The sequence below is a fragment of the Gallinula chloropus genome (genome assembly GCF_964237585.1).
Source record: "Gallinula chloropus genome assembly, chromosome: 1".
In the NCBI taxonomy this organism is placed as follows: Eukaryota; Metazoa; Chordata; class Aves; order Gruiformes; family Rallidae; genus Gallinula; species Gallinula chloropus.
Genome location: NC_140085.1, coordinates 127,981,567 through 128,045,067, shown reverse-complemented (window position 1 = coordinate 128,045,067; position 63,501 = coordinate 127,981,567). Strand labels below are relative to the sequence as shown.

Sequence of the window (63,501 nt, the reverse complement as noted above, 5' to 3'; positions counted from 1 at the left end):
TTCTTCCTCACAGAAAGGATGGAGGGGAAGGGGCACAGCAGGAAGGGTCGGGCCTCGGGCTGGCCTAGCTGGGAGAAGAGCCAGCTCTGGAGGCCGGGAGTCAGGAGCTGTCCCTGCAGCCATGGCTGCCGCTGCTGCGGTAGCAGCATGGGGCAGCCCAGGTACCCTGGCATAGGGTGGATGAGGCACCCTGGCGTGGGCTGGAGCATCCTGGCTGCTGGTGGCTTTCAGAAGCAGGACCAGGATGGTTACAAAAGCACTGCCTCTTCCTTCCACTCAGAAGAGGCAAGAATGAAAACAGTGGCCCCTGATCCTGTGGCATGTTGGGCAGAGGGGAAGGGAGGGAGGCCCCCAGCTTTTGCTGGTGTCTAATGCTGGGCCTTGCCAGCTGAGGCAGCGTTTCCTCTCCTTTACGCTGCAGCCAGAAAAATCTGAGTAAAGGGCAAGGAGGGAGGTGATCCCATGGGAGCAGCAGCAGGATTTGGGGCAGGTCAGAGAGGCTGTGCTGGTGGTGTTTGTGGGGGTGCAAGGATGGGTGCTTCATACTGGGGCCCAAAGGATGGGGGTAACAAGCATGGTGCTGTCAGTGGGGCTTATGCTGGGGGCTGGGTTTATGCATCCAGCGCTACAAAATGAAGGTGAGAGGCAGCAGTGTCTGTGGTACGCTGTTTATTTTTCATGTGGAGCTTGGCTGATAAATAGGACTGAATTAAAGCAACACTCATGAAAAATAAAACCCAACCATGACTCAGAAGGGCAAAATTGCCGTCTGCGTGTCCAGAGACAATGAGGTTCCGGTTTGCTGGAGGCAGCACGTGGATATTGGTGTCTGTACCAGCAGGGCAAAGGCTTCAGCTTATTGGTACCCTAAATGCAGAAGGACGCCTGGTACAGCGTATGGCTTTGTCGCTGGGTAGCCACCGGTGACCGAGAAACGGCTTCTGTGAAGAAGAGGCCACCGGTGGGTTCTGCTCCAGCCCCTGTTTACAAGGTGAGGTGCTGTCTGCCACTGAACCACTGAGCGAGGCTGCTGAACAGTGAGCACGATGAAATTCAAACGAACGAACAGAAAAACCCGGACAGGAGAAGCCAGGAACAGCAGAAACCTGCCCACCTCCCCTGCGTTTGCACCAGGCTCCTCCTGTGAACAGCACCAGTAGGGAGCAGGCGGTTCCCGCGGCGCAGGAGTGGGTTGTGATGGGAAGACTTAAGACTTGCAAAGGATCAGAAAAAACTGAAGGAGTGCATCCCAGGTATGAAATTACAGTAACAGGTTGCCTAAGGCCGAGAAAGGTCTGAGTTGCATCGTCCCATGGGGCGCACAGCTGGCGGCAGCTGAACTGGCTCTGGCTCCACCTCCCTGCACCCCCTGGTGAAAGCTGTAGCTCCCTCCATTCCCTGCTCCTGTCTCATCGTGGCTCAGTGAAGAAGGAACCAGCTTGACTCCAGAGGACATGGCACACCAAGAGATACTGCGTACTCAGTCTGGTGGTAGCCAGAGAAGAGTCTGGAGAAGAGTGACAAAGCCTTCCCTAAGGAAAGTTAGCCACCCCATGGTAGGGGAGGGCTGAAAGCTGGTGGGGAGAGGGTGAACAGGGTGCGGGGCTCAGCTGCTGCCTGGTCTGTGGTTTACCTGCCTGGAAGGGAAAGGGTGGGAGGAGTTTACCTACTAGGTCACTCAGTGAGGTAAGAGTGGTAGGCTGGTGGGAGGTGCTGCCACCCATGTTCTCCTATCTCTTGTCTCCTCATGCCCTGTTGCTCCAAGAGCAGCTCAGAGCCCTCCAACTCCCAGCGTTTCCCATGGGGGGATCCAGCGAAGTGCAGCGTGGGGCTGCCCAGGGCAGGCTGCGTGTCCCCACGGAGCTGCATCCGTAGGGAGCTGCGGCACAGTGGAGACTTTGCTGCTGTGACCCCCAGCCCAGGCTGCCCAGGGTCTGTACCCAGCAGGCTGTTGGCTGGGACCTTGTACCTTGCCGGCCTGGCACCAACGCCGGAGAGCCACACGTGTGCCCATGCGTGTTGCATGGGAGCAAAACTGCAGCCCTACCAGAGTGGTGGGGCAGGGCGTTCCCAAGGCTCAGAAACCCTGTGAGTCTGTGGCCACCTCACCCGCTGGCAGCTGCAGGACTGGACAGTGGGAGCCACAGGTTGGGCAGGTCTGGTTCTGCCAAGCTGGAAAAGGAGATCAGCAAGTGGAGGAGAGGGGAAGTGTCACTTGTGCCACCCTTTCTGTGGTTCTGCATGGGGCCATGCGGGCATCATGGACGGAGGATGCAAAGCCCCATGCTTTATCCTGCTGAATGGTTTCCATTTGCCAACTCTTTCTCCATGCTGGCACAGGGGAATGCTCTCGGGCCCCCCATGGGGGCTGGGTGTCTGTAAACGCGTCTTGTTTAGAGCTTGAGAAATGTGTTAACCAGCCGAGCTGCACGTGAGGACTCTGTTGTGCTCGTGTGGCGATGCGTGGCAGGGAGCAGCAGGGCCTCTGAGCCCGAGGCCTTGGGATCCCACACATGGGTGCTAGAATTCACCGGTAAAAACCACCACAGGCTTCAAACTGACTTTCCTACACCACCTTCCAGCCTTTCCATTTTACTCTCTTGCCTCCAAAGCGCAAAGCCGGGGAGCAGAAGCGATCAGGTGGCTGTTCAGGCACTAGGAACAGGGAGGGCGATTGGATAAAGCAAATAAAGCCGGAGTCCTTGCACGCACCCCGTACCGAGGCTTGGTCAACAAGCAGCATTCAGTAGCTTGAACGTATTCACTGGATTTCCACTGACTTGGCTGGGGAGCTCTCTGCTTCACGGACGAATTCAGAGATCGAATTCAGAAAGGAAGAAGTAACAAGGTCATTTCCCACTTCTGAATACGTTTGCTGCAGCGATGCCATTTCTTCACGTGCCAGGAGAGTTCCAAGTTAGCAGGGTCTGGTACAAATGCATCTTCGTCCGTGGGCCGTAGCTGTCACAGGCTGGGTCTGGATTGGGATCCAGCCGGGCTCTTCCCGCCAGCCCCACTCGGTGCAGAGTTCCCACAGCAGCTGTGAGCAGCAACACGTGGACAGGTACTCGCAGAGAGGCGCCTGTTTCTTCTGTCAGTCCCCAGTACCGTGTCAGGCAAGCGCTGCCGGCCGGGCCTCCAGGCACTGCGAGGGAGAGGGGATGGGATAAGCTCTTCCTGAGATCTCCCTTGCTGTGCTCCAGTCGGTTTTCAGCATCTTGTCCCCAGAGCACATTCCCTGCTGTCAGAGATACCCCAGATGTTCTTCACGCTTCTCCCCATCCAGCGGTTGAGTTCGTAGCTTGTTCTTCTGTCTCATGGTTAAAAAAATATATATTTTACTTTTCATCCTCGTCTCCCTCGCTCATGCTGCTGAGGGAGGCAGAGGCAGCTTTTGGAGAAGAGGGAGGGGAGGATTTATTGAAGACCCAGGGTGGAGATGGAGAACGGGATGGAGAGCGGCCTCGCGTAGGGCTGCTGTTTGGGCTCTGACGGGGAGAAAAAGCCTGGAGCATTCGGCCACTTCGTTCCTGGAACATCTGCTTCTGCAAAAGCAAAGTGAAAAGGTACTCTCTGAGTAAAGCAGTGAGGGGAAGGTACGTCTGTGAGCAGGCAGGGGCTGCGGTGCCCTGCCTCTCGCCTGGGAGGGGCAGGGAGAAGGAGGATTCCCTGTCTGAAGTGTGGCTGTTCAGCCCTCACTTAGCCTTTGCCTCTTGCCCTCTGCTCGCAATAGCCTGTCCTAACGTGACAAGGCTTTTTTTTCTCAGATCAGACACCCCCAGTGTGAGAATACTGCACGTGTTGTCCTAAGGCAGCGAGTGGGAACTCCCTTTGGATTCTGTTCTGTGTGTTGGGTCGCTCTCTGTCTCTCAGGCACTCTGCCCAAACCCCCAGTGCTCCTTGTTCCCCAGGCCTTTTCCTCTGAGTGTGCTGGGACAGACCACACGTCTTGTGAGCTTCCTGGCTGGTCCCCCCTTTCTCCCTCTCTCCCCCCTCCGGGGAGGCTGCCTGGTTCCAGCCAAACACTGGCAGCTGCTTCCCCAGCTCCCTGGACTAGGCCCACCCCACCCGTAACACTGTAGAGGGGAAGGTCTGGGTTCAGGCACCGGCTGGAAAGAGAAACAGGTGGAGGCTCCGTGTTCTGCTGGGGGCTTTATTGCTAGTTGGGCTCTGTAAAGCTGAGGGGCGGCCTGCCCGGGGCGGGAGAGGCCGCTGCCTTTTCAGCCGAGCGAGCTGCGCTGCTGCAGCGGGTGCTGCTACTCCTGAGCTCCTACGGGGCCTTGTGCGCGGCTGCCGGGCTGGGACACGGGAGATCCGGGACGTGCTGCTGAGCGCTGCGGGATTCCTGCAGGGAAGGCCGAAGGCGAGTGCCTCGCCGCTCCTCCTGGCGACGGGGAACGAGAAGGCTCAACCTCGGCTGGAGCACCCGGGGCCGGGTCGCAGGCGATGCTCGGCTGGAACGGGAGAGGCAGCCCCCGGCACGTTAAGTCACCGCTCCGAGCTGAGTGTTTCCGCAGGGGTGCTGTGGGCGCGCAGGCCGGGGCGGCTGCAGGCCCCAGCCTTCCTCAGCTTGCTTTCCTTTCACTCCTCCTCCCCGTCCCCCTGCAGTCACTCTCCTCTGCTATGACCTTCCTCCCAGCTCTGAGGCACGTGGCTGCCTGCCTTGCTCTTCCTCCCCCACTGAAGCTCAGCATTCCCTGCCAGAAGACAGGCCAGCCCCGGGCTCTCCCTTCAGGTGCCCAGTGTTTCCCAGTTCCCAGGGGTTAACAATCCAGCACAGATGTCAGCAGCTCCTCTCTGGGCCCCCCCCTCCAATTTATATCTTTATCACACCTATTGCAGGCTGGTTCGGGTTGGAAGGGACCTCAAAGCCCATCTAGCCCCACCCCCCTGCTCTGGGCAAGGATACCCTCTGCCTGCCCAGGCTGCCTTAGCCACATGCTCACACATGGCATGGAACCTCCTCCCATGCTACTGCCAGGTCCTTCATACTCACGGCTTCCTCCACTCCCAATACTTAGCAGATGGTGGTTGCTCCTGATTAAAAGGTGCCAGAAAGCATTTGGGTGGGGGAGGGTTTCTGCTACGAGGGTGTCACCAGGGCTGACAAAGCTCTGGAGCCTGATGAAATTCAGTGCTGGGAGTGCAAATTCCTCTTTAGATCCCAGAAATTTGGGTTCTGTTGGACTCATTTACCCTCACACTGAAGATTACACCCAACAAAAAAAAAATAAGGATGGATATGAAGTATCTTTTTCCTTGCCAAGCAAAGCACTTGGACTCCCTCCTGCCCCTGGCACCATACCAGCCATGCTGGAAAGCTCAGCGACACTGTGGTGCTCCAGGCTGGTGTGGTACCAGTGCTGGCAGAGACAGAGGCAGCCCAGCTTCGCTGGTAGCCCCTGTGGCAGGGGGTATGCAACTGCACCTTGGGCTGCATGGGCCAGGGATGGAAAAGAGAATCCCACCAAGGCCCCAGACAGGCTATATGTAGGACACCTGCTTCCCAGCTACCTGCTTCAGTGGACAGCTTCTTGCTTGAAGAAGCTGATGCACTCACACCTTCACCTGGGTAAGTGTCTTGCCGAAATAAAATGCACCTGGGGATTGCTCAGGTGAGTGGAATTCCCCATGAATGACAGACCTAAGATGGGGGTTCAGCCTTTTTTCACAAACATGCATTTTTTGTGGGCTACACGGCCCTTACTTGTAGAGAACTGGTGCTGGCATAAAGAGTATTATAATAATTATTTGTGAAATAATAATAATAGCATATTAATGGCATGCAAATTACTGATCCAGGAATCTGGCGTGCCCATAACGATTCCTGTACTTTTAATGTCAACATTAAAAGCAACATCTAACTAACGGTGATAAGGCAAATTAATGTTAATAACAGTTGTGACACTAATAGCGAGTTATCAGTGTTTGAAAAGTCTTTCCTGTTGCAAGGCTCAAACTGGTTTTAAAAAAGCCACAGCACCTCTCAGCTCCTTGTCACCGATGCTTTTCCTACATCTCCATAAGGAGATTTCACTCGTGTTCACAGCAAAGGTCTCTGTCCCTGCACCAGGTTCCCAGCTTGGGGCTGGGACAGCAGCTCAGTAACCAGGAGGCTGCCTCTGCTCCCCGGAGCCCTCTGCAGAGCAGCTCTCTACTCAAATTTGGCAAGGTGTTTTATCAGCAGAGGGGTTTTAAAGAGGCTGTTGGTGTGCAGTGTTGAGTGGGCAGAGTCAGGGCACGGGATCAAGGCTTTGAAGTTCCTTTTCCCCTCTCTGCCCAGCCAAACTGCCTCCCCTTCCAACGGCGCTTGTGGGTCCCACCTGCTCTGTCAGCATGGGTGTTATTTATTCAGCACCTACGGACTGCCCCACATGGGGGGTGCTTGCCAAGCCCTATGGACAGTAACTGGGAGATGCAGGGCTCCTGGTGTGGGTGTGGTCACTGCGGGGAAACCTGCTGCCCTCTCCCCTCCTCGAGGGGAACGATGCTGCCAAGGAAGGAACTGCTGAAGCAGCTCTGTGTTTATGTGGCTGGGACCGGTGTTACCCAGCACACGCCTTTGCATGAGACAGGCATAGCTGCATGGAGGTTACACAGGCTCTGTTCTGAAGCCTTCACAGCCTAATTTTAGGCTTTTAATAACTGAGTGGTAATCAACCCAGCAAATGATGGCAGAGAAGAGGTGGGAACTCAGGTAAGAGGGAGCTACTCCGTGCTTTGGTGGTGCTGAGTTGTGATGTGGGCTATTTAATTCACGGGGGGGCTGCAAATCTTCCTGAGAGTTTGTTTGTAAACAAAAACTCTGCTGAGATCCTTTCAGCACAAGGTCCTGGTCACGATGGGAAGCTACTCAGGTATGGACCGACAGAAGCAACGTGAGAGAGTTACATGTGTGTTGGCTCTCTACAGATACTCCAGTAGTATCTGCTTTGTGCTAGTCCAGAACTGTTCTCTCTGGCTTGCTGCTGCTTTGCCTCCACCTGTAATCCTCAGGCTTTGGACAAGCCCCTTGCCAAGGGTTTGCTTTCAGGTAAGGAGGGAGCTGCCTGGCAGCCTGCAGGCCACGGCCTGGAAAATGTACCTCTGAAGCATCCTGCTTTCCTGGGGGATTATTTGGCTACTCTCCTCCCCTCCGTTCACCCCTCGCTGCTTGCTGCTCTCCTGCTTGCTCACGTTTCCTCGAACTGAGCAACTAGAGCAGCACGTCCGATATGGCGCCTGTACTGAAGCGCCTGGGAAGGGCCTGGGCTGTTACTGCAAGGCAGTGGCAGGAGCGCTTGCTGGAGAAGGACTGACTCCCAGTTGGAAGATCTAGGAACATCTAGTTCAAACATGGTAACTTTCACATTAAAAGTAAGTTTTTCTACTGGTTTCAATGTAGCAGTGGGATGCAGTACAAGAGAACAAAGCTCCTCAAGGTTTGACAAGTTATCAGAACTTAAAGACAGTGGCTGGAACTCCTCGGGGGCTCTGAAGTGTCACCGCTCAGTGTGTGCCCTTGGTGTAAGCAGGTAAGGCCCTGGGGTTTCTCCCCAAAGGGTGCTGTTGCAGACTCCCAACTGCCTTCCCAATGTGCCTGGGGACCTTTGGTAAGTGGGCTTTGTGGAGCCAGCATGTGCTGAGGGGAGCTTCGGCACTGCTCCGCTTCTACCTGAGCCTTCCCTGCAGTCAGTCAGGCAAGCCTGGCCTCTTGGCCTGTAAATTCATTCCTTGGAGCTTTTAAATCCATAGTTGTTAAGGTTAGAAAATTGTCATCATCTGCTGCAGCCAGAGCATGAAAAGAGCCACTGAAAAACTTTTCAGGGGCCCTGTTTCCCTCACCACCCCCAGTGTCTGGTTTCTCCCTCATGTCTGCAGTCTCCCACTTAGTGCTGATGGGGAGAACAAGCTGCCTCAGCCTGTGTGCTGGTGTGTTGCTGTCACACAGCTCTACTGCATGCAGGATCGTGGTCAGCATCGCACCCTCGCCAAGGGCAGCCATCATTCCAGAGAAGCAGCAGCCCAAAGCGGCAAATCCTCCCCTGCAGCACTGGCACGTGTGATTGGGTTCAGCAAGCAGGTTTGGGCTTACCCTGCTGTGCTGGCTTTCAGAACAAAGGCTGCTGCTAAAGAACCTGCTCTTGGTCTGCATTACAGAAGACAAATAAAAACCTGCTCAGACTTCCTGGGATGGCAGAATACCTACCCAGGCTCCGTCGGGTCCAAACAGCTCTAAAAAGTTGCCAATAAATTCCCTGGACTTTTCTTCCCACTTCTGAATGAGGTCATGGCTCTTCTCCTCCACCTTGTAAACAAACTCTTTTGATTTTTCCTCCACGTTCTTGACTTTCTCTTTCATTTTGTCCACCTGGTTTTGGAAGCGGTATTTCTTCTCCTGTTTTAAAAGCGTGGATGGAGGTTAATATACAGGGACTTGGAAATAATTAGCTACTGGCAGTCGAGAAGAAGAGATAATTGCATTTGTGTAGCCTAATACATATGGCCTTGGTTAACTATTCCCAGATTATTTTTACAAATGCAAATTTTACATTTGTGGAATGAAGCGCGGGAGGCACATATGGAAAAGACAGTCCTGTGTGATTACTGGGTGTGTGGTTACTGGGTTTAATCCACTCCACGAATCTTTCCATATCCTCAAGCTGAACACACTAGGAAAAAATTATGAACCTTGTGAAGGGTACGAGTGAGAAATTAACAGCTCAAACTTAAGCAGGAGGCAGATTTCCCTGGGCTCCCCAGCAAACACAGCCCACGGCTGACCTGCCAGCCTGGATGATAGTTTGGACCAAACAGTCTCCTTGGCTGGGTTTTGGCAGAGCAGAAGGAAAGCTCTCTCCACCTCTGAGCCTGGCTGATACAGGAGCTTCTGGCCACAGCAGAGATGTATGTGTAGGCCAGGGGCTTGTGGCCAGCGGGCTGGTTAGAAAAGAGGGCAAGCTCCCAAGTGCATGTCAGACAAAAAAGGAGAGGGATGGGGAAGATGATGTTAGGGAGCTCCCCAGGCCAAGCTTTTAAAGTATGTCAGGGTTAAATGGCTTTTGTCCTGAAATGCTTCTTCGCTCTCCAAGCACAGGCCGCACAGCTCCCTCACGCTGTGCCCTTGAAGGTGTAATGGGCTCTGCAGAAGCACAAATCACTGTTGGCTTTTAATGCCCATGAACTTTGTTTAATGGTCACTTGAATTTACTTGCAAAACAAAGACTGTTTAGTGCTGAGGTAGGGTTTCTTCTAGGTCAGGAATCGCTAGAACAGTCTTTTCAGGTCACAAGGCCAAATTAAATCCTCAAGGTCCAAAGAAACCAAACTCTCTTTGCATCTACTAGGTGACCGAGCCCTTCTTGAACAAGGAAGCCGGAGCTTCTCTGCTTTGGTGAAATCCCATTTGATTCTGAAACGCACAGGCAGCCTCTGGGACAAATTAGTATTTCTGCACTGCTCTCAGCTAAATAACCACATGCCAGGAGGGATTTCAGGATACATCAGTGGCTTGAGACTGGGAGAAGCATGCCTTATGCAAAGGTATCTTGAGAGCCTCTAAAGGATACATCTGAGAACCCCCAAGGCAGCCAGCCTGCCCTTAACAAGTATTTGCAGTAGCAATCCTTCTGCATAGAGTAAAAGCAGGATTTTTTTAAAAGAGATTTTGTAGAAGACTGAAAAAAAAGCATGGGGAAATAAATATTTATGCCTTGTGATCGATGATTTATCTGCCAGACTTCAGAATAACAGAAACTAAAACCCTTGTGAAATGACACAATTCAGTCCTTCACAAGGGGGTTTCCCAGCTTCAGGGAAGGAGGGGGAAGTTCTCCTGGGAGCCAGTCCAACAATAGGAAAGATTTCGCTAACACGGGTTATCTTGAGGCCTTAAGTTAAGACTGGAAACAGGAAATGAAGTAAACTTCCATTTCTGATCAGGGTTTACGCCTGACTGGAGGGTAAGGTGCAGCTCTGAACGTGGAAGCTAAATCATTCGAGCAACCCTTTCAAATAGCGCTCTTGCCCTCCCTAGCATGGCTTCTGATTTCTTCAGCATCGTTTTCATACCAGCTGCCTATAAAAATAATTTTTTAAAAAATCTGGTCTTTTAAAAAATAATTTTAGTTTTCTCTAGTAACCTCACTGCTCAGGGGTGGGGTTTTTTTGTTTTGTTGGTTTGTCACATTGCAGAGAAAGTTTGGGCATCGGAACCTTTGCGCTCTGTGCTGCCTCATGACGGGAATAAAGAAAGAAATCATGTCTTGTGTGAGTGGCTGAAGAGTTTTCCGTGGGAGGTGGCGACATCTTCCCAGTGTATTATGAAGTCACCTACAGCTTAAGGCGGAAGGAGGAGCTGCAGCTTTGCTACAAAGGTGAAAACATAAGATGGAAATGAAGCTGCTAATTAATAGGAGCGGTTGAAACTACCCCTAGCTTACCAGTTTAAGTTCTTCCCAGCTATTTTAAAAGCAGCAGGAGGAAGATCCACTTTCGTAACCTTTACTCGAGGTTGGGGGTCCCGAGGAGAGAGCGTTTCAGGAGCACGTGCAGATGGGTGTACTTACATTTATAAAACTAACATTCAGCTCTTTGGCCGTGTATCCTCGCTGGAGGTTGCGCCGGGCGTACACGTCGTAGTCCCGGACGATCCTTGTGATGATATCTGATGTGGAGATCCCTTCCGTTCTCTGGGTTGGTACAAACATTCCTGAGCAAAGTGGGAAAAGAAAGCCCGCTGAGAAAGCAGGGCAGGACCAGGCACTGCGGCAGGCGGCTGCGGATGAACACAGAAATGCCTGACCGAAGGTAAGAGACTTGCAGTTCTCCCCATCTTATTCCTGATTCTTTCCTGTTGTTCCCGTGGGAGCTCGGGGAAGGCACTAAGTCACTGTACTGTTTGGTTCTCCTCAGGCCTTTAGAAAGGCTCCCACTTGCCCTCTTCACGGCGTCAGCTATGACGTGGAAGTTGGCGGGAGCTCCCGGGAAGGCCAGACCTTGTGGTTGTGGCGATTCACCAAGCAGGGCTTTCTATATATAAATAGAAAGCTGAGACCTTATTTAACATCGCATACAGGGGCGAGGGTTGGCTTCCACTCCCACTACTGGAGGCCCATTTACTTCTCTCCCGCCTATTTCCACTGCCCCCTCCATGCCTGTGCTGCACCACCAGGTGGTCTTTGTTCTGCTGAGTAGAACAGGCCGGCCTCTGGCCTTGGCCAGGGCCAGGAAGCACCTTCAGGTAAAAGATGCGTTACAACCACTGGAAAAACACCCTGAAGGAAGTTGGAGGAAGGTGGAGCCTAACAGTGGCTTGAACAAGCACAGATTTACAACAGGGACCAAGGGTAGCAGTCCCCACAGCCCCCTTTTCGTGTCCACTGGGCCTTGTCAGTGGCTGCATCATTGCAATCCCTGCTCCAACAGATACGTCCCTAATAAAACTAGCCATTTTTTTCAGCACACCTGAGGAACACACTGCCTTTCAACTGCTCCTCATCATGACAGGATCTCTTGTACTGGTCAGGCAAGTCACAAAAGAGCAGTGGAGTGCTAGCACACCTGGGTTTAGCAGGCAGGTGGGGCTACAAAGTATTACTCCTCTCACTTATATGTAACCGTGCCATCAAGCTGCTGCTGAGAGAAATATGTGGTAAATAGGGCTGGAAATGGTTTTGCCAAACAAAGTAGTGCTTTGTCTTAAAAGGGTGGTATAGCTACGGGCAAAGTAAGCTTCACGTGGTCACCTGAAGTAGGCAGGCATTGCTAGCTGCTTTCACAAGGTTAGAAAAAGATATGGAGAATGAATCAAGAGGCTTAGCAGCCTCCTGTGATTAAATGCTCTGTGATGTTTTCTTCTTTCTGATCTCTAATTAATACTCTGCTGAAAAATAGATTGTTTTAGTCACAAGCAGAGAGGTTTCCTTGATCGTGCTTCTCAGACTTGCAGCAGTCGTTCAGGAAACTATTTTTGGAAGCAGTAAAAAACACTTTGAGCCAGAAGCCTTTATAGATAGGAGGTACAGCATATGAAGAAGTCCAAACCTTACCCTTGCTAAGCCAAAAGCAGAGCTGTTTTCAGGTAGATGCACGAGCCCACGTGTGAGAACATTACCTCTAGTCACTGATTTTGCTTTCATATTCTTCACCTGTTGAACTGATTCATGTTTTCCAAGCTACTTGTTCACAGACGTGCAGAGGTTTACTCAGTGCATTGTCACCCTGCTCACTGTGGTCCATGTGCCCTCCCACCCGCTGAAGGGAGCAAGGAAATGGGAGCCCACGTGAATCTACACAGGGAGCTCCACAGTTCCCATCTGCTTCCCTGCCAACAGCCTGATGTGGGAAAATAGGAGTACTGGAGCTAAGGAAAATACACGGGCGCAGCTACAGCACTGGTCTATTTAAAACACCCCTGGAGAAAGGGGAAGTTCACTGTGGTGATAATGCTGGGCTGGAGCGTTAGGACTCTTTCTGCACTAGGCCTCTCAACCTTTTAATCCTAAGGTAACGTCACTGTAACATTGTTCCCAGTTTATATGTGACAAAATTCAGTGATACAAGTCTGAAGTCACTACTCCAGCATCTCACAGCAACAGACACGGGACAGAACACAAATCCCTGAAGCTCTGAGTCCGTACTCCATTCTGCAAACTTTGAGTTACTCCTGAGGACACGGGTGAGCTGCACCCACACCCAACAACAGCAGAGAAGAATGTGCCAGGTTTGGGCACTCTCCAGCTCAGCCTGGCAACAATGCAGTCACACCAAGGGCTCCTGTGGTGTTGTCCTGTGCACTCCCTACCTTACAGAAGAAAGGCAATACAGCTGCATGGCCAGTACATATACTGTATGTCCCTTGGTGACCCATCCTTACCAGAGGTACCTCTGTTCCACTGCCTAGTGAAGTAAGCTGATGCTAGCTCTGCAACTGTAAAACAGCAGTTCCCAAATGAGGATTGTGAGTCTGACACTGCAGTGAAGCTTGCCAGTGGAAAAAGATCAAGAAATACTGCTATAAAAAGCTTATCCTTTCAGCTCAGGTCAATACCTGGTCTACTGCTGTCACTGGATAGCTGGAGAAGGTCACTTTGCACAGCAAATTGCCATCCAATTTGCTCTGAGCTTTTTTCAGCCTCTGATATATGTATTCATGTAGGCCAGGAAGAGGACGGATTCACCGGTGCTCAGGGCAGCAGCTCCAGGGAGCAGGAGAAGAAAGGTATGCTCAGTTCCTCCTCCTGCCCTGTTCGCTGTGTTAGGACAGCTGCTGCTGGCAAAGAGTGGCTTAATATCATCTCCTCAGAGTTAATTCATCACCCTTGAACCGAAGAAATACAAAGTCCTGATGACTTTGGTGTGGTCGTGCTCAAGGTAATATGGTGGTCACCCAAACTGCTAAATCGTCATGGCAAATGAATCAAACCCTCTGGCCAGTGCAGTGAAAAGTGTAAATCGGTCGTGGATCCTCATGATTCCTAAAGGCTGCCAGTGATTGCCCCTGTTCAGGACTGGGCTGTGTCAAGGGGCCCTCTGTTTGTGGTTATCTGCAAACCACTGAAGCTGGCTGGGCTGCTGTGGGAACGGAGCTCATTTTCATTGGTTCAGGGCTCTTAGTAAAGCACCCTGAAGTTGTTTAAAAAGCCCAGACAGGACTCTTCTGTGACAGGTCTGAATGGTCACCCGGGGATTATGCCAGGAATTCAGCCAAGGACATCCTTTGTGGTTTTACAAAGTGAACCCTTCTGCTGAAGTCAGCAGTACCTACTGTTAGGGCATAAGGGAATGTGTTCTTTTCTCTACTGCTTCTGTCCCAGCAGTCGTGATCAAAGGGCAGTACAGGAATTTTGAGCTGAGGCTGAAAAGGAAGATGCTGAAAGTGTAAAGTTGCCCTTACCTGCCTCCTTTATGTGTTTGTATACATCATCCGAGCCAGCGGAAGAGTAGGGGATGTCATCGTGGGCTACAAAGTCAATCTGCCAGTGAAGAGAAGAAGCAGCACATGCCACCATCATTGAATTTTGATTCAGTGGGGGGGGGTCGTTGTGGAGGACCATTTTAGACATTCTCATCCTAATGCCACCACCTAGAATACCGCACTAGATTTAGGCCCTCAACTGCTGCATTGTATGATCAGTTGTGAACAAAGGCAAGACAAGCAAGCTCGTCTCCAGCAGCGCTGCCACTAGCACATCACTCTGGCTGTACTGATACTCTGTAGAAAACCTGTTCCTGCTTTTACTCCTACTGGGAGAGCTAAGTCAGGTGGCAAACCATGGCTTTCAAAACCATCCAGGCAGGCTTACTGAGCCCACCTTCTTAGGGCCGTGTATATATACACCTACACCTGGTACTGTCATGCCGTCCTGTGGTCACCCAGTGATATGGACACTAAAATACATCCTAGTTAATTATACTTCTGTTAAGACTTATATGTATATATTGCAAGGCATTTGGCAGCACATAAAAAATTCTGTCTTGCCTTTAAGAGGACACATGACTTTTACTTATAAAAGAAATGTGCCTTTAATTCAAGACTTTAGTCACTACGTGATAACTTTCCTGGTTCATTATCTTCTTTCCTGAAAGTCAGTTTGTGAATAATTCTTCAGTATTACTTTGCCATTCAAAACCCCACCACAGAAATCATCTAAGCATTATCAAGGGAAAAAAAAAAAAGCAAGACAAATATGACATTTTCTGACAAAGAGGCAAACAATGCCACGTATCTAGTTTCAGTGACTGGAATTAACTGAATTACATAATTTGCTCCATCTAATAGAATCTCACAGACTTGCTGTTTATTCTCAACTATCGGTCTACAAAGGGGAAAGAAGGGCTAAGGGGAGATATGTACCTTATGTTTTTCAAGGAACTCAGGTGTCAGTGTCCAGGGTGCATCTCTGATGACCTCATCCACGTAACGACAGTGTCTGAGGGCTTCATATCGCTCAGTCTCATTCATCACAGTGAAGCCTTTGAATTTATGAGTTAAATCGTCACTGCAAACTAAAATATGGAAGTATCAACAAAAGGGCTCCATATTCAGTCAAATTAGCATGACCAGCAGTTGATTTTTTCCTGATAATTCCATTGAACAGTTGTTAGCTTAGATAATTTTGGGGTGCTCCAGGGCGTCTAAGGGTTCTGCTCAGGGTTGGCAGGTACAACCTTAGACTTCTTGGAGATCCTTCCCATCCTGGAGCTGCAGCCAGAGTCCAAGTGAGCTACTGTAGGACATCTGAAGGGGTATTATATGCACATGTCAAGGTAACTCAATTCCAGTATAAGTGGGGATTTCATGGGCTCTGAAATTTCAGGAGTGATGGACAATGCTCCAAAAAGAATCAGAAGTTCAGTGTCAGCAATGTCAAAGTGCTCACAAATGTCATGTAGCACAAAGTGGTTAAGGCAGGAAGGCACCACATAATCCAACCACCCTTCTCAGCACAGGGTTAGCTGCAACAGGTTGCTCAGGGCCATTTTCAGTTGTGTTTCCAAAGATGGAGACCCTCTCACAACCCCTCTAGACCTGTTTCCCCCTTTTGATCTTATGTAAACCAAGCTCTAAATCACAGCAGAACAGTTTCTCACAGAATAAATACTGGCTGAAAACAAGTCATAGCAGATTTTATAGGAGTCTGTCTCTGAGTTTAGCTTTCAGTTCATTGAGTTCTATAAAAAGAGAGGTAAGGCTTCTGCCATGTTCAACTTGGAAACCGCAAAAGGAAGCCCCATGGAACAGACTGAGAGAAGCCGTGTGCTCTAGTGGCATGAGCAAGCCCAGAAATCCTGCATCTTTACCTCTGGACGAACAAATAACTTTGTCACATTGTTTTTAAAGTGAGGGGAAGCTGCACCCATGTTACTACAGAACAAGAAGTTAGATACACTATCTTTCTACCCACATAACCATAACTGTTCTGGTTTTGGCAGGGAGAGGGTGTTTTTTTTCTTAGCAGCTGGTTTGGAGCTGTGTGTGAATTAAGGGTGAGAATAATGTCAGTAGCACATGGACGTTTTAGTTGTTGCTAAGTAGTGCTTACACTAAGCCAAGGACTTTTCAGCTTCTCATGCCCTGCCAGCAAGAAGGCTGGAGGTGCACAAGAAGCTGGGAGGAGACACAGCCAGGACAGCTGACTCAAACTGGGAAGGGATATTCCATACCTTATGATGTCATGCGCCATATGTAATAGTGGGGGGAGTTGGCTGCGTGGGGGGTTGCTGCTTGGGGACAAGCTGGATTTCAGTCAGCAGGTGGTGAAAAATTGCATTGATCATCACCTCTCTTGTATATTTTAAAATTTCATTTATTGTCCTATGAAACCATGAGGTTTACTTCCCCCCCCCCCCCTCAATTCTCTCTCCCATCCCACTGCTGGGGCAGGGGGAGGAGTAGTGAGCAAATGGCTGGGTGGTGTTTAGCCACCCGCCGGGTTAAGCCACAACAATAACGCTGGGTAAAACAGTGCCCTGTCCCCACAGCTGCAGCTCTGCCCAGTACTGTAGCTACGACAGTCATCTGACACCCCACACGGAATGATGCGATACCCGTTTATAGCCGGGTCGACAGTGGTTGTCCTTCACCGCAGGTCAAACCCGCACCTTTGGCTCTCACTTGTCTGTGACACCAGGACAAGCAGTAAAGGGGCTTGACCAACGATAAATCCGAGGTTATTAGTGCTGCAGGGAAGTGGTGAAAGCAGCCCTGACGCTGCTGCTTCCTTCTAATTTGAAAACACCAACCTGTCAGGCAAGGCGCTGGCAAAGATGCGTCTTTCTTGAGATCTAAAATGGGTTTTCTTGCTGTGATGGTCGTTAAAGACCTTTAAAGTAGGAGAAATGTAGGAAGGCTTGGGTAGCCCTGGAGCTTGTGCAAAATTCAAAGCCAGATAATAATATACATATGAATATCAGCTAGTCAAGCGCTGCTCTATCCTATTATGCCATTTTTTGATGCCTGCTGACAAGAAATTTAATGGAGATCAAAGCATTTTCAGTAGAGAGATCTCTTCTGAGGTTGTATTTGTATTTATTTACAGCCTTTATGTCATCTTAAAGCTACCCTCTCCTGGAAGAAAGGGTCTACTAAAATTATTGGAAAACAGTAATTTTTGCTTGAATTCTGCAGAAAGGTTTGATTTTTTTTTTTTGATCACTGTTTGTTCATGTACAGTGCAGACACAATAGGTCTGCTTTTCCTTTTGATCCTGTCCTCATGCTTTGGGAGGGTACAAACACCCATTATCAACTTTTTTTTTCTGAGTTCCAAAGAATTGTCTTTGTGATGAGAAATCCAAGGGGTTGGTTGTGGTGCCCACAGAGACACACACCCCACCACCAGTGCTTTTGCAGCACAAATTGTATGTGGGTGTGGAAAGGTGCCTTTTTTTCAAACATGCTAAGATGCAGAGAGCCTTGCTGGGAAGAGGTGCTGATGAGTGCTGGCTGCTTTGTCCTTCACTCCAAAAATAAGGGCAAAGTGAAGCTATGGTGAAGGCACCAGGCTTTTGCTCCAGAGCTCCTTCCTGGATGATCTGGGACACTCCCCACTCCTTTAAAAGCAACAACAAAAGAAGCTATGCCATGAATTTCAAAGGCGCCAGGCTTTTGCTCCAGAGCTCCTTCCTGGATGATCTGGGACACTCCCCACTCCTTTAAAGCAACAACAAAACCTATATAACTTGCTTTTTAAAGAAACCAAACAAACCCTTACAGTCTTGCACTTCCTCTAGCTTCATGTGCAAGCTGCCTGGCTCAGCAAAGAGAGTCCTAAATGTTTCCTTCAGAACAAACTTCTTTCCTCCACAAGAATTGCCACAATTCATAAACTTAAAGAGTCAAACCAACAGCGTGTTTACAAGGAGATTTTGCTTTTCCTCTATGTTGGGTCTTTTTTTCCCCACTTTCAACTGAATTGGGACAAAGACATAAAATAATGCATGTTATAAAGTGCCTGAAGGTTGCATTTGCATTGGCTTTACTATCACTGCTGGAAGCATTTGAGCAGCTGAATGCTGCTGTGAAACGTTTAGGCGAGGCATATCTTGAACCCAAAGGTGCGGGGGGAAACTGGAGCCGAAATGCATATTTAAGGGCCTCAGGAGAGCAGGGCTTGCACAGCCAGCTGGGCAGGACACAGCCCCCCTCCAGTGACTCCTCAAGCACGTAGCAACTGCTGAGCAGCTGTTACCCAGCTGCACAGCAACAGAAGAAGATATTCATGACCAAAAAAACCAAAACCCCAAAGAGATAAATAACCTGCCCGGGGACACTTGTGAGCCGAAAACTATGTTCAAATCATGACCTACATATTGGGTCTCCAATGATAATGGGCTGGATCGAGCCTCTCTGCTGAGGTTGAAGGCTGGGTCTGCACACACAGTACTGACCTGGCAGCCAGGGGACGTGGGCTGTGCCTGGCTGGCGGAGAGATCGAGGAGCCAGAAATAAATGAGCGGTTGATCTCATTCACTCATCTCCATCTTTGAACAATTTTGAGCGAATAACTGAAAAAGGTAAATTATTCATATGGAGCTATTCTAAGCTCAGAGTCATGCAGGCACCTGCTTTAACTAGAATGGGAATTGTGCCTGTGCTGCTGAGGGCAGAATTTGACTTTTACTTTAATTGACGCAATTGTGAGACATAATTCAAGGCAAATCGCCTATAGAAAGCCCCCAGAGTGAAAGCAGCATTCAAAGTCACAGCTTATAAACAGCTGGGGGCACGAGCACGGCAATAACTCTCTGATACTGAAGCACAGAAGCAAAAATCCAGTGCAATAAATACTCTGATCTTACCTCCTACTAATAAGTAGCTGTTCGGGAAGAGAGTTTTGGCTTGCATAAGAGCTCTAGCGTGGCCAGAGTGGAAGAGGTCAAATATCCCATCTGCATACACTCTGACAGGTCTGTCAACTGTGGAGAAAGAAACACAACAGTGATTTTTTTTTCAGGCCCAAAACAAGTTGCACTTAATTCTACTGGACAGCCTTTTGTTCCCAGATAAGATGATGGTGGAGATTTACCCCGGTTCTGATGTTCCAAACGCACCGTGGGAGAACTTGCAGTGTTTCATCCTGCTCGCTGCTGCTTCTCTGCATTCTCTGATGGTTTCTCTCAGACTTAGCCTATTTATTATCATCCATCATCCCCATATTCTAATTTAGCAAAAATGTCATCTTCCTGCCTCATTCAGAGTTCCACCATATGTCTTGTTCTTTTCTGCCTCTCTAGCCAGTTCTGCATTCTGGATTTTTTCAAATTTTTCCTTATTTTTTTCTCATCATCTCCCTTCTTCCTCCCCCCTTGTCCTTGACTTTGTTCTTTCCACAGCTCACTGCTGTAAAAATGTTCCAAGTAAGCTTTTCAATACCTTTTTTTTTTTCATACTTCCCCCAAGGTCTTCTCTCTAACGAGCCTGTAATTTCTTTTTCTCATCATCCTCCTGCTATCACCCTTATAACTCTTGGTATCTGTATGACATCTTCAGCAGTCTCCAGGTAGAAAAAGGACTGGCTTTTACCAAATGACACGTCTGACATCTGTGCTACCTCCAGGGAAAAGGACAGTGGAGGTGAGAGCAACAGAGATCCAACCTCCATGGACAGTGCCTCAGGGCTACAGGGAAATGTCTCTGCTATTAGGGGCCACAGGAGAATGTTCCTTGCAGAGCTGGCTGGAAAGCTGCAGCTTGCCCCTATAAAGTGTACATACTTTCACCATAAGTGAAATAAGTTCACAAAGGCTTTTTTTTTAAAGAATTTCTTGGAATTTAGGGAGGATAAGGTATGTATTTGGGACTATATATCATCCTGGGATGACATCCACCTCCCCTATGAAGAGAGGCTGAGGCAGCTGGGCTTGTTCAGCCTGGAGAAGAAAAGGCTGCAGTGGGACCTCGTTGCAGCCTTCCAGTACCTGAAGGGAACATACAAACAGGAGGGGAATCAACTTTTTAAAAGGGTAGATAATGGCAGGACAAGGGGGAATGGACTAAAGCTAAAGGAGGGAAGGTTTAGATTAGATATTAGGGGGAAGCTCTTTACAGAGAGAGTGGTGAGGTGCTGGAACAGGCTGCCCAGAGAGCTGGTGGATGCCCCATCCCTGGAGGTGTTGAAGGCCAGGTTGGATGGGGCCCTGGGCAACCCTGTGTAGATCCAGGCCTGGAGGTCAGTGTCCCTACCTATGGCAGGGGGTTGGAACTCTATGAGCTTTGGGGTCCCTTCCAACCCGGACCATTCTATGATTCTATGATCCTGTTTCCCCAGCGCAATCACAAAGGTAGGTCTGAAAAAAAATGGCCCGATAGAAGAGTTCCAAAATCAGGCACGGTTTCTTTTAAAAGGGCAAATGGTGTTTAAGGCCTGACATGATGAACAAAAACATCAGTGAAAGAAGAGGCTTTCCAGCATACAGAGGCAGTATGGGAAGAGAATCCAGGAGGTAGCCACGACGCAACACAATTTTCAGGCTGGCTGGAGTGGGCCAGCAGTCCTTCCTTCCAACTAAGATGCAGACAGCCACAAAAACGTCATACCTTAACATGAAATGTTTTCTGCTGCTGCGTCCCTAGCAGAAGATAATAGTCTTCCAGTTACTGGTTTCTTCCCTGTTACCTGACAGCACCAGACACCAGGCCAGCCATTCTGCTTCCAAGTTGGCAGACACCGGCGAGCAGGGACAGGTGTTTGTATGGGAGAGCCTGTGCTTTGGCCCCGCGGCCCCTGAACCCGTGGCCCTGCTGGTGTTGCTCTCCACACGTACCGGGTGTTCCCAGGCGGGCCTGTGCGATGGTTAGCTTCTCATGGGGGGCTTGGCACTGGCAGCTTGTCTCATCTGCAAACGGAGCAGGAGCCGTCAGAGTCTGGAAGGGGAAAAACACAAAGGAAGTTACTGTATTGTTTTCTGTCAAGTAGTTAAAAAAGAACTATTTAAGTGTGGTAGGATGCTGTAACCAGGCTTAACATTGAGTGTTTTGGAGGTTTTTTTTTCCTCCCCTGGGATATTTGCTTTTTGGTCACCCCTTAGCACATACAATTGACACAAGGGAAAACCATGAGGGAAATAAAGCTTTCCAAACACATAATGCAACTTACTTCTTTGTTGAGAAACTCACACACTTTCATGGTAGGTGCAGGTATATAATTTTTCTTTTGCCCAAGCAGCTTAAGCCTTGGTTTGGTCTCAATGAGCCTAAAGGCCCAAGATGCAAAATGTGTTGTGTGCAAATAACCGCTGGAAAAGCTAATTAGGATTCCGAAAGCTGCAAATAGGCCACCTCCTCACAAACACCAGCTCCTCACACTGACAAGGCATCCAAACGGTTGACTGAGACTAGAGGCTGTTCTGCTGTGTCTTTAAACTGAGCCTTGGATAATCTTGAGGAGTCAGTCAAAATAAAGCCAAAACTGCCACCAGAAGTCCCACCTAACTAGAGCTAACTGAGCTGCAACTCCTTTCTCAGGTCTGACACATACTGAGATAGTACTAAAATGCTTTAACTGCATCAGGACACCACAGTGGTACTTGCTCTGAAGAGCTTATAAGCTAAAGGGTGAGGATGTGTGAAGAATGATGTGTGAAGAATGATGTGGCGTTATCTGTCAGGAAACTTGATTGCAGAAATTGGATTTTCTGCCAACGTAGGAAGTTATCAGCGATCAGACCCTCAGATATTTATTATCTGCCATATGGTCTGATACAAAAAAACTACACACTTCTGCCACTCTTGGCTTGAAATCTTTACCAGATCATAGAAGCAGCAAACCACCATGGCCTGAGTTTTGGTTTGCTTTGCTTTTCTTAGATGAGGTGATAGTGGAGACAAGCCGAAGGAAACCTATCCTTTACTTTGCTGCCACTGTGATTTAATTGGGACCCTGTGGCCTTGCAGCAGCTGCTTGGTTGGGTTTTCACAGTGGTCACTCACACAATGGACACCTGTCATACCAGTTCGAGCACCCACGGTTGATCCTAACAGCATCTCTCTTTCCCTTTCCACTTTCTTTAAGCTTTGATATGCTGAATGCTTAATCACTGAGCATTTATTTTCCTTAGAGTACCCGAGACACTTCTTTAATACACGTCGTGCCTAATTGCTGCTGACCTCTAGGCTCACAGGCGTGTTGCAGGGAAAGCTCAGAGGACAGCAGTAAGTAGCAAAACAGCAACAAAGGCCTAAAGATTTGTACCCCGCTCCTTCTGCTTACCAAAAGCACTAAAATCTTATGTCCTTTTTTGCTCCTTCCATTTTTCTTTCCTTCCCCCCACCCCTAATCCCAAATGTTGCAGGAAATCATCACCATCATCACCAGTATCTTGGTTTCTGCCTGTTTTTTGTGGACAGGAGCTGTTCATCGGGCCACCCACACCGCACAGCGTAGAACATTACACATAATCACACCGTGCCAGCTCATTCCTTTATTTTCTAAATACTGTCTTTTTTGCTTCTGGCTTTGTGACTGCTGTGTGCTAACCTGTCTTTTTATCTCCGAGCAAGGTCAAGTTACATGGCAGCCCATACAGCCTGGTTCCTGCTGGGATAAAGAGGAAGGCAGAGATGTTAAAACAATAATGGCTACGGTCTGAGACCTGCAACTGGTAATCAGATCCTAGCTTGGCAGAGGCTGTTTCCTTGGAGATTATTTGAAGAAAATAGGCCTGGTTTGCAGCAACATTCCCCCCCCTCCCCGCCCCAGGCAAACACAGTGGTGGTTTTTATCCATGTAAACGCCTTTGCAACACCAAGATTTGTCTTCCAGTCTCTGCTCAGTGGAGACCCAGCTTTTGTAAACGCTCATCACTGAAGCTTCACTTTATGGCCAAGGGCTTAGAACCAGAACTGTCAACGGTCCCGTTACTCTGGGACCTCTCAGTCACTGGATATGAAAATACATTAACTACAATAGATTGAAATCAGCAATGGTCTATCAAAGAGAAGCCACATAAAGAAACACATAAAACCCATGCGCTGACAGATCAAGTGAAATACAGCAACAGCTTCCCAATTAGTATCCAATATGATTTAATTTTATCTGGCCTCAAACAAACGTTGCTCAGGTTAACAAAAAGCACAAGTAAAGTAAGATGAGACAATTTGGTTTGTATGTAAGAGCATAAGATAAACTATTTCAAGGAATTATTAAAACCCAGAAATAATTTATCAAGCCTCTTTCAGTTTGTACACAATTACTTGTATTCTTTCCAGTTTCTTGTCAATAAGAACTAGAATTTGGAGAAAAGAGCAAGTAATTTATATAGCACCTTTTTCATTTTGGTTAATCCATTAAAGTACTTTGAGAAGTTCACTACAGTTTTGCCAGCAGTCAGATGGTTGGACAAAGACTTTGCACAAATGCACTTCTGTCTTTCTCTGACAGGTTTTTCCCTTCATCTGTGGCTTCATTCTTTGCTAAGCATTTACATTTTGCAATTACTCAAGCAAGTCAAATTAACCCTGTATTTTGGACCAAGATAAGCTTGTGAGATCTGCACCATCCTGGAGCAGGGTGCTCTACAGCCTAAGCACAAGTTCAGTGATGAATTGTCTCATTTTGTTCCTTCAGCACCTGCCTCCTCCTTGTATTAGCTGATACTCTTGTACTGGAAGCTACAGTAAATTCATCCGTAGCCACTTATTCCCTGCCTCTCCTGATTTCATAGTCCTCCCTATTCTCTCTGCTCGGTCAGATTTTACAGGCTGAGGAGCTCTACCCCATTTTTTGTTCTTTGTACAGAAGAACAGGGCCACAACTTTGATTATTTTTGTTACCCTTCTCTGTTAACTGCAAGGTGGTTTATACAGTGTTCAAACTACTGATAACTCTTCCAGCTTCTAGAGCTTTGACAGGAATAGAAAATTATTTACATGGAGACCTTACTTTCATTTAAGCAGTCCAAATGCCACAGCATTACTCTGTTATTAATACGTGGTGTCTAGAGAAAGCCTATTAAACATCATAAATGGAGACCTCAGTGTAATATTAGGACTTGTAAGTGATATTTATTTCAGGAGGTATTAAAACACTGTTGTAGTGCATGTTCCTTTTCCCTGGGAATGAAGATGCTGCATTCAGCTACAATTAGACTCACTTCCTAAAAATGAACGTATGCAAAACCCTCTTACCTGATGACCCTTTCGTGCCGAAAGTGACCCGTTCTATGGCAAGTTTAAACAGTGTCTCACTTACACGCTCACAAGTGTGCAAAATAACTGGATGATACTCAATAAACTTCAGGAAATTAGAAAGCAGAGGGTTGGTAAAGGGATGGATGGGGCTTCCTAGCAAACGCCTCACAGCTCCATTTGCACCCAATAACACCTCCGTAGCCTGCAACTATATCTAACGAGACAGCAGCCCAGAGAGGAGAGTGCAGGGTGGCAGGTGGCCCTGATCTGGGATACTTTATGAAGGAACACTCCTTGAGAGCCAAAATCAGCTTATTTTCAGGTATATCTTGATGCTGCCTTTTTATTATCACTCTCTTAGGCTACTGTAGCCAGCTGCCTTAGCTGCTAGCCAGCAGATAAACTTTCAGAGCTTCTGTCTCCAATGGATGAAAAGGAAAGTTGGTGGTTGGTGATTCATAGAGGAATAGGAGTCACACATTACCAGCTCAAAAGCGTGAGCTGCTCCACACCCTCTCTTTTGCTTGCAGCCTGCAAAAGGCAATAATTAGTTGTGGTACTACTTGTTTTCTGGGGGTTTTTTTGGGGGGGAGGGGGTTGTTGGTTGGTTAGATGACAGAAACATTTTTGAAAGCGGGCAAAAATCGACTCATCTGTGCCATGGTGCACCTGCCCCCCTAACCGTGCCCACAGCGCGCTAATGGAAGGCACAACCCTTGTTCTTTCTCTGCGGGGCTACATCACCTTCCCTCACCGCCTGACATACACAGAAACACACCGGTCTCTCTTGGTGGAGCGAGCAGCTGTAAGGTCAGCTGAGATCGTCCCATCAACAAAGGCCTAAGGCGATTTCAAACCCTGAGCCGGTCCAGCAACGCCTGGCGGCGCAGGCCGGGCCCGCGCTCACAAGCACAATTCATCCGGCAGGCAGAGGCCGTGGGAGGGGTGATGCTGCTGCATCCTTGTCTCCTGGAGGCGGCATTTAGAACAGCTAACTGATTTCACCAGAACAGATCATGTGGGTAAGAGCTACTCATACAGGGAAAGATTATTTTGGGAACCCGCTCCTGATGTTGGCAAACAGCAATTACAGAGCAGGAAACACTGACACCGGCTTTAAGGAACAGTTTAGGAGAAAACCACTATCAAAACTCCTGAGAAGGAGCTAAAAATACATGCTGAGTTTCTAAAGTACGAATATCCTTTGCGAGTTGGAAGGCTATGTTAAGGACCACCAAGGTCTTCTCTTAGAGGAACAGGGAGTGAACATTGTGAAAAATAAAAGTCACGTTGTCTCGTGTATTATCTTCAGTAACCTGGACCCAAAAAGTTAAATTTATGGGCGGTTAAGTTGTAACTGAACGTTACTGGTGGGTACCTCCAGGTAAACTTTTCACAAACTGTTCCAATATTAAGGCATGTATCAAAAGAAAAATCTATCCTGTTCTCCCACAGTTCTGCTGACTCAGGGAGGCAGATGTAAACTAAAAATAGGGCACCCTAACCTAATATGAATAATAACTATAAACAAAAATTCATTTGTTTGCAAGAATTCCAAATTGACTTATTCTCAGTTGCTTTTTCTGGGCTTTATCTTCAATCAAATATAGCCTGCTTGTCACTAGTATTAAGTCAGTAACGATTAAGTGCAAGATGCAATTACAAATTGAAGATATAATAGAAGAAAAGCAGCTTCCACTGCCTCCTCAAGAAGCACAATGATGTATATATATGTACAGATTCAGAGAACATCAAACTAGAACAACTAGTATATAACTCAGTTTTAGGGTGGGTTTTAATGGTTTGGGTTGGGACCAATGGTTGCAATCTTGAAGACCATCTAGTCTGGAACCCCCTGCCATGGGCAGGGGCACCCTCCACTAGCCCAGGTTGCCCAAAGCCCATCCAACTTGGCCTTGAACACTGCCAGGGAGGGGGCAGCCACAGCTCCTCAGGGCAACCTAACACCCATTTTGTGGCAAGATTCCTGCTCGGTAGCCTTGACTTTTGATTAAACTGGAACATGTTATTTAGAAAAGAAAATCCATCCTAGAGGTAGGATGGGCCCCAAGTCAAGCTGAGCTCAAGTGAAAGAGCTGCCGAGGAAGCACCTCGACCTCCAAAACACCACCTGGGAAAGAAATGTGACCCTTGGCACCTTACCCACCGGAGTTCGCCCCCCTGGCACCACTGGAAGGAGCACTGCACACAAGTGATTCAGGTAGGACTCATGGAAAGAACACACAGCAGCTAAGGTGGCATGCAGCCTGTGGGCCTACGTGTCCTCCTGTCCTGATGGCTACAGACTTAGCCGAGCTGACAGCTGTCCCTGCACAAAGGAGGCAGGTGCAGTTTTACAGGATAAAGAAGTATGGGGCTCCTTCCAGAAGACACCAGTCACCAAGGGGCAGCCTGCAGACACCGTTGTGAAACAAGGACCTTTCAGTGGGGCTGCAGAACCAAGCTGGCCGTACCGCATTTGCCATTCAAAGCTGAATGAATGGCAGGGGCTCACTGGCACACGAGTAATGCTGAGGGCTGGCCACGGTCAACAGACCAAAAGCGGTACCAATGCTCTAATGCCCCTTTGTGTTTTATTGATCAGTCCGGAAACTGGACATAACGTGAGTTCATGTGGTTTGGATCTCTAACACCCATGGCTTTTTACTTGTACATTGCTGTACACACCTGATGTATGGCTGAAAGGCCCTACGTTCAGCTTCCATGTAGGCAAGGAGTTATAACTAAGCTACTGGGTGAACTTGGGCCAGTACTCAATCTCTTCTGCATAAAGATACCTTAGGTCTATCGATTATTTCATGTCAGACACAGGAGAGCATTCTGGATAAACCATTACTCAAAACAGAGCTATGCTGAAGCAAAGAAAACCCAACCCCCATTTTTCTTGCTGCATAGGAGGCACATACTCCCTGCAGTTCCCCAGCTGCCAGGCAGCAGCACCCTGGGGAGAACTATTTTCCCACAGGGAGTGCACTGAGCTTCTCCACCGGATCCCTGACTCATCCAGCGCCTTCCCCAAGAGCTCTTTGCCTTATGCCATCTGTCTACGTCTGCATAGGAAAGGGAAGCAGATCACGTGGAAGCCAAGGTATAAGCACATATAAGAACAGAGACAGTTTGGGCTACTCTGAGTGTCTGTGCAGTTAGACACTACAGGCAATTCTGGCTGGTGCAGTTAGTATTTGGCTTCTAATCCTGTTATTTCTCCTGCCTCACATCCAGGCATGTGTTGGGTTTCTTTTTTTACATATATATTTTTTATGCATGTGCTAAGTTATCACATTGTTTGGGTTGTTTTTTGGGGCTTTTTTTGAGGTGGGAGCAGAAAGAATCTATATCCTGACAAAGGTTGCCTACTCCTTTTTAAAGCTATGGCACAACTGCAACAACAACAGCACCTGTAACATTCTAATAATAGCCTTTGCTAAACCAGCCCTGCATCCATGCACTTGGCAAGGCAGGCAGGCATTGCATCATCCCTGTGTTTATGTGTCCTGCTGTGAATCCTGCAAGGCTACCTCTCGTTCTGCACATCGGCCGAGCACACGCGTCGCGCCGCGGGTTCTGTGGTGACTGTGGCATTCCAGAGCCTATGCCCACCACATCTGCTTTGATGTAGTACAGGGGAATTGCAGCAGATCTTTGGTGTCTACAGGCAATTATTTTTATTCTTTTTTTTTAAAGCACAGCAAAGATTTCTGCACTTCCCCGAGCACAAACAGCATTTGGCATGTTTTTAGGGGGTTCTGCTTTTAGGCAGTAACCAACATTTAGGAAAATTAGCCCAGAGCAAAACCCAAACTTGTAAAGAACCAAAAAGATCCCTGGGTTCCTTAAATATCAGGCTATTTACATATATATTTATGCTTAGCTCCACATCAAAGTAAACAGATGGCAGACCCCCTAAGTCATGTCATGTGAGAGAGAAACCGATGCATGGGACCTTTTTAAACTACACCCCCCTTAAATTCATCATTCGCTCATCTGATTAAAATTGCATGTGCCTTTCAGCAACACAGGAAAGGCAAATATGAAGATAGATGGAAGCTCATGGAAACAAAATTTCTGAAATAATTTCAGAGGTTGCATCACATCCTTGGAAAACACTGCAAATACAAAGTGAATAAGGCAGCCAGCGATGGAAATATAGGAATCCAAGGCATGCATGCTTCTCTTGCAATTATTTCAAATGTTTTGATTACATTTCATTGCTTAACATGAGCTACAGGGAAATTGTCTAAAGCCATCTAGTGCTCCCACAAACCATTATACAGCCCCAGTGAGCCAAAGTGCTGCAACATTCTCCTCTACCCTTCAATAAAACACAAAGAAGCTCTTGAAGAATTTTTTTGGGGGAAAAATATAAATTAATGTACTCTCATTTCTTCTAAAAAATCCATCAAATAAACAAAACTGCTAAAGCAGCTGATACCTAAAATGATGCAAGAGCTTCAACTGTATCTGAGTCTCATTCTCTAAAGTACTGTAAGTGGCCCCAAGGTATTTGATACCTGATTCCTATAGAACTGTAAAACTCTGTAGCCTCTAAACCTCAAGACAAGACAGCAGAAGTAAATCCGGGCTTGGGAGCAGGCACTGGGATTGCCAGGGTAACCTCAAATGGCCCCGATGCTTACAGTGCCTTGGCAGAACACGCGTTGTGCGCCCTATGGATGGGTCCTAGGTCTCCAGCCAGTCTGTCCTTGCAATGGTGATGCTCAGGGGGAAAAAAATATTTGGGTACTTCCACACAGAGCCCTAATGCTGCATCCTGCACAGGCAAAAGGGATCTGGCCTGGGAACAGGCATCCAGAACTATGATCTTGCTAACAGCCAGATATTCCTGGGATCACACTGCCAAGGACAGAGCAGACACAGCAAAAAGCACCTCTCTGCTTCTTTACAGTCGTCTTAAAGAAACATTCACAAAAACTGCTGCTGATTTCCTGCCTGGCCCTGTACTCACCAACATCCCTGCAAGCACAGGCCAAGGCAACCAGCTACCTGTCTCCTTGCCAGTTCAGCTTGGCTAATTCAGGTGATTTTCTGCTTCTCTGGCTTCATAACTTCCCTTAAGTAGTGCCGTTCCCTGTGTGCTGCAGAAGAGCCTGTACTCCTGATTCAGGCTCAGCCTCACATTAGGCTCCAAGCACAAGGCAGGTATACTGCAAAGGAAACACACCTTTCCTTGCCCTGCATTCCGTAGCTGACCTAAGGACTTCAGCCAGTTTGGAAAATAAGACACTGGTACCCAGGTCCCAGCAGTACTTTCCCAGCTGTTCCCACTGAGGCCTCTGTGGGATGACAGAGACGTAAAATGTGAGGAAAAGAAGCTCTCAGCGTGTTCAAGGGAAAGATGAGACCAAGCAGTAGGTTCTGAAGTTTGTTTTCAACTAAGTTTCGAGGTATACTCCTTTTTGCTTTATCTGCAGCACCATCCTTGAAAATTGCCATTGTTTCTTCTTATGAAAGATACTGCCTGGAATTGTCCTCCTGAGCAGGATGTGTTGAAACACCTGCTTGTTTCTCTCGGGGTGAGGACTGGTAATTCTTGAGGTGCACACCGATCCGTCAGGGAGCTGCCTGCATGTGAGACCGAAGTCTTGTGGGCCCAGAGTCAAACTCTTGGTCCCAAGGGACATGAATATATTGTTTAAAAAAACCCAAACAACCAACCCACAACAAAAGAAACAAAAAAGACAAATGATTTCACCAGGCTTTGGACTTCCTTCTTCGTGTTTCCTCCTACGGTATCTCTGCCAGGCAGCTGAACTAAGAGCTTGCCATGTATGTGCCTTTTTAGTACAGATGCACGCAGGCAAGCCCCAACGCTGGGATTCCCAGGCTGAGATCCACAGCCCAGCAGTGCCCTGCAGCTTGGTGAGAGTTATCCAGAGGGAACTGCCATACCTCCAGTGTGCATCATGACACGACTGGCAGTGACGTCTATCGCACTTAAAGCAACAAAGGCTCCTAGGACCAAACCGTGGGTACCCTGGGGTTTAGGTAGGAGGAGCAATGCTCACATAAAACCAAAAATTTGGATGGGACAGTGGCAGATGAGAAAGTGACCTCACCCAGCAGTCTGGCACAGACGGTAAAGGCAAAACTATAGAAACCAGGACTGGAAAAATGCTACTGGGGGGCTGGGGAGGGGCGTGGGTCTCTTGATTACAAAGCTGCTAAAATCACCGCTATGGATAAAGCCTGCGACTCTGTTTTGTTTCTCTGTTGTGCACTGAGACCAAGGTACGTGTGTTACCCCAAGAGAGATTTTCCTGGCATTCAGACATGTGAAAGTAGAGAAAGGAAACATTAAGTGAGAGACAGACCAGCGGAATTGTCTGAAGCAGAAATGCTCAGTAATGCTCTAGTTGGTTAAGAAAACCCAAAGAGTGTCTTGGGGAAAAATTAATGGCAATTTATATCACTGCAGTGCTAGGCACTGGAAAACATCAGGTTTGGATGCACACCGAAGGCGATGTGTCTTCAATGCCCCCTGTTTTCTTGCTCTTTAGGGGGCTTCCTTAGTCCCACTGTGGCACTTCCTGACAAAGCTAGCCGACCCCACAGTCTAAAATCAGAGGATCTAGTGGCAGATATCCAATGAAAATATTCACAGTTTTAAGGTTTTAAATAAATAATTGCTGATTTAATGACAAGGACAATAACTGTTTCAGAAACGAACTTTCATCTTCCAAAACTTGAGCTGATTCTGAAGCTATATTTCTTAACAAAAATTTCTTCCTAAAAAATGAGCCTATATTAAGAACTTGAAAGCCCAGACAATTCATTTTAGTGACATGTCATAACCAATTAACAGCAATAAAAAGTAATCTAAATAATCATAGACCTTACTTGCCACCAATAACATCAAAAACATGGTACCAAAGCCACCCTGAGGTATCTGAGCCACCCTGAGCTACCATCCTGAGATCCAGGACAATAAAATGATACTAAAATGTTAACTGAGGCACCCTCTTTCAGTTATGTTAATCAAGTCAGTGACTTAGTTACTGGCCCACCAGGGTACATGCTGCCGTCAGAGGAGTGGGATCAGAGAAAGTACTGAGGAACTTAAAAAAGATCTGATAGGAACTCAGTAACCATGTTATTAGATCATCTGTCAAGGGGTGATTCACTTTAACTCTTCAGGACACCAGCTCCGGATTCTCCTCACTTAAGGCACAACTCTGCCATGACTGCCTGCATCACTCTGTATGGCCTCACAGAGTACTGTGTACCTCATACTACTTCACAGAGTAATGGGGTTTCCCTGTGCCCACCCCGAAGATAACACAGATCTATCGACTGACAAAATATCACTCTGGAAGGGCACCTAAATCTTACTTCCATTGTCTCCACTGTCCAACTGGTATCCAGGAAGATCTAAACCACTGTAATGAATTCCCATTCTGCTCACATACTCTACCTGTCACCTTAATTTCCGTAGAAATGATACTGGAATGTATGATACTGTAAATACTGGCATCATATTGTCACTTCTTTCTTTAAAATCCTTTAAAATGTCAGACTACGTGGAGTAATACATTCACACGGGCTGTTACAGCCGAACCTTTGACAGAGAAGTCTCAGGCAGCTGGTACCAACACACCGCAGGAACAACACAGGAACTTCACTTTCCCCACTAAAACAGCTCCAGAAGCCTTTCACCAACAAATTAACAGTCTTTTGATCAAAGCCGATTCCAATTAGAATCCTAGCAAGTAGAAAACCGTAATTTAGGTCGGCCGCTATTTCTTGCCACATCAGAACAACGTCTCAACTACAGCGCTGAATTTAATTACCGGAGTTTGACGCTTAAGTACGTTTTAATTAGGGCTGCGCGTTGAACGATCTCGTTTCCAGCACTCAACTGTTGCATCCATCACGCACTCCCGCACCTCGCCTCCGCCGTCCCGCCGTCTGCCGCGACCCCTTCCCTACCGCCCGGCCAACGGCGGGGCACGGAGCGGGGCTCCTGCGGGCAGCGATCAAAGGCTTCGACGAGAGGCGAGGAAAGGCGCCCGTCGTTCTGAACCAGCGCAGGGAAAAGGGCAGCTCCCCTCAACCGCCCGCTCTCGGGTTATCTCTGCTCTCGGGGTACCTCCGCTCTCGGGGTACCTGCTCTCACGACCTCAGCTCTCGGGGTACCTGCCCTCACGACCTCAGCTCTCGGGGTACCTCCGCTCTCGGGGTACCTGCCCTCACAACCGCGGCTCTCGGGGTACAGCGGCCCTGTGAAGTTGCCCGCACGACCCGAGGGCGCCTTCCCTCCCCTTCAGCCAGGGACCACCGAAGCAGTTCAGTTTTCCCACCTCCCTCCCGTCCAGTCCCTCTCCCTCACCTTCCCGTTCCGTTCCGCCCCCCTTCTCCCTCCCCAAGCAAACGCCGCTGTCCCAGCCCCTCTTCCTCACACGTCCCGAAGCGAAGGCGAGACTCCTCGCTGGGCTCTGGAGGTGAGGGAAGCGGGGTTGGCCGCTCCCGGCTGCAATAAGCCCGGTGGCACCGGGCAGGGTCCATGAGGAGCCGGAGGCCGCCGACCCCCGCGGGACGCGCCCAGCGGCAGGGAGAGGGGCTCCCCGCGGCCGCCTCCTTCGGGCGCACGCCGCTCCCCTGCGTTCATTACTGAAGGCGGGCGGCTGCTGTTAGCGCAGCGCGGCCCCGCCGCGCCTCACGCCCTCCCACTGCCCGCGCCGGAGTCGCGGCTCCCTGCTCCGGCCGTGCTGGGCGCCAGCCCCGCGCAAACGCGGGCAGACCTCCTCCTCCTCCTCTTCCTCCGCCCGCCGTCCCTCAAACGCCGCCTCGCTCGCCGGGTGCTTGTTGGGGGGTGCTGGGGGGAAAGAGGGTGTGTGTGTGGGGGGGGTAATGTGGATTTTGGCTTGGTTCTTAAAGGGAGGGAGCGGGAATTCTGCCTAGCCGTCACCGTGCTCCCCCGAGGCCCCGCACGACAAAGCACGGCAAGGGCAGCCCGGGCGGGACCCGCTCCCGGGCGTGCGGGGACAGCGCACCCCGCAGCCGCCGCTTGCCCGCTGCCCGCGGAGGCGCGGCGCTACACAAAGGGGCCTGCCGGAGCGCGGCGCTGGCCTCTCCCTCCCTCCTTCCCTCGCCCCCCCCCCGCCCCGTGCCCCCTCCTCCCCCCGCCCCACCACTCCCCTCCCTCCTTCCCCCGCAGCGCCCGGGGGAGGCTCGGGCGGGAGGTCCGAGGTGGGGCCGAGCCCCCGCCCGGGGCCGGGCCCGACTCACCAGGCGCGGCTGGGGGCAGGTGTGCTCCAGCTCCTCCATGGCCTCCGAGCGCCGCGCCTCAGAGGGGGATTTCGGGATACCTGTTTCTGACTCAGCATCGGGCGCGAGCACTGGCATGGCCGGCGGCCGCCTCGCCCGCCGCCGCCCGGCCCGCCCGGCACGGGGCTCCTCCGTCACGCGCGCGCCCGCCCCGCGGGGGGTCTCCCCGGGAGCCGCCCGGGGGCACGGCCGCCGCGCGTCGCCATGGCAACCGAGCCGCCGCCGTTGCCGCGCCGCCGCCGCCCCCCACCCCCCCACCTCCGCGCGGGGGACGCCGCGCTCATTTGCATGCGGCCTCCTGGTTGGCTGCTGCCCCGCCGCGCCACCGCCGCCCCCGGCCGCTCCCCCCCGGGGTGGCCCCGGCCCCCGCGGCGGTGGCGGGACCCGCGGCGCTGCGGCCTCCGCTACCGGGCCGCCCCCTTGAGGCGCCTGCCAAAGCCCCCAGCGACCCTGCCCCGGCCGCGCCGCGCTGCGCTGGGCCGGGGTGTGCCCCCCCTGAGCGCCGGCAGCCCCGGCTGAGCTCCGCGCACCGAGGAGCGCCGGAGCGGCGTGGGGATTTGGGAGGCAGAGCGGCACCGAGAGCCGCGCTGGCCTCACTGCCCCGCCAACCCCTGCACGGCCGGGGCCCGGCGCCGCTCCAGCGCAGCCCTCCCGCGGACCCTCGGTAACTCCCTCGCGGTGACCTGCGGCGGGGGGTTTGACTCGTTCAAAACCGACGGCGGGAGCGAGGAGGAGGCGGCGCGGCAGGGCGGGCGCGGTGCTGAACGGACAGCTCCCGCCCGCCGCGCCGCCGGTAGCGGCGAGGGGCGGCGGCTGCGGGACCGCCCGGCGGGCCCGTTGCTTGGCATCGGCTCCGGGGCTGAGCCGGCAGCGGCCGCCTGCTTTCCGCTGCCGGGGCGCTGCTGCTGGGAGCGCCGTGCGGGAGCTGGGCTGGTACCCCTGGTACCCGGGTTTCGGTTGGCGGCGTCAAAAGGAATTCAGGGGACGGGCGTGCCTGGGCACCGCACCTTCCGGCTTGGGCTGAGTTCTCGGGCAGCGCTTCTTCTACACCTGCGGTGCCGGAGGGATAGCCTTATCCTCCAGTGACAGGAACGACCCCACGTAAGGGTTCCGGTCAGAACGCCGTTCTCCTGGGTCGGGAGGTGTATGAGAGGACACAGCCCCGACGGTAGCCGCTCCCTCCAAACGCCCCGAGGCATTGCTGCCGCGGCCGAAGAAGCGGCAGAGTCCCCAGGCCCTCAGCCCTGGGACCTGGCTGTCGCCTGCCCGGGACTCGCAGCCATGTCCCCAGCCACGCTGTGCGGCTGCTTCACCCTCAGCACGCAGCGGCGGCTTCTGCGCTGCTGAAGTGAAACACCTTCCTGGCCCTTCTTGCTCTCGAACAGCATCAGAACGCAACGCCAAGGCTCTTTGGAACGGAGGGGCTCCAGTGGCTGTTGTGAACCTCCCTAGAGCCGTTAGAGCAGGTTCCCATAGCAGCGGGCACAGCAAGTGTTGCTTTTGAAAGCCAGGCTTCCTCGAGGGACGTGAACATTTAAGGTCACCCAAGGCCATGAGGAGTTATGGAGAGAACTGTGCCTCAGGGTTGTTCCCTAGGAATCGAGAGCTTCATTCCTGCCATGGAGGCAGGATGCAATACAAGGGGGGAAAAAAAGGCATGAGCTCTGCGAAAGGGCCAAGGGGGAGGTACGTGAAGGAGGTGAGAAGGAATGTGGAAAGAAAAGAGAATGGGAAAAGAAAGAATGAGGCAGCAGCGAAGGAAAAAGGAAAACACATGCCCAACCGGGTGGGGGCTTGGCAAGGAAAGCAGGGAGCCAAGCTAACGAAATCTCGCAGCTGAATCTTTTTCTCATAAGCGAAGTTCCTTATTCTTCGAGGACTACTCGCACATTATGGAAAGCATACTCGAGGGAAATGATTAAACCATGATTGATGCAGCACGCTGCCACGAATCTGTAGCTCGCTTCCTTAGCAGAAACATTTGCAGGAGTGTTGTGCTGTTAGAAGAATATTTTTGAGAGCATGGCTGAGCAGTGTTAGGACCAGAGCAGCCAGAGGTAGCAGGGAGAGCTTTTACAAACCCAACCACATACACCAGCTCTTACAAGACTGGTGCTGGTGTGCTGAAGGAGTGGCACTAGGCATGGACCCACCTCGGGTCAGTGTCCAGCCCTCCCTGACCAGGCGGGTGCGTGGGAACAGAGACGAAAGGGAAATGGACCTTCTTGCAGCTGGATGATTGCCAATAAACTGGAAATGTAAACTCCCTTGCCTCTCATTTATTTTGGGCATGAAAGGGTGAAATTCGTCTTTGCTTTCCTGCTGAGGGTTCGCTGTTGACACCAGCTGCATTTTGATTCATCTCATACAGAGGTAAGTTTTCCCATCTATATGTAGCATTGAAGAACCATGTCCCTCCTGCCGCAGGGTTATCACCTACCCTGTGGAAGTGCAAGGCTCTTCTTGCTGCTCATTTAATTTCCACCTTGGGGAAAGTATTCTTTTTTTTCCTTCTGTTTGAACAGCATGATTAAGAAATGCTGTGCACCTCATTAACAGAGAGAGAGAGTTGAAGCAATAGCATAGGGAAGGTCGTGAGGTCTGCCATGTCTGTCCAATCTGTCCCAGGCTACCTTGGTTCTGATGATCTTAGTCAACATATTAGGCATCTTGATGAAGATATCCTAAATTTTGTCATCTTCTATCTGTGAGGGGAAAATGGGCTTTCGAAAAGGTGGAGTGTGTCTTCTTCATCCTCTAAAATAAATAAATAAGCAGTGGGTTTGACTGGAGAAGCCGAGCAGATGGTCTACTGTAAATCCTTACAAGTCAGCCAACTTTTAAAGGAACAGTGGAGCAAGAGTGACAGTGGGAAGGTTCATGCATCTCATTTCTTTTATGTAACCAAATCTCCTGCACCAGGCCGAGTACAGTCTCCTGGGCATCCTCCTGCCATTCCTTCAGAAGTACCAGGGATGTATAGCTGCTGCTTGTAATGCCTGAGCTCTTGGCAACAGCTGCTTGGGCTTGAATAGACATCTGATGCATAAAAATCCCGTCCCAGGGTGCATAAATTAACATTACGTGCAAACGAGCCAGGAAACCATGATCCCAATCCTCTTAACACTAATTCCAACGTCTGAACTGAATAAACAGCAAACAGGGAAAGATCTTAGCCATACAGAAGGTTCCCTCTGATATGTGGTGGGGCCTTTTCTATGCACAATTTCAGCTCGCAAACTGGAACAATTGGTTCTCAAAAGATATAAATAAAAAAAGGATTTTTAGGTGTTACATTTAAATCATCTGCTTTCTCAAACTGAAAGTATTACCTCTCTGAGCTTCATGGGCAACTGAACATTACAGAGGCAAATAGCCTGTGCAGATCCCTGCTTTGTTTCCCCTCCCCCCCCCCCCTTTTTTCTATTTAGCCATTCATCTTTTAAAAATGTGTTAGTGGAGTGTTGATCAATCCCCATAACTTTAACTTCAATTCACATATTAACCTGGTTCTATCAGCCTAGCACTGGCAGGGCAACATGGCTGAGATCTGAACACCAATTAACGTGTCCACTGCCCTCAGAGGGGTTCTTTTCTCTGCATTTGATGGATTAAGATAAGTGAAAAGCTTATTTCATGAAATGTATTACCTTCAGGTTCATAGCTATGCTGTTCAGTGTACGCCAGCTGCATCCTTATCTTAAGGCAGAATCCCTAGAAGGAGCAGCCTGTCCTTGGAAATTGTGAATAAACCCGTTACAGAGCTCAAACCACTTGAGCAGGGAAACAATACACGTTTCACTAGTTACCAAGGAGTGCTTTCTGCTCCTTCTGATGGAAAAGAAATAGTATAGCCTGCTATCTGCTGCAGACTACACTGACTCACATCCAAGCCAAGGTATTTTGGCTTAGATGCTCACAGTTGTCCAGAGACTTTACTACTACAGAGACTCAAACAAACATTACTCCATGCTAAGGACTGGGACATTTGCTATATTAAAGCAAAGGTACTCCTCACAGAATCATAGAATGCTCTGGATTGGAAGGGACCTCAAGGATCATCTAGTTCCAACTGCCCTCCCATGGGCAGGGACACCCTCCACTATCCCAGGTTGCCCAAAGTCCCATCCAACATGGCCTTGAACACTGCCAGGGAGGGGGCAGCCACAGCTTCTCTGGACAGCCAGTGCCAGGGCCTCACCACCCTCTCAGGGAAGAATTTCTTCCTAACAGGTAACCTAACCCTGCCCTCCTTCAGCTTGAAGCCATTGCCCCATGTCCTATCACTACACGCCCTGGTGAACAGTCCCTCTCCCACTTTCCTGTAGGAGCCCTTTAAGTATTGGCATGCTGCAATTAAGTCACCCCAGAGCCTCCTCTTCTCCAGGCTGAACAAGCCCAACTCTCTCAGCGTGTCTTCACAGGAGAGCTGCTCCAGCCCCCTGATCATCTTTGTGGCCCTTCTCTGGACTCACTCCAACAGCTCCATGTCTGTCTTGTACTGGGGACCCCAGAGCTGGACACAGGACTCCAGGTGCGGTCTCTTGAGAGCAGAGGGGCAGAATCATGTCTCTCAACCTGCTGGCCACGCTGTTCTTGATGCAGCCCAGGACATGGTTGGCCTGAGCTGCTAGTGCACACTGCTGGCTCATGTTGAGCTTGTCACTGATCAGCACGCTCAAGTCCTTCTCAGGGCTGCTCTCAATCCATTCTCAGCCCAGCTTGTAGATATTCTAAAGTCCTTTGTAAAAGCAGGGACTGGAATGAATTGCAGCACCTGGAGAATATTCTAAGTATCTGAAGTGCCACAGTGGATCTTGAGCACCAGTTAGCATGGCAGAAGTTGTGTTTAAAATGGTGTTCACATGAAAGAGGCTGCAAGAGTCTCCTGACTTATAACCAATCATAATGAAGGGGAACAGACCCATGTATATTTTCTGTTCAGAAGTCAGCAGGAAACTATGGAAAACCAGGGACTGGCATAGTTAAATAGTGTAAGGGTGGCAGAGCCCTGGCACAGGCTGCCCAGGGGGGTGGTGGAGTCTCCTTCTCTGGAGATATTCAAGACCCGTCTGGATGCCTATCTGAGTGATATGAGCTAGGGAGCTGCTTTGGCAGGGGGGTTGGACCTGATGATCTCTGGAGGTTCTCTTCCAGCCCCTAAAATTCTGTGATTCTGTGTTTGACTCCAAAGCCAAACATCTACAGAAAACATCATAGAAAAAATTCTCAAATATTTAACAGATGAATTGAATTTTGTTTCAGTGTATGCATTTTGGATCATGAAGTTTTAATGACTGTCAACTGCAAGGCTTTGTAAGATGCAGGAATGGCTTATGTGTGGAGCAGATTAGCTAAAACACTGTGTTTTGATGTATGCATGCATCTATCCTATCTATCTATCTATCTGTCTATCTATCTATCTATCTATCTATCTATCAAGTCACACTAATACTAGACATGCTAGAATTAGCAGCCAAAAATAGCAGAGAAAAATACCTTTTTGCTGAGATGACTAATAGGTAAATTATGCATTTTTAGACTGAGACTAAAACCCCACAAAGGTAGATTTTTTTTTTTCCCACCTGCATAGCTAGGGAGAAAAAAAAAAGGAAAAAAAAAAAGGAGAGAATGGAAGGCATGAATTTAAATACACCCTACTGGTTTTCACCAGCTCCAATACCATTGTTTTGCTGGTTCCATGCAATGTTGCCTGACACTAGCTTTAATTAATTTTGCAGTTGTGGTTCATCATTGCAGTGGAATGCCCAGCGCCTGCAAACTACCAGCTTTTCCATAGAATAAATCCAAAATATTTTTTATTTATGAAAGCACATTATAGAATTGTATATGGGTTAAGAACATAAGGGTTTTTAAGTATGTAATAAAAGGCCATAAATTATGAAAAGTACAAACCTAGAATTTGGTGTAACATCATCTTGTACCTGGTTCTTTCTTTCCATAATTCCATAGCAGACGTGATTTTTAATAAATGCTACACTCTCAGGATACTTGTATAGAATTAAATTAATCAGTCTTTATATAAGAGTTTAATTTAAAATGTTGCAATAACTCCAGTCTAGTTTATAGATAAATCACCTGAAGCCCATGAATTCTTGAAAATAATGGCTTTTGATAATGTCATTCATCCATGCTTTATAGCACTGTTTTGAATAAGTGGGGCTACCCACTTTGGGGTCGGTTCTTTGTGTTCTTTCTCTTTTGCTTTTATAAGCACTTTTGAAGAAAAGGGTGAGAAATTATGGTTGGTTTTTGACCAAGAGGCTCTCTGTCCTAATTTTATTTTTCACAGTCAGAGACAGTCACTTAGTGTGGGCAACATTAGATCTGTCCATCCCTTATTACATTGTTCTGTTGTTCTTGCTATTTTTATCAAACAAGCTTTTAATGATTGGGTTGTCAGGGCAGGGGGAGGGATTTCTGGCAGTGCACAGAGGTTGAAAAGCACTTTGATTAGCTAACCTCTGGTGGTCATTCCCTTCCTATCACCACCTGCCTTTGTAACCAGCCCCTCTCCAGCTTTCCTGTGGGCCCCTTCAAGTATTGGAAGGCTGCTATAATGACTCCCTGAAGCCTTCTCTCTCCAGGCTGAACAAGCCCAACTCTCTCAGTCTGTCTCATGAGAGTTGCTCCAGCCCTCTGGTCATTTTTGTGGCCCTCCTCTGGACTCGCTCCAACAGCTCCATGTCTTTCCTGTGATGGGGACCCCAGAGCTGGACACAGTACTGCAGGTGGGGTATCACAACAGTGGAGTAGAGGGGCAGAATCTCCTCCTGTGACCTGCTGGCCATGCTCCTTTTGATGCAGCTCTGTTCTTTCTTGCTGGAAAGTTTTCCTCACTGTCTAACCCGAACCTCCATTGCTGCAGTCTATTGCCCCTGCTTGTTTCTCTACTGGACACAGACAATAGACTTACTCTCCTTGGCATGTAGTATGACTCGTATAGTTAAGAATTTGAAACAATAATTTTGAGGATCTGGGGTAGAGAGCTGACATTTAAGCAGGTAGGGTGCTATTTTTATCATGTTTCTCATGATTTTTCTAGACACAGCTGTCCCAGTTGTTCCAACAGTTTCTCACAGATCTGTTCCACAGACCTTCTCCTTATATGCCCTGTTCACTGAGTCACAGACTCACAGAATCACAAGGCTGGAAAAGACCTTTAAGATCATCAAGTCCAACCAATCCCATTCTAAGCTAAACCACATCCCTAAGTACCTCATCTACCCGTTTTTTAAACACATCCAGGGAAGGTGACTCAGCCCCCTCCCTGGGCAGCCTGTTCCAGGCCCCAACAACTCTTTCAGTAAAAAATTTTTTGCTAACATCTAATCTGACCCTGCCCTGGTGCAGCTTTGTGCCATCTCCCCTTGTCCTATCTCCTGTCATCTGGCTGAAGAGACCATCGCCCACCTCCTACAGCCCCCCTTCGGATAATTGTAGGTGGTGATAAGGTCTCCCCTCAGCCTCCTCTTCTCCAGACTGAACACCCCCAGCTCCCTCAGCTGCTTCTCATAGGATTTGCCCTCCAGCCCCTTCACCAGCCTGGTTGCCCTTCCCTGGACTCATTCAAGGACCTCAATGTCCTTCTCATGGTGAGGAGCCCAGAACTGGGCACAGTATTTCAGGTTCTCTACAGATTTATTTATACACAGTTCTATTTCAGGTTCTCCACAGATTTCTTGCAGAGTGGGGCAAGCACAGTGAAACTGCAACGTCACTGCTACCAAGAAATACAGCACTGAGTATCACTGATCACACTCCTTCAGATGTACCTCCACATAAACTTTGCCTAAATGATTCATATTCTATCTGTCCTGCTCCTTATTGCTACCGATGAAATATAATTCAAGAAAAATCTCTTTCCTATTTACATTTAAACTATGTCCTTATCCCTCCTTTCTCTTTTTCCCCTCTTCTGGCTTTCCAGAAATACACTCTAATCCCCCCAAGCCCCCACAAAGCTAAGGCTGCCTTTCGTGCATGTATACATATTGCACTCGCTTTTACCAATTTTCAATCTAACTGTTGCCTCCCCTCCACCCCCTCCCCACTCAATTTCAAACTTCTTGGATGGGTATTCAGTATTGTGTCACATCATCCTTTCCAGTATTATAAGTCTCCAATACATTTATTTCCCTCCACTGTTCTTGTCAACCTTTCTCTTTCCTTCTGTCAGTTGTTCATGCAAATGCTTTCACAGGCTTTTTCCCCACTAGTCTCTCAAATGCAAACCTGCTGAGTAAAATATATATATAATAAAAACAAAGTCACACTGTAAACAGTGTTCAAATGATTATTGGGGGGTCATGTTTAATATTTTGGGTACCAAAAACTTAACTTCATAATCTGGGTAGAAAGACCCACTTCATTTAAAACAAATCACATACATACACACTGTAAAATTATTATCTGCTAGCTAGTGTAGATTTTACTAGTTATTAATATTCTTTGATCCCAAGATCTTATTTCAGTCGCTTATAACTTGGTGACCTTTGAAACTTTTGATCTGATGTCTTACCAGCTGGGTATCTTCTACTCACTGAGCAGTTATGAACAACTTCTGCCAGCATAATGGCAGCTGTTTCTGGAAAGGAGCTTGAGAATACCCTGCAGATACTGTGGGGGCTTTTTCCTTGAAATACTAAAGAGCTTTCATGATTGGGAGGAGAGATTTGATACTATCTTGGAAGCTTAGCATGTGTAACAGTGGTGTGCTGGTTCTGATTTATGAAAATTGGACAAATTTGGTCTTGGATGTGAGTCACTTCATTTATGTCAGGGGCCTCAGGGCAATAAAAGACTTTGATGGCCCTGACAAGCTTCACCTGGGACCTTCACCCTACACCCTCTGCCCATAGGCACCCTTCTTCCTGAAGACCTCCTCCCCTGATCTGGTCCTACAAATTTCCTGGCTTGACCTCAGCCCTGCCACACTTCTGTAGACCTGTCTGGTGGTTCCTGGACCTGATCCTAACCCTGACCTGCAGATTGACCCAATGGCTTGACTTTGGACCTGCCTCGTTGCCACGATACTGCCTTACAATCTGGACTCTTGGTTGGGCTGGGACACCCTCTCCCGTTCTGTCCTGCTCACTTTGCTCAGGGACTGTGGGACCGGCTCACGGTTGGTCAGGACTCTGACATGCTGGCAGTGGGATTCCCCCTCGGCTCTTGGTTTGCCTTTTCCTAAGGTCCATCTTCTTGGCAATGTCTATGGAATTTGTATGCTGAGTATTTTCTTGGGGTTTTTCTATTGAAGTATCTGGAAACTCCTTTCATGATTGAGTGTGAGGTAGGGGATTAAACAACCACAACCCCACAGACTTGTTCAGTTTTACAGAGCAGCTGCCTATTATGGGTTTATGAAAGGCAGATCGTGCTTGATCAACCTGATCTCCTTCTATGACAAGGTGACCCACTCAGTGGGTGAGGGGAAGGCTCTAGATGTTGTCTGCCTGGACTTCAGTAAAGCTTTTGACACTGTCTCCCACAGCATCCTCCTAGAGAAACCAGCCACTCGTGGATTATATGGGTGCAGTCTTCACTGGGTTAAAAACTGGCTGGATGGACAGGCCCACAGAGTGGTGGTGAATGGTGCAAAATCCGGCTGGTGGCAGGTCACAAGTGGTGTTCCCCAGGACATGGTGCTGGGGCCAGTCCTGTTCAACATCTTCATTAATCATCTGGATGAGGGGATTGAGTGCAGATGACACCAAATTGTGTGGGAGTGTCAATCTGCTGGGAGGCAGGATGGCTCTGCAGAGGCATCTGGACAGGCTAGATTGATGGGCAGATGCCAAGTTTATGGGGTTCAACAAGGCCAAGTGCTGGGTCCTACACAGGTCGTAATAACCCCAGGCAAAGCTACAGGCTTGGGCAGAGTGGCTAGAGAGCTGGAAGAGAAAGACCTGGGGGTGTTAGTTGACAGCCAGCTGAAAATGAGCCAGCAGTGTGCCCAGGTGGCCAAGAAGGCCAACAGCATCCTGGCTTGCATCAGGAATAGCACAGTCAGCAGGAAGTGATAGTCCTGTTGTACTCAGCCCTGGTGAGGCTGCACCTCGAGTCCTGTGTTCAGTTTTGGGCCCCTCAGTACAGGAAGGATGTTGAAATGCTGGAGTGTGTTCAGAGGAGGGCGACAAAGCTGGTGAAGGGTCTTGAGCACAAGTCCTATGAGGAGCAGCTGAGGGAGTTGGGGATTTTTAGTCTTGAGAAAAGGATGCTGAGGGGAGACCTTATTGCTCTCTACAACTACCTGCGAGGCAGTTACAGAGATGCTGGGGTTGGTCTCTTCTCTCTATTGACAAGCGACAGAATGAGAGAGAATGGCTTGAAATTGCACCAAAGGAGATTTAGGTTAGATATAGGGAAGACTTTCTTTACTGGATGGGTTATCAAGTATTGGAACAGGCTGCCCAGGGAGGTGGTGGAGTCACCTTCCCTGGAGGTATTTAAAAGGTGTGTAGATGAAGTGCTTAAAGACAGAATCTAGAGGTGGACTAGTGAGGGTTAGGCTGTGGTTGGACTCAATGGTCTTAAAGGTCTTTTCCAACCCAGATGATTCTATGATTCTATGTTATCTTGGGACCTGGACACTCTGAAGGCCTCTTACTTTAATGGCATCTTCCATTTTGCCTAAACTTAGGCAGATCAAGACTTTTTCTCTCAAATTCACAGTTACCTTCTGTTAGTGTCCACAAGAAAGAATCAAAAGCATCTTAGTTGGACTTGAAAGGAAGGAAACACTTGTGCCTGGCTAGTGTTGGAAAGCAGTATCAGATGTCAGTGGAACAGGGACACACACAGAGACCCCCGAGAAGGACCACAGAATGCTGATAGATAGATACAGACAACCCAAATTTGCTGTTGGCAATCTGTAAAACCTTTCTAACTCTCACTTCCCCATCAGAAGAGAGAACCTCAACCCCTCCTTTATGGTGGTAACTGTTACACTATTTCTGAGGCATCTGTAAACTGTAGTGATGAGGTTTTGAAATAACGAAGTGCCAACTCCTCACAAGATATTAGACATAAGGAGGCTAATCATTCCACTTTGAGTGGGGCATGAAAAGCATGCAGTAAAGGAAAATCTAGGTCATGCACTTGAAGAGAGAAGCTGGGTGAAAAAAAAGAAGCATTGGAAAGTGGACAAATCCCCATCTTTTTTTAATAACAACCCCCAACCTCATTTAGTCAAAGCCTACATTTGCTACTTTTTGGACAGAATTTAAATAAAAGTGCAGGGGGGGAGGAAGGGACAAAGACTTCCTAAAGAAATTCTGTTTTGTGAAAGCAGAATGTGGGAAGGTAAGATGTAGACTGTAAAGAATCTACTGCAGGAGAGGGAGAAAGAACCTTCTATGCTTTCTGGATTTCCATAGTTAAACACAAAAGCCAAGTTGTCAGACATATGAAACCCCCCTATCTTTAAGAGTGTCAATAAAATTATTATTTCATTGAGTGTCAGTAAAGCTTTTCAAACCTTACCTATGTGTATTGACAAGGAACTCCTAGGATTAGAGTTTTCACATTTTGCTCAGATATGATACCGAATTCACATCACTGTAATTTGTTCTGATGTTCAAGAACACTGGTGTTTCTGTGGGCTCTCAGCTGTGTTTTGAAAGGGGGTGATATGGTCGGGTATGTCAGTGTTGTAGTTTTGCATGGCTGGGTTCTGGTTGAGGAGGGGGAGCTGTAGGAGTGGCTTCTGCAAGAAGCAGCCAGAAGCTCTCTGCAGGCCCCACAGAACAAACACCAGCTGGCTCAAGGCCGGAGTCACTGCTGACCAAGGCCGAGCTCATCAGGGACGGTCACAGCGCCTCTGGGAATCACATTTAGGAGAAAAAAACCCACCAGCAGCTGCTTTTTGCCCCCAGAGAAGGGACTGAGAAGATGTAAGGAGCTGTGCAGGCACCAAGGCCAGGGGAGGGGGAGGAGTCGCCCCAGGTGCCGGAGAGAAAGATGCCCCTGCAGCCCATGGAGAAACCCATAGTGGAGCGTGTGTCCCCCCGCAGCCCAGGGATGATGATGGGGAGCAGAGATCCCATCTACAGCCTGTGGAGGACCCCACGCCAGTACAGGTGGAGACACCTGAAGGACACTGTGACCCCGTGGGAAGCCCCTATTGGAGAAAGCTCCTGGCAGCAAAACCTGCAGCCTGTGGAGAGATCAACCCACATCAGAGCAGCTTTACTGGCGGGGCTTGTGACTCTGGTGTGGGACCAGGCTAGAGCAGTCTGGGCCTGAGAGACTGAGAAACATTCTATGATTTATGACTGCACCCCATAGCAGTGACCCACGCTGGGGCAGCTGGGGAAGAGCTGAAGCCCCCTGGGAAAGGACTCATGTTGGAGACGTTCGTGAAGGACTGTTTCCCGTGGGTGTGACCCCACAGTGAAGCAGGGGAAGAGTGTGAGGAATGTCCCCCCGGCTAACAAGGAAAACAACTTGTGAGGAACTGACCGAAACCCTCATTCCCCCATTCCCTGCCCCTCCCCGTGCCACAATGTGGGGGGAGAAGGGAGTAAAATCATGACTAAAGTGAAGTCTGCTAAGAAGGGAGGGGTGGGGAGAAGGTGCTTTAAGATCTGGTCACACTTCTCATTACCCGACTCTGGTGTCACTGGGTGTGCAGGGCAGTGTCATAAATCAGAGAGTTTCTTTCCTTTATTCTGTGCTGAGTCTGTTGTACCCGTGACATTGATTGCGGAATGATCTCTCCCTGTCCTTATCTCGACTCCTGAGCCTCTCAATAGATATTTTCTCCCCTGTCCAGCTGAAAAGGGCAGTGATAGAGCAGCCTTGGTGGGCATCTGGCCTCCAGCCAGGGTCAGGCCACCACAGTCAGTCATGTTCTTTTCACCTTTGGGTGACTCAGAGGAGTGAGGCGTCACCATTTTCAGAAGTGGTCTTCTAGAAGGCCTGTGGAGCATAAAGAGAGAGATGGAAGACAGGGAGAAGGCAACCACCACCCACAGATTGTCCAGATACATGGAACAGGATGCTGTGGAGTCTCCATCCCTGAAATTGCTCAATCCATATCCAGTCAGATTTGACTGTCTGCTCTATCTGGGCCTGCTTTGAGCAGGAGGAAGACTGGACATCTCCAGGGGTCCCTTACAATATTCTAAGATCCCACACTTAGAAGAAGCTAGTTACAGCAAGATGATGAAACCGTTTATGCTGTGGTCTTAAGGGGAAGAACACTGGCAGCATAAGAGCTTCAGTAGATTTGGGAGAGGTAGAAGAAATTGGGGAAGTAGTTACGGTTGGAAGATCAGAGGGAAAGTAGAAAGTAATTTCCTGGTCTCTGTATTATTACTTGTGGGTTAAATAATTTCTAAGCAGGTCACGAGTGTTTGAAAAATACATGTAAGAGTGAGTGAATTAGTGACCCTTAGTAACAGCTGACAGTAACAGTTTCGCTGCCCTAGCGCAGTGGAATGTTAATGATACCAGAACACCAAATATAAACACAGCAAATTATTTGTTAGGTAACTTTGTTACAATAAATGAAGGGCTCTGACCATATGATTAAGTTGACGTGGGATCTGTGTCAATGCATTAATGAGCTTTAATAACCTTGACCACCCTCTGGTGTGCTCCCTGTACCATGCTGGGTGTCCCCACACCCCACTGCCCAAGGAGCCCCACTTCAGTTCAGCCCTGGGACTTCAGTCCATGCCTGTACCGTGCTGTAGAAGTGGGTGGCTCCAGCTGTGTTGCAGCTGGTCCTGACCATGGACCCTCTAGATCTTGACCTCAATCCATGGACTGGCTTCCTGCCCTGGCCTAGGACCTGCCTCATGGACATAGACTTGTCTGGTGACTGTGGGCTGTGTCTGACCCACATTATCATGTCTGCACCTGACCCTGAAGTGTTTCTGGCTTGCCTGCGGTGATGAAGCAAGTCCAAAATCTTGTTTGATTGAATTAAGCACAGTGGGGCCTGGCCCATAGCTATGTGGGGTCTTCTCTGGTGATTCCTCCTCACTCATCAGCCTGATGCTGGGATTTGGTATCCCCACCACGCTGGCCCCCAACACAGATCCAGATCCCAAGGTTCTCCAACGTTCCTGCCACTCTGCCACGGCCCTTTCCCAGGCCTTTGTCCCTGCCCTGTCTCAGTGTCCATGAAATAGCCCACTGATAACCCACATCAAAGAAATCACTCTACAGCAACCCCCTTCTGAACCCAGATCTCTAAGGCATGAAGACACACCTTGACTGGAAGGGGGAGTGCTGCCAGGGCCATGAGGGCACTGACACCCCCACCAGCTTCACCTGGGTCCCCTGCCCTCTGCTCAGGGGCTCACTTTGTGTCCCATCCTGCACCGTTCAGTCCTTGCTGGAACTGGACTGTAGGAGTGCTGGTCTCCAGCTCAGCCACAGCTGTACTCCTGGCTTCCTAGCCTGACCTCAGACCTGCCTTGTCACCTTGGACTCATCAGGTGTTCCTCAGGCTGTGTCTGACTCTTGTTACCATCATTGAGTCTGTTCCCAGTCCACATCCACATGTCGACTTTGTGGCCTGACCATGGACCTGCCTTATCACCATGGGCTTGCAGGTGATCACTGGGCTGTGTCTGACCCAGGTTACCACCACTGAGTTGTGTTTCAGGTTTGACCTTGGTCTTGCCTTCTCATCAAGGGCTTGTCTGCTCTGGGTTAGAACCTAGGCTGACCCTACTCCCACCCCCGGGTTGTGGTCCATGGAGGCTGGGGCCCTGGCTGTCCTGCCAGTCTCGCTATGCTGGGCCCGGCTCCTGCAGGGAGCAGCCAGCCATCGCTGCCTCCCCTCACTGCGAGCAGAACCTTTCCCAGTGGCAGTGCAGCAACAGAGGGTTGTCAGGAGTGCAACCAGGCCTTGCAGCCTGCAGTGATGCTTCCCTCCTGCCCCCAAGGAACGTGAAACGGAGGATGCAAGCACATTTGATCTTCAGCCAGGTCTTGAAATGTAACAGCCTCTCTGCAAGAATGTTCTGCTTACACATGAATTGTTCATTTTTACGAGATTGTAAAGAGAGAGCGCTGAAAGTAGTTAAAACAGAGACTTTCATGCTGTGGCAATAGCTGTATGCTTTTGAATACCACCGGCATCAGACTTAATTCTTAGACATTATAATTATGCGAGGGCTCATTCTCTGTGAGTTTGCTCTAGCTTGTCTTCCCTATTTAATTTACATTATAATATTTTGTACGTTTCTCCCAGGCTTGAATAGGAATATTGTATTAGGCAAGCAGGTGACAGATTCTGCTCTCTGCTCCAGGTAGTGTAACCCCACCGATTCCGGTTGAATTACTAGGATTTGCTGATATTTAACTGCAATCAGAATTTATTGTGTTTGTTTTTTATAAAAACCACCAAAAGTATCTCTGGATGTTCAATCCACAGACCTTTTTTTTTTTCCTGCCAGAATGGAAATTAATGCATTGTTCTAGTTACTATTTCACGTTTCCATTTCAGACCCTTAACATCCTAATAGTGACTTTATTCTCTTCATTCTGATATTAGCTGGTAACTCAAGTAGGACATTAGCTGTGCAGTAAAAAAAAGGCATTTACAAGCCTGGCAAGCAAGGAACCCATCCTTTGGACCTTAACTTTGCTGATGAAACAGAAGTATTTCCTTCTTTGTATTTCTATCAGTTAACTACCTGCAAAGGGTTGTGAAACCAAAGAGCTCTTGGTAAGTAATAATTTGAGATTCATCATTTTTCATTTACATCATCTGCGCTCCTATAGGAGTTTAGTCCCCCATACAGTTAAGTAATACATGCTGAACTGTCACATGAATACTACAGTTTAGTAAGCACTGCTGAAATGAAGTAGACAGAGTTGGATCATATCAGATGTAAAAACTTTAAGTTAATTGACTGATAACATGAATTAATTCAGACCAGTGTAAGGATCATCACATGGTATGTACAGGAAAACCAGGTGGCCAGGCCCAGTCAGCCCATGGGTTCATGGAAGGCAGGTCCTGCTTGACCAACCTGATCTCCTACAATAAGGTGATGCCGTGTAGTGGATGAGGGAAGGGCTGTGACTGTTGTCTACTGTTGCAGTTTTGTGAGGCTGTGCTGCTGAGACAGTTTCTTTAAGCAGCAGTTAAGAGTTTTCTGCCAGCCTAAACTATAAACAACGAGCAATTCAAGGCCAAAGTCACGGCCCGAGAGATAGCCAAGCACCTCTGAGAATCACAGATAGGAGAAAACAACCTGGAAGCAGCTGCGTGGATCTGGCCTCGAGCCAGGGCTAAACCACGACATCTACCTGGAGTTTAGTAATGCCTTTGACACTGTCCTACAGCATTCCCCTGGAGAAACTGGATGCTCACTGCTTGGATGGGTGTACAGTTTTCTGGGTGGATGGCCAAGCCCAAAGAGTTGTGGTGAGCGGAATTGCATCCATTTGGTGACCACTCACACCACATTCCCCAGGGCTCAATGCTGGGGCCAGTTCTCTTTCATATCTTTATCAGTGATCTGGATGAGGGGATCAAGTGCACCTTCAGCCAGTTTGCAGATGACACCAAGCTGATGGGAGTGTCGATCAGCTTTAGAGTAGGAAGACTCTACAGAGGGATCTGGACAGGCTGGATTGATGGGCAGAGGCCAGTTGTATGGGGTTCAATAAGGCGAAGTGCCAGATCCTGCATTTTGGTCACAACAGCCCCGTGCAATGCTACAGGCTTGGGGAAGAGTGGCTGGAAATGTGCCCAGAGGAAAAGGAGTATTGGAGGTGTTTGTTGACAGCCAACGGAATACAAGCCAGCAGTGTGCCTGGGTGGAAAATGGCATCCTGGTCTGTATCAGAAACAGTGTGGCCAGCAGAACCAGGGAAGTGATCATCCCCCTGTACTCAGCTCTGGTGAGGCCACACCTTGAGTCCTGTTTTCAGTTTTGGGCTCCTCTCTACAAGGACATTGAGGTGCTGGAGCATGTCCAGAGAAAAGCAATGTAGCTGGTGAAGGATCTGGAGGACAAGTGTTACGAGGAGTGGCTGAGGGAACTGGGGTTTTGCCTGGAGTAGGCTGACCTTATGGCTCTCCACAACTCCTCAAAAGGAGATTGTAGCTGCTGGGGGTGTCACTCTCTTAGAATCACAGAATGGTCTGGGTTGGCAAGGACCCCAAGGCTCATAGAGTTCCAACCCCCTGCCACAGGCAGGGCCACCAACCTCCAGGCCTGGATCTACACAAGGCTGCCCAGGGTCCCATCCAACCTGCCTTGAACATCCCCTCCAGGGACGGGGCATCCACCAGCTCTCTGGGCAAACTCTTCTTCCAAGTAACTAGCTATAAGACAAAAGGAAATGGCCTTAAGCTGTGCCAGGGGATGTTTACATTAGACATTAGGAAAATTTTCTTGACGGAACAGTCTGTCAAGCATTGGAACAGGCTGCCCAGGGAAGTGGTTGAGTCATTATCCCTGGAGGTATTTAAAAGATGCATAGATGTGGCACTTAAGGACATGATTTAGTGGTGGACTTGGCAGCATTAGGTTTGATTTGACTTGATGATCATAAAGGTCTTTTCCAGCCTAAATGATTCTATGATTCTATTATAGAATGCCATGCTTGATGCACCCCAGGATATGGTTGGCACTGCTGGCTGCCTGGGCAAATGCTGGCTCATGTTTAACTTGCTGTCAACCAAGATCCCCAAATCCTTCTCAGCACAGCTGGCCTCCAGTGTCTGACCCCCCAGTCTGTACGTGTAGCCAGGGTTGCCCCTTATTAAGAGAATGAAATACTCCATGCCTGTAGGAAACATACACATAGAGCACATACACTCCTATCCTCACCACTAGTGTGCACACACCAGAAATCCTCCACAAAGACAGGCTGTACCTAACAATGTTACAATAAAGTTTAGGCATTTTGAGTTAGACACAGCACTGGTGAATTTGCTACCTCACTACAGTTCATGGTTTACTCACATTGTTTTTTATGCCACCCCTCTTAGTTTCAACAAATGTTTTTCCATCATCAAAAAATTTACCAAACACAAGCTAAATGTGCAACGTCTGAATCTGAGCTTTAACTTTTTGTCCTAATGTCTTTGAGGAAGATCAAGCATGCCCTAGACATAGAAAGGAAGACAAGAATAATCCTCAATAATTATTTAGTCCTTTTAAGTTAGGTTTGATACTACACTCCATTTGTACTCTCATATGTTTATACTGCTCTTAATATTGTCTTGGAGATCTTGCAATGAGTTTACAAGTATTTTCTACTCACAGCTTACGCATTTAAATGACAGCTCTGATAAAGCAAGTTAGAAAATACATCTTTGTCACCTTTCGCTGACATCTGGGAGCTTCCTGAGCTGCTGCTTCTGCACTGCACTCTGGGCTGCCCAGCATCTTCATTACGGTGCTTCTCTGGCGCTTTTCTCCTCAGCTGCCGCGCTTCCCTGGAGAGAACCTCGGGCGGCTCTGAACCGCACAGCAGGATTCCCCCGTCTCGTACTTAAAAGACAGGTCATGCCAAGTGGTTCTTGTGTGACTGTCCCCAGGGAGGTTAAAGATCAGCTCAAGGTTCTCTGCTGCGATAAAGCCATTTAATAGAGGAAGTCCCAAATGTTGGTGTTTTCTTCTGCCCCCAAGCAAAGCGCACCCCCTGCCTTCTTCCCCCTCTTGCCTGTTGTGCAGTGCTGTGGGAAACAGAGGCGTTCTTGTTACGGCCAGGGATGAATGTCAGGCTTGAACCAGCACTCATGAAAAAGACTTTTGTTTGATGTGTGCTGTCCCACAGTGGAGCTATGGTAACAGCTTCAGCTTGGTTAATTGACTGTATCACTGCGTACCGGCTCAAACCATGGCATCACCTGAATGACAAACATGCTGCTGTTCGTATGACCACTCACAAAGGGAATTGTTTTATTTTCATTAAAAGCATTAAAATCCAATCAAATCAAAATTCCAAAGTACGTGAAAGCTAGGTCTCTGTGTGAAATGCAGCATCAGCTTCCTTTTATTCAAACCGAACAATTTGGTGACAATGTTATTTTATAAATGTTTCTCTACTGCAGCTTAAAAACTTGAGTAACTTCTGGACTTGAGCCCCACATGGTGCCCAGTGATGTGGTCTTGTTTTCTGCGTGAGTTTAAGAAAAGAAAAAAAGCCCAGTCAGTAGATTCACACATGAAAGGTCAGGCAAACGTCCTTCCTGTTCTGGTTTCGGCTGAGACAGATAATTTTTCTTTCTAGTAGCTGTTACAGTGCTGTGGTTTGGATTTAGGATGAGAATTGTATTGGTTACACACCGATGTTCATAGCTGTTGCAAGGCAGTTGTAGTGCCTACATGGTGTCAAGGCCTTTCCAGCTCCTCACACCCTGCTGGGTGCAGGAGAAGCTGGGAGAGCACGTCCAGGACAGCCGGCCCAGGCTTGCCAGAGGGATGTTCCCCATCGCACAACGTCATGCTCCCGGAACAACTGGGGAAGCTGGCTGGGAGGCAAGTTTGCTGCCTGGAATCAAACTGGGCATCAGGTTGGTGACCAACTGCATTTGTATTACAATTGTTACTACTATTATTAACTCTCTTCGTTATCCCATTAAATTGTTTTCATATCAACCTATGAGGTTTTCCCCCCATGCTCTTCCCCATCCCCTTCACGGGGGATAGGCGAGCAAGTGGTTGCTTTGTTACTGACTGGGGTTAAACCATGACACTTCTGATTGATAGCTGTCAGTGTTTCCAAGAATGTGGGTTGCTAGAGCTCAGTTGATGTAACAACTAGTTACTGGTGGTAGGGGGTGGAGAAATAGGGCTTATTCCCTCAAGTACCCATGAACGGGTATTCTAGCTGCTTGGGGAACAGGTTGGCCTCTTTTGGCACCAAGGAGCTGATACAGGTGGGTAGAGTGGTTTTTTGGCTTCTAAGACAAGGTCTAGCAGTGAGTGTTGTACCAGTAAATGGGTAGGTAAGTTAGAATCACAGAATCCCTGGGGTTTATTTGTTTATCTCTTATCAATGCAAAGGATCCCTTGTGGAGAAGGAAAGTAACTTTCACTCTCAGAACCCTCAAAATTCTCTCTTCTGGATGGTTGAAAATACAATCTTCAGGACAGGTAATACTAGCCAACACTGCTTTAACAACGTGTCAGCCCTAAGGACAGCTCTATTTGGTCTCAAATGGCTCTGAAGTGTTTGTACTACCTGCCTGTGTAAGAGGCTGGGGTGAGTGCCCACGTATCTTTATGAGCAGCAAATGTTCCTTCAGAAAACTCTGCAAATGAAGGCGGTGAAGTTATTTGGGTAGTGACTGGCTAACACTAATGACATCTTTAAAAACATCAGGGTTCTAAGCAGATCTAAGCCATTTTACAGGAGAGAGCTTGTAAAGGTTTTAGAAACATTTCCAACCATACTTGAGACTGAAACGTATCCTTTTCCAGATGCAGGTCTTGCTCCTTAGATTAAGGCTGGTGGTGTAACACTCTCCCGTGCATGCAAGTTGAAGGCATTGCTGCACAATCAAGATGAGCAGAACATACTCTGCCTTTTTCCCTTGCCCCCATCAGGTGTGTGCAAGGCAAAAGCTAACAGGCCTTTTCTCTGAGTCCTCCATGCACTTCTTATGAAATGCAGTCTATGTTCTGGGGGTTTTTTTCATGTCTAGCAAGGAGGCAAACAAAAGGTAAAGGGGTTTGGGGAAACAGGAGGGCATCCAATTCATTATCTGTTTTGTCCCTAAGCTGGCCAACCACTACCCACCTCTGAAGAGGCTAGAAAGTAATTTACTGAAAGAGTTCCTGAAACTTGTCACTGTATATAATACCTACTCCAAACACGTAAGATGAACACCATGGCCATTATGGATGTTACTCACTGTCTGTCATGACAGTCCTCTTACATTTATTGTTCAAAACTGTGGGAAATGCCTATTTCTCCCTGCAACTACTGGCCTGCCGTTCACGTTGTTGCAGGTGATCCCTCACCCTGACGCTGCAGCTTGGCTGCGGTTTCAGACGGCTGAAGTCACCCACCACCTTCTCCCAGTTCGGGAGCCAAGGGAGGCGCCGCACCAGCACGGGTACGGGCCCCCACGTCCTTGCCGCGGGTGAGAGCCCCGAGGGAGATCCAGCCCTCGGGCAGAACGCGAGGTACAGCGCTGGCATGCCGCAGCTCTTACGCGGAGCCTTTGGGATGAACGAACGAACGCATCTGCGCGCAAGGGCTGACACAGCGCTCCCTCTCCGACTGCAAAGCCGCAGCTCCTGCAACGGGCCCTGCTCGGGCCCGCCAGCCGCCTGAGGCGGCCAGAGCCCAGGCCTCTGCCGGAGCCCAGGCCGACTCGCGCCGCCGGCAGCACAGGCCTCGCCCAGGAAGTGGCTCCACCTCGCTCGGGGCTTCCTTCCCTCGCCGAGCTCAGGGAGGGGGGAGGGGGGGGTGTGAGAGCCTCTTCCCGCAGCTCTGCGCGCCGCCACGAACCCCTCGGGCGCGCTGGCGGCCGCAGCTCGTACCACGCCCCAGGGCGCTGGCGCCGGGCCCGCCCCCGCGCAGAGCCGAAGCCGCCGCGGCTGCTGATTGGCTGCCGCCCCGGCGGCGGCTCGCGGGGCTCCCGTCTCGCGCCACTTTCGGGAGCCTTGGCGCGAGCGGAGCGCGCGGGCGCCATGGCCGAGAGCGGCGCTGGGAGCCGGGACGGTGAGGCTCGCGGGGTGCCTGCCCGGAGGGGACGGGGCGGCGCAGCACGGGGCGCCCTCCCGCGCGACGCGGCGGCCGCCGCCGCTTCGGCTTTAGACGGGGGGCAGCGGGGCAGCGGCGCGCGGGGGGAGGTGGGGGGGGGAAGAGGAGGAGGTCGCACGCTCACAGGGTGGGTGCGTGCGTGGCGAGCGGGGTGGCGGCGTTCCCCCGAGGGGTACCCCGTCCCCACACTCCCCCTCCGCCTGCGGGGTGCCGACAGCGTCCCGCGTCCCCCGGCCTTGGGGGTGGCTTGGCGGGGCGGTACCTGCGCCGCCCTGGCGGGGGGGGGGGGCCCTCTCCCGGCAGCCGGTGGGGGTTACGCTGGGAGGGGCGGCTTCTGCCCGGCCGCACGGCTCCCACCCTTGCCCCGCACCGATGCCCCACGCCGGCGCTGGGTTCCCCGCAGGCCGCCTTACCCCTCACCCCCCCCGCATCCTGTGCCCTCCCACGGGCCGCCAGCCCGGGCACTCCTCCCCGGGAGGCGCGCTGGCGTTCCGCTGCAGGCGGCACCGGCAGGCGCGGCGGGGGGGGGGTGTCTCCACCGGGGTGAGAACACGTTTGCCTCAGCCGGAGCGCGCTGCCTTCGGCGCTTGCTGGCAGCGAAATCACGCAGGTGCCAGCGAATCGTGTGTACAGGCACCCGAAGCGCTACCGCACCTCCATAGGTGTTCCACATCTGGCACCGGTGGGTGTTCGGTGCCCGGTTTTGGTGCGTCCCGGCCCTTGGGGACGCGAGTCCTTCCTTGGTTGCTGCAGCCGCGCTCCCCAGTGCGGCTCTGCTGGCAGCTCGGCCTCCCGCTGCCGCCAGAAAGGGACGAGCCCCGTCTGCCTGGCTGCTGGGTCTCCTCCTCCGATTCAGCTTGTCACACAGAACCTGCCGCCTTGTTCCCGGGCCAGTTGCCTGCTTTCGTGAGCTGGATTTGGACCGTTTGGTCTCTGTGGCCAGACAGATGTTCACCCCAGAGAGAGAGAAGAGGGCTGAGAGTAGCGGATGAGAGCACCTTGCTGGGCGGAACGGCACAGAGGGAGATACTCTTCTGCTGACAGCCTTCTGCTGTCAACAAATAACTAGTTTGTCTCCATCTACCTGCACCCTTAAACGTGGTGAAGCTGCCTAAAAAAACCCCCACCTTACGGCTTTGTAGCAACACAGGCCTTTTCTGAGCCTGTCCCCGAGTTGTCATGGAGACATGCAAAGTAAAAGGAGCTGGAAATTCCCAAGGAAAGAGTGGAGCGGGGATCCTTTTCAGATGAGGGTTGATGGGATTTGAGAGGTGCTTCAGAAACGTAGGTGGCAGCTTCTTGCTGAATGTGAACAGGCACGAAGTCCGTTTGTTCTCGGTGTCTCTCTCAGACCTTCAGTATGATTCCAGGGTTGGCTTGTCAAGAGGCATCTCTGCTTCGAGCCAAGGAGGTCTCTTATGCTTGTTTTAAGCAAAACTGCAGCCATTTATTGATACATCACTGAATGCCAAGTACCAAAGACAACAGCAGCTCGTTACTCAACTTATTTCTCTTGTTTTTCATTATTGCAGCGATGGATGAATCTGGAAGTTTCGCAGCGTCACGTTCTAGGCGTGAGAAGAAGTCTAGAAGAGGCCATCAGGCAGCACTGGAACGTCTGAGAAAAGCCAAAGCTGGTGAAAAGTTAAAATATGAGGTGAAAATTGCTTGTCTTTTCTTCATAATAGGAAGTTAAACGTGAGCTGAGAGGTTAACTGCCCTTTATAGGTATCTAAAAGTTATGGGAAACAAAATCTGCCTTTCAGATCAGCTTTTGTTTTTTAACAGTGCCTGTTTTTCAGAATGCAACTGGAATTGTTTGGCAGTGGTTTCATTTATTTGTGTCTGGTTTTAAAACTGGAACAGTTTTATTAGCTGCAAGTCAAACATGCTTGGTAACGACCCCGCAGCTTTTGAATTTAATTGGGTAATTAATGTTAGGGTAGGAAGTACTTTTTGTTTTACCTCAGGTTATTGTAATCTTTAATTTCAAAGCTTTACATGATTGAAATCCATTAATGTTGATATGCCATGCTTCCAGAAAGAAACCAAAATGTGAGTATTTAAGTGGCAGAACTGAAATCTGGCAGTGTAGCGTTCATACTGTCCAATTAATTGTAATGCCAACAGGAGGTGACTTCCACATTGAGGTCGATAAATCTGAAGCCTGAAGCATTTAGATCACTAACATGTAAATCTGTTCTGAGGCACAAAAGAACATTATGCTTGGGAAAATTAAATCACCTTCTTTTTCACTGAGCTCATCTTGGTGTTTGAGACAAGTCCCAAAGGTCAGAAGTTGCCATTGCTAGGATATTTTTGTTTGTGGGTTTTTTTTTGTTTTGGCTTTTTTTGTTTGGGTTTTCTTTGAGGGTTTTTTTGGTAATGTGAAATGAACAATGAAATCTCTTCTGTTGCTCTGACTAGTTGTGAACAGTGTAGGAAAATGTGTGTTTCTTTGGACGTCTTGTGTTCTTACTGATGGACATATGTTAATAAGTAATGATATGTAAACTGTTAAATCCTTCTTATACTGTAACTGTAGGTTGAAGAATTCACAGGTGTTTATGATGAAATAGATGAGGATGAGTACTCCAAGATGGTCAGAGAACGCCAGGATGATGACTGGATTGTTGATGATGGTAAGTTGATGTTCACTTGAAGACTTTTGGTTATTTTATGTAGCCCAATTAGGCTTCTGCATGTTTGTGATTTGAGGTAAGTTATAGTTAAAGATAACCATGCAAAAGATTCATTTTTATATAAAAGCTTATCACAGTAGTTTATTTGGGTGGTAATGAAAATATTTTTCAACTAAGAACCATTTTTGAAGGGTTTTTTTAACAGTTACCAGGATGTAACTTTTAAAAGAAGGACTAAAATAGTTTCTAATTAAACATGTAATAGTGTATTTAGTCTACAGATGGTACAGTTGAGAGAGCAGTAGTGCTTAACACTTGCATTTATATTAAAGGGGGAAGTAAATATGAAAACCTTGGATTAGGTATATATTTTAAAATAGCAAAAGACAATTTAAAATTTAAATTTTTAACAACTTGTCTTTCTACAGATGGGATAGGTTACATAGAAGATGGAAGGGAAATCTTTGATGAAGATCTGGATGATGATGCTCTTGGTTCCACTAAGAAAGGCAAGTTGACCATGACTACTGTAGAAAGTCTTGCAGTGACTTCTAAAAGGTATCTAAAATAGGCAACTCCTTGGCATCGGTAGGTGGTGAATGTGGCCACAGGATATGTTACTTGAAGCTCTGTGGTTCCGTTCCTGTGACTGTTACGTTGCTTATCCCCTGTGATGCAGAAGATAGAAGTCTGCAGTTTGAAAGTCAAATCACTGCCGACTACTTCATCACTACCCGAGTCTGACTTTGAGAATCCAAGACCAAACTCCTGAGTGCTCTTTTCTTTTTTCTTTTTTTTTATTCTTTTGCTGGAGGTGCTTCCACATAGAGTATCTCAGTCCTGTTTCTGGAGTATAAACTTGAGTGTGCAAAGAACGTCTCTGCTGTGACTGGGAAAGACAGGGGGCTGATAGGGTTTTCTGCTTTTTTTTCTTGGAGTGTGTGACAGTCTTTGCAAGCTGGCAGCAAATGCAAGATGATCAGGCTTCATTGCAGCCAGCAGTGTGAATGTGGAAGAAGCAGATGACGTTGTAAGAACTGGACCCTTAAAGATTAATCTTTCCTGATGGAGGATTCACAATTTTCTATTTTTTTTTCCTGTAGGAAAAGGTGGCAAAACATCGGTTGATAAGAAGAATGTGAAGAAATCTGTGGTGTCAAAGCCAAACACAATTAAGTCTATGTTTATGGCCAGTGCTGGGAAAAAGACCACAGATGTAAGTTTTTACATTTTTTGAATATAAAGATTTCTAACTTGTTTGCAGTGTTCTAGAGGGAGTAGGCTAAAACAAGGGCTCAATTTCTTGTGTCTAGCAAGACACAAACTCCTATTACAATCTCCCCTATATGGGGTGTTCTTGTATGTTTTGTAGAAACCTTTTAGTCACTTGCTTCAAGTCTTCTGATTGGGTTTGCAGATACAACTAAAAACTGTTTAACTAATCTGTTATCTTACAGAAAACTGTGGACCTATCAAAGGATGATTTACTAGGGGATATTCTTCAAGATCTTAATGCTGAAGTAAGTGTATCAGTCTGCTTGAAATACCTTAATCCATTCATTTTTTCTTGATGTGGCACATACCAAGAAAATAGATGGTCAAGTTTTAGGAAGAACTTTTAAGACTGATTTCCTCTATAGCACATCTCTGTGTATTGCATGTGTGTGTGCGGTCTGCCTGTCTTCTCCACCATGCAGAAGCTGCATGACTATTAGTTTGCTAAACCAAAACCACTGTGTCCTGATTAGAGATGGTTTATGCCATGTAGAGCCTGTGCTGATGCAGCTTTCTAGGTTTTAGTCAGCATGGAGTCAGACAAGACTTACCTGCATCTGAATCGTGTGTACCATCACCATGCTCTAGCCAAGGTACTTTGGGATACATCCATCTGGCACTTCTGGGTTCAGGAGGGGAGCTGAGGGAGGGCTGTTTCAGCGGATGGCATAACCTGAACTTCTGTCTGCTGCCTCCTGCTTCCCACAATTTGTTGTGGAGAACCAGGTGAACGCTTCCTCCAAGTTAGGAGTGCAGCATGGCAGCTGGAGCCGGGTAGGACTGTCTCAAGTGAGGCTGTTCTCATCATTGGTGACTTCTCAATGAGTTAATGCCTCCTGGCAGGATTTACTGAAGCTGAAAAGGTTGCTTGCACCTAAATCATGAGGCTGCTGTAGACATGTATCACAACAAGCGTGATGAGTTTTTGCAGAGCAGTAAGAGGGGTATAGATGTTCCAGTGTAAACTTTGCTTACCATTTTACCTCTTCCTATAACATCTCATCAAGTTACATCATCTTAGTCTGGGAAAAGCTCTCAAATCATTAAGCAAAAGCATTTTTATGCTGTCCAATTCTGTGGAGCATTGATGATGGGAAATAGTGCTAATAATTACACTATGGCTTCTATTTACTTAAATAGTAGTTAGCTGGGGTGCTTTTTTGGCTTTGTTGTTCTTTAGAATTTCCTTTGCTATTAGCTTTTGATGAGGATGAGTATAAAATATCTCTACATTTAAATAAATTAAAATGGGTTTTCCTATAGTGCTGCCTTTCTTAAGGCATATTACTCTTTACAGCAGACATGAAGACCTTCCCACCAGCTACTGTGATGACTAGGGTGCTAAAGGCATGGTTAGCTGTTGAAATGCCCACTGTTTGGAAACTGTTTCACTTATTGATGACAGTTTTTTCTCTCAAATTGTTTACCAAAAAATAATAAGGTATCTGTCTTCATGAGCTGATTGCTCACCAAACATTTTATGTGGCTGAGTTGTATGCTAGGAGGTACGTTTTTCTTGACAAAGTAGAAATACTGGTGGCTTCCTTTCTCTCTTAATGGAAAACTTTACTAAGCAAGGCAAAAGAAAACACAAAACAATGTCTTTTCATTTTCTGACTTCCTCTTTTCTTTCAATATTTAGACAGTTCAGATAAGCCCACCACCAATTATAATGCTGAAAAGGAAAAGACCTGCTGGAGCATCACTGAATCCTTTCTCTGTGCAGTCCCAAACTCCTAAGGTAAAGTAAAAAAAAAATCAAAAAAGTTCAAATTAATAAGCATTAATCTGTGTTTTGGTTGATTCAAAAACCGTGATCTTTTATTTGAGTTTCTAGAAATTGCCTTTCTCATTCGCTTCGTCAGCAATATTACTGTGTAACGTCATACATTTTTCATCTTCCTCTTCTGTATTAGTACATAAACAGATTACATCTCTCTCTGTTTCTTTAGTGGTAGCATGTAGCTGCGTTGCAGTTTTGTGTGGCTGGGTACTGGTAGAGAAGGGACAGGAGGGGGGCTAACATTTGACAAGTTAAACTTTTTATAATCTTAGGTGCATCTCAGCAAGTCAAGCTTCTGTTTTGCCCTTTTTTTCCTTAAAAGTAGAAAAGACACTGTGGCAATGAAAGGAAAGGATGGTGGGAAGTGAAATAAGCAGAACAAAGAGTATTTTCAGTTGTGGAAAAGGACAAGAAACTCCTCAGAAAGTGAAAGCAAATGGAAAATTGAAGCAATGGGTAGAAGTTTAAACTTGTGGAAGATTTTTAGAGTGAAAGGAGGAGTGGGCTGCTAGGGATGGAAGGCTAGCATAGGTGGAGATACAATGAGATAGTGGTAAGAGTCTGTAGAGGGCAAAGTAGAGTGGATAAATCAGATTTGTGAAACCTTGTGTAATAGGGACGTCAACTCTTAGGTTGAAAATAATTACCAGTGGAACTCATTTCAGCAGTTGTGTTGGAGCCTAGAAGTAACTGAAAAGAAAAAAAAAAAGGGGATATAGTGAGAGAATCTTCCTGGTGCAAAACACAAAGTATGGTCACTTTCAGTAGGAAACATTGAGAAGGAAATTAGTTCCAAGACAGGCTGTTCAGATGGTAGCTTCTGTGGTCCTCTGGGAAGGAATTGGAGATCTTAGATGATGAAACAGATGAAGAGGATGAAGAGCACAGCCTCAGAAAATAACCAGACATAAAAAGCAAGGTGGCAGCGATGCTTTCTGCTTCAGGGAGGTGAGCAGAATGTGTGTCCTGGTTTTGGCTAGGACAGAGTTAACTTTCTTGTAGCTGGTGGAATGGGAGTTAGGTGTTTGGGAGCTGGGATGAGAGCAGTGCTGATAACACACTGGATGTTTTAGTTGTTGCCGAGCAGTCGGGGACTTTTCAGTTGTTCATATTGCCCTGCTAACGAGGAGGCAGGGGGCACCCATGAAGCTGCAAGGGGACGCAGATGGGACAGGTGACCCAAGCTGTCCAAAAAGGGTATTCCATACCAATTACATCATGCTCAGCATGAAGGGGGCTGGCGGGGGGAGGAGCACATGGCTCCAGGATGTGTGGTTTTTGGGGAAGGTCTGGTTTTGAGGTGGCTCCGAGCTGTACAGCCTGAGTTATGCGGTTCGGTGAGAAACTCCGTTGTGTATCACCGGTTTCATATATTTTTGCTATAAAAGTCCTATTATTGTTACTTATCTCTCTGCTGCTCTCCTAATAAACTGTCCTTATCCCAACCCATGAGGTGGTCTGGCTGTCATGCTGCAAAATACATGGAGCTTTTCCTCTAGCCCTGGTTACCAGTTCTGCAAATAGCAAGTGCTAGGCTTTTTGGGTTTCCCCCCCCCTTTTTTGCTCTTAGGAGAATTTTTCTAACACACAGCTAAAATGTCTTTCAGGTAATCACCCCTGTGTCAAAGAAAGCTCCTGTTCATCTCAGAAAGGAAGCACTTCCTCCAGCTTCACTTCATCCTAAACATCCCAATTACACAGCAAAATCTGTCAGAGTCTCCGAAAATGAGGATACTGAGTATGTGCAAAAAGCTGCAGAAAATGGGGGAATAGTGAAGACAATAGAAGAGAAAGCTATTGAAGGTATCAAAAAGAAATCAAAACCTGGTTCTGAAAACTCTTCAAATGTGGCATATTAGTGTTAAAACACTTCTTTGTTGATGGGAGTTAGATGCTTAGCTAGCTTACACGTGGTGTTTTGTTTGTATATTAATACTCTGCATTATGTTCATGCCTATAGTATGCTGTTTGTGCATACTGCTGTAGTAGGTGGTGTGTGGCTTTATTGACTTGATCCTTTGGTTCTGTGTGATCATCACTTCTAGATGATGATCAGGGAATGATGGATTTTGATGAAGGGGACTTTGATGAACCTATGGAAGCAGAGGATGTGGGAGCTATACCTAAGACAGGTGACAGCTTGAAGAGACAAAAGGAAATCGAAGAGAAGGAGACAGGGAAGCTGGAATCAGAGAAGAAGGAGACATCTGTCATGTAAGAATATATATATATATTTTCTTTTTCCTTCCTCTAATAAACATTAGATTTATCATTGCCAGTGGGATAACTGACCCAGTCCTAATGATGATAATGCTATGCAACGTTGGGTTTCTTGTTTGTAGTGACATTAAAAGTGGTGATGTTGAATGTGCTGGTAGCTACTTAATTGAAAAATCGTTGCATGTTCCTGGCATTGAGCAGATGACAACATTACATGTATTTCAGTACGTTAAGGTAGCTTGATATGAGCATTAATGAATTTTGATGTCCAGTAAGCAAAACTGAAGAATAGCTAACAATGCTTACTTCACAGGTCTATGAAGGTATTACCTAACGTTAGTTTAATTCAAAGTATCACCAATAAAAGTAATTTCACATGATGAACAGGTAAGCCATTTGTTAGAACATATGAAAAAAGAGGGGATTTCACCATTTTTCTAA

At 48.4% G+C, this 63,501-nt stretch overlaps 2 protein-coding genes across 2 annotated transcripts in view; one reads left to right on the top strand and one right to left on the bottom strand.

Annotated features, from left to right (window-relative positions):
* Positions 1-3,338: 3,338 nt before the first annotated feature.
* PCYT1B (phosphate cytidylyltransferase 1B, choline) lies at positions 3,339-33,495 on the bottom strand (the record flags this gene model as incomplete). Its single annotated transcript, XM_084279541.1, has 8 exons — positions 3,339-3,545; positions 8,189-8,377; positions 10,548-10,690; positions 13,877-13,955; positions 14,837-14,988; positions 18,783-18,899; positions 20,748-20,847; positions 33,379-33,495. 8 exons carry the CDS (start codon positions 33,493-33,495, stop codon positions 3,339-3,341), a joined length of 1,104 nt encoding a protein of 367 aa, XP_084135667.1.
* Positions 33,496-55,067: 21,572 nt separating this feature from the next.
* Positions 55,068-63,501, top strand: part of POLA1 (DNA polymerase alpha 1, catalytic subunit) — a gene marked incomplete at its 5' end in the record, with an annotated part of 206,550 nt that continues 198,116 nt past the window's right edge. The window contains 9 exon segments of the mRNA XM_084279542.1: positions 55,068-55,098; positions 56,673-56,797; positions 57,686-57,782; positions 58,211-58,291; positions 58,886-58,998; positions 59,240-59,302; positions 60,700-60,798; positions 62,448-62,643; positions 62,886-63,054. Coding sequence (XP_084135668.1) covers positions 55,068-55,098; positions 56,673-56,797; positions 57,686-57,782; positions 58,211-58,291; positions 58,886-58,998; positions 59,240-59,302; positions 60,700-60,798; positions 62,448-62,643; positions 62,886-63,054 — 974 coding nt within the window.